Below are 72089 nucleotides of genomic sequence, written 5' to 3'. Positions count from 1 at the left end.
GACTATTTGCTCCATTAAAAGGCTGTTTAGCATTTTTTGGAAGTGGAGTGACCTTAGCTATCTTCCACATTTGAGGAAAAACACCCTCACTTAGACATAGATTAAAAATATGACACAGTGGCTTTGCTACAATTCTGGCTGCCAGCTGGAGCAGTTTACCATCTAAGTTATCATGACCACAAGGTTTGTCACACTGTATGGACAAGAGAAGCTTTTCCATTTGCTCTAGATTTATATCCATAAAATCAAATTCACATTTTTTTGTATGCATAATATGCTGTTTAATTATTGATTCAGACAGCTTACCATCCACTGGCAGCATTTGATTCCTTATCATCTCCACCTTATCAATAAAATAATCATTAAAATTATTGGCTATATCTCGAGGTTTGGTAATAAATCCACCAGCTGCTTCTATAAACGAGGGCATCCTATTTGTTTTATTATTTCCCATGACCTCATTTAAGGTTCTCCATAACTTTTTGCTGTCACCTTTAATTTCTTCAAACTTGGATTTATAGTATTGTTTTTTCTTCTGTGTATTCATTTTGGTGACTTTGTTTCTCAGAAAACGGTAGGCCTGCCAATCATCCGAGCCACCGGATGCAATAGCATCCTTTTTCAATTGATCCCTCTCTTTCATACAGCTTCTCAACTCCAAATCAAGCCAAGAGGCTTTAGTTGTTTTGACTGTTAATTTCCTCATAGGGGCGTGTTTGTCACAGATGGATGAGAACAGTTTCATAAATGATTGTAAGGCATTCTCTGTACTCGTTAGTTCAGTCACATTATCCCATTGTATCTCGTTCAAGTCTTCAACAAACACATTTCATTGAAATTATTGTACATTCTCTTGTATATAACTTTAGGCCCAGCTTTTGGCACCTTAGTTTTCCTTGCTACTGCAATAATGTTATGATCACTAAAGCCTACTGGCACAGATACTACTTTTGAACACATCTCCACAGAGTTGACTGGGTGGGCACTCTGTTCCTCTGATGTCGCCTGGGGCTTACTGAGCGCCCCTCCTGTCACACCATGTTCACCTGCTGGTGGCCTGCTGGCCATCTCTGGCATGGCACCTGCTTTGGTTGAGACTTGGAGGCTTTGTTGTTGGCCAGGTGGCTGTTGAATATCTTCCTGGTCATCAGCCCGCTTCTTTACTGGTGGGCTGGTCCCAGATTCTGAGCTTAGTGATCCAATTTCCCTCTGTCGCTTCGCGCTTATGTCCTTTGCAGATTGGAAATAAGATCGAATTGATGATGGGTCAACTTCTGTCTTACTTCCAGAAGAGTTGGGTCTTTGACTGGTTGTCCTGGTGTTCTCTTTGACAGGTTTGTCCTGACTCTCTTCATGTCCTTTCATTGCTCTCTTGGTCTCCTTCTTTTTCTTATTCTTCTGTTTGTTTTTCTTCTTGGTCACGTCTGTAGCTACAGTAGGGACCTCATCTCCTTTCCCCTCCATGGTTTCAGATGCAGTCACCTCCTCCATCTCCTTCACCTCCTCCATCTCAGACTCCCCTTCCTCACTCTCGATTGGCTCTGTCACATCTTTAGAGGGGGGAGGTTTTTCCACATACTTGTTGTAGGTCTCCTCAATGACTCTAATCGACTCTTCAGTGGCTGGACTCTGGCTCTGACTGTTTACATCCCACCGAGCGCGGTGGCGGCGCAGGCGAGTGACGTCATACACTCCACAGTCGCTGGACCAACCACCTCAAACTGAACCTAAGCAAAACAGAATTGCTCCACCTGCCGGCCAAATCCTCCCCCCTGACCGACCTTTCCATCACAGTCGAGAATGCAGCTGTGACCGCGTCCCCGACCGCCAAGAACCTTGGTGTTGTCCTCGACGACCAGTTGAACTTCTCTGCTCACATCGCAGCGACAACCAGAACCTGCCGATTCCTCCTGAGCAACGTCAGAAGGATCCGCCCCTTCCTGACAAAAGAAGCCACCCAACTCCTCGTCCAATCAACAGCCATCTCCCACCTCGACTACTGCAACGCACTGCTCGCTGGCCTCCCGGCCACTGCCACTAAGCCTCTTCAACTCATTCAGAACGCAGCGGCCCGCCCGATCTCAAACCTACCGAAGTCGGCCCATGTCACCCCACTTCTTAGGGACCTGCACTGGCTCCCCATTGCTGCACGAATCCGCTTCAAGGCCCTCAACCTAGCATACCGTGCGGCAAAGGGAACTGCTCCCGCCTACCTCCGGTCAATGGTCTCTAACTACACACCCTCAAGACCCCTACGCTCTGCATCTTACATTTACATTTACATTTAGTCATTTAGCTGACGCTTTTATCCAAAGCGACTTACAAGTTCTGTGCGACAAGACAGCAAGAAGGGTATAACTCTATCAGCTGAGTAACAATGTTCATCAAAGTGTTGCGTGTTACAGTGTAGGTTAGTTTATTAGGACAAGTGCATGACAGTAAGGTTAGTCGGGGTTAGATCTTTTTTTTTTTTTTTTTATTATCATTTCAGATAATGGTTGAAGAAGTGAGTCTTTAGTCGACGGCGAAAGATTGGACGGGATTCGGCTGTCCTAACTGGGATGGGTAGTTCATTCCACCAATCTTCTGGCCGCCTCAGACCTACTCCTATCCAAGCTCCGGGAGGGTCAGCAAAGAGAAGTCGCCTATTCTCAATCCTTGCCCCACAATGGTGGAATGAACTACCCACCCCAGTTAGGACAGCCGAAACACGTCCAATCTTTCGCCGTCGACTAAAGACGCAATTATTCAACCATTATCTGAAAAAAAAAAAAAAAAAAAAAAAAAATTATCTAACCCTAACTAACCATACTGTCATGCACTAATAAACTAACCTACACTATAGCACTCAACACTTTGATGAACATTGTTACTCAGCTGATAGAGTTGTGCCCTTCCTGATGGCTTGTCGTACAGAACTTGTAAGTCGCTTTGGATAAAAGCGTCAGCTAAATGACTAAATGTAAATGTAAATGTATGGGTTCCAGACAAAACACCCGGATGCATTTATTTTTATCAATGGGAACTTCAACCATGTCAGACTAAACAGGACCCTGACAAACTTTACCCAGTATGTCACCTGAAAAACCAGGGGAGACTAAACACTGGACATCCTGTATGCTAATATAAAGGCTTTCCGTGCGACTTCCCTGGCCCCCCTTGGCCAGTCAGACCACAATCTAGTGAGGCTTGTATCTACATACAGGCCTATCATTAAGATACAGCCACCGACCACCAGGTCTGTCCCACAGTGGTCTGACGACGTCGAGGAGGAGCTACGGGAGTGTTTCAGGTCGACATACTGGGACATGTTTGAGAGGGTCCATGGAGATGACATTGATGGACTATCCCACTGCATCACAGACTACATCAGATTCTGTGAGGAGAGCATCGCACCCACAAAAAAGGTACGCTGTGTGGGATATTTGTAGATATCCTGATGAAGAATGTCTCAGTCAACCGAGGCTTGGATAATAACAAGGTTTATTAACCAAACAGATAGAATTACATAGAGAGAATGGCTGAGGGTTTCCCCCCAGGTGATCAGCTGAATTTACCCAGGTAAGAAGCCTGGATAGATCTCAAGAGGAGATCTATATAGTTAACAGGGGGGGGGTGTGGTCCCATTTGATAGGTCAGATGGGGGGGGGGGGGTACAGGTAATGGGGACACAGGGGAGGGGAGTGTCTTATTCCACAGAGAGGGGGGGGGGCACAGGTAAGGGGATATAGGGGAGGGGACTATATTTACATGAGAACATTAGATATTATACCACAATACTCACTTTTCTTTCTTATAATGTGGGTGAGATTAATGTATAATATACCAGGATTGTTTGGAACAGGTAAAAGTGAAAATAATAGTTTAAAATAGAATTATTTACATACATGATTCATGACATGATCGACTGGACTGCGGTCTGTGTTATTTTGATATCAGAGATGTGGGAATAGATATCACCCTTTTCTTTTATTAATCGCTCAAAATACCTATATCAATGAGTGGTCCTCAACTCTGATATCAAACAACAATTAACATAATCATTAGAAGCTATCGCTGTGCAAATATCTTGGCATACCTTCAGTCGTTCATGTCGTGACTCAGGGGAGCTAATGTCATGGTTATGTCATGGTTGTACATATACAAACATAGTAATATTTACAATAGACATTACCTTAGGGGCTAATGTGTCAAAATAAAATTGAAAACCGTTAACCTAGTGGTTAATATAAAACTAACATGATTGATTATGGGAAACTGTTCACAAATATATATATATATATATATATTTGCAAATTTTATGATGATTCTTGATGAAATTACTTAGGATCCAGTTGTATTTAATCTGAGTTTGAGTGTCACTTTCATCTGTGATTGCCTCAGCTTTGTTGGTCTTTACTTAGAATCAGGCAATTTTCTCCATTTCTTCTCTATAAATGAGGAGATAAAACGTCTTATGCATCGCTTCTGTATGTAATTCTAGTGCATATACTATCAATGGTTCACCATACAGGTGCAAAACAACGTTACATGTCCTCTTCTATGAGAGAATAAAACAACTGATTCTTTCTTGTCTGACAATACAATTTTGTAACCTAAGTAATTCAAATGTGATGTAATGTGATCATGTGGTCACTTCTTCCTTCATCAATACATTTTAGCTCATTATTACTAACCATTGTTAATGTTTTCTCATTGATTTCTTTTCATCACATCCCTAGTTCATCGTTTTGCAGATACATACAATTGTGTGAAAAGTTTCCTGCTTGTGAAGGTATTAATCTGAATGATGTTGCGTCGTTGTTGACAAGGTGTTCTCTGTCGGCCGTGTGGCAGGGCCAAACAGTAACACATAAAAATTAAATAAATACATAACAATGTGGACACTGTGTTCAGAAGTCTCTTGGTTCACAGGTCTCTGATGATGTCTCTTCTTGACGATGCAGTCGGGAACATTCACTGGTCGCCGTTCATTCCCTGTCAAGGGTCACCTGTAGCAGTCAACTATAGTGGTCTTGCAGACTCTTTTCCTAGAACCTGTGTTGTTCTCCACCACCATCACATGTCTGCCACTGTGCTCATGCTTGGCCCCCATCAGGCCCAGAGACATGGTGGTCAGGGCGTTCTTGAACGTGCTGTGTGGTGGTTGGTCCCCCCCCGTTCCTCGTCATCGCGGTACTAGAGGGGCGAGGGGGCGGGCGTTTTTGAATGTGTTGTGCTGGTTTCGCTGTCCTCTCCTCGTCATTGCGGTACCACTTGATGGAGGGCGAGGGCCCGCCGGTGTAGTGGCTAGTCAGTAGGACGCTCTCTCTCACACGGATGACAATCTTGTCATGGGAATCCACCTTGATGGTCGGGGCTTTGGTTCCCATCTGCAGGTGATGGGTTTGGTCTGCCGTGGTCTGCAGTGCCGGGGTGGAGGCCGTCAAAGGTTGATCTCCTCTTCGTCAGTGTCTCCTTGGTCAGTCTCCTTCGTGGTCCCCTGCTCCACTTTCTTGGGGATGTCTGTGGGCTGGGTTGGATGGCGGTTCTCCCACGTTTGCTGTCGTCGTTCTGGTTGTGTCCGCAGCTCCTTGGCGGCGTCCCTGGTGGTAGTATGCTGTTGTGGGTCGCTCAGGTCGCTGGGTTGTGTTCCTCGTCCTGTCCTCTCACCAATTCGTGATCTGAGGATGATAAAAACTGCCTTAGAAAACTCCTCACATAAATGATTCAACGCCTTTCTGCTACAGAGGAAAATCATTTAGGGTTAATGCAATTTATTGTAAATAAAATCACTTAATTGAAAATAGGAAATGCAAGCCAATTGCATTAGCAGTGATTCCTTGTGTCAAGAAGGTCACATTCACTACAATCTTATCAGATCTTGTATCTAACTAGATCTTACAGCATTAGGCTTTAAATAAAATTAGTAAATGAATGGCCAAAGTCTTGAATCAGATAAAATAGTCTGTGGTGTTAAATTGAAGTTGATCTTACCTCAGGATGCGTTGGGTGTGCCTCAGGATACCTACCTCGCCACGACTTCTCTGGCGTTATTCACGTCTCAGTGTGGCTCGTCATAATTTAGCATGGGGAAAAAACATAAAATCTAGGTAGCCAGTTAATTTTGCATGAAAAACAATCATTCGTTTTGTCATCTAACCCTAACTAACCTTACTGTCATGTATTTGTCCTAATAAACTAACCTACACTGTAGCACTCAACACTTTGATGACCATTGTTACTCAGCTGATAGAGTTGTGCTCTTTTTGATGTCTTGTCATACAGAACCTGTGAGTCGCTTTTGGATAAAAGTGTCAGCTAAATGATCAATGTATGTGTATACCTTGTACATTTAGATAATTGTGCTTCAATTTGTGGTTGATATTTTGCAGTCATGGAAATGTATTAGTTGTTAAAAGAATAGTCATGCATGTTATTGGTTATAAACAGAGAATAGAAGGAGGAGATTGTAAGTAAAGTTGTTTTCATCATTAATCTTTCATCTCGGGCACTTCTCTAATTCATGTGCCTCTTGAAAAGAGATGATGAAAACGACTGGTTAGTTATTGTTAGTATGGGAATTAGGTAGATTTTCATGACTGCAACATCATCACCTGTGTTTATACTATACTAAGTTGAGTCTCTAGGTGTGGTCAGAGTCCTCTCTAGGCATTTGCATTGTCTTTCAGCTCCACATCGTCCTCAGCTGATTTTCGTGTTCAAATGTAGATTATTTTGGGGTCTCAATTTAAATGATTGTAGCTGGTCTCACTTTGTGCTTTGTCTGTGTTCAGATGCAAATCACTGGAGTTTCAACTTTTGTGATACAATGTGTTTACACCCCATTCTGCATCTTGACCCAGAGCCAGATCTCTTGGTTGTCTGTAAACACCAACACATGTTAATTTTCCCATTCTTTTCTTTTATTCTGGGTGAATCTTCTTTTGACTGTCTGTCTGCTCAACAAACATTATCTAGTCTTTCTCTATTTCATCATCTCACTCATCAATGTTACTGTGGAAAAAGAGGAGGCATGATTTTGGCCTCATTTAAACATTATCTGCATTTATTCATTATCTCTAAAGAAAGGTTGTTATTCTTTCTTTAGCTTTTAGATCAATTCTATCCAATTGATTAGAATCCTATTTAAAACTAGCTTTGGTCAATCGATTGTCTCTCAGCTCTGCACTGTCTCTCGGTTGACTTGCAAATTGTTGGATTTTCTGTCTTTTGTGATACAATTTGGGTGTAGTCATGCACTGTTTTGCATCTCGCCTCAGAGCCAGATCTGTAAATACAAACACATGTTAATTTTCCACTCTTTTCTAAGACCATCTGAGTGGGTTCTCCTTGATTGTCTGTGAGCTTAACAAAACATCAGCTATTTCTCATCCATCCCGTTCTAGGATGTAATGATAGTGTTATCATTTATCAATCATATCGCATATGTACACAAGCATCATATGAATGTGGAACCACACATTTTGAATCATGTTTAAAATGTCTTACAATGGAAAGGGCTAGTTATCTTTCATTGGTTCTTTAGATAAACACATTAACTCAAGTGAATATAACCTAAACATCTTACTTTTAAACATGATCTATGTTGTTTGTGCCCAAGTTTGTACTTTGCTGTAACTGAGATGATAGTTGTGTATATGTACAGTTTCTACGTCAAATGACTCCCTTTTCTTGACTCCTTTTGTATCACAAACAGTACTGAATTTGCAAATCTGGTATGTCATAAATGTACAGATGTAGCAGTACTGACTATCTGTATGTCATGTATGTCATAATATGTCCTGATAAATTGAAAATGGGGGACCCTGATGTAAACAAATCTAAAGTCTCTCTCTGGTCTGCATTCCCTTAACAATTGTGTGTTGAGCTGTGCTGTATTGTACCTATTCTGCAATCTGTTAATAAAGTTTTCAATCAATCAATCAAAGCATCTATAATTATGATTTTCATACTCACCGGGGAAAGCTGTTTGTGTTGACGTTGGTTCCTGAGGCTGTAGCACGTTACGTGTCGTTAATGCAATGTTCGGTTCGTTTCTCCGGTGGTCTGGGATAATGCAATCCTGGAAACACTCTTCTGCATCTCGCCACCGCAACTCAACACTTTCCAATAGCAGCGCGCACATACATATACAAATAAAACATATACTGCACGTGGATTTCATATACCTTCGGCCTTGGGCATATTAAACTTTACGTTTGCCTATGGATAGTTTAATATAAAATCATAACTTAACGGCGCGCATAGCGTCACGTCATTGCTCCATGCGACGTTCGTGTGTTCTCATTCGCCTCGGAAATAACGCTTTGCAATTCATACAGTATTTTTCCCACGAGCTCTCAATAGCCTGGAATTCCTATACCAGCGTTTTGTTACCGAATGAACGCGCCTGTGCATATGTGAAACGTAAACAAACTGAAACGATAAAACTATACTTCCCCAAATGGTTGTTTCCGTGGGCCGGTTTTGCTGATTCCGGAATTACTATCCTAGTTTGTTCCCGTGAACTGCACTTCAATGTTATTCTTTGTATAACGGTAACTCGTCTCTCAATGCTCGTCGCGCTATCCGCAGCCGGTTCTTGGCTCAATAAAGCAACGCGACGGGTCCTATAATACTTGTGCACATACAAACGAGACTTAAACAGACAAACAAACATTAATACATATAAGTTAACGTGTGTATATATCTGATTGTATTGGATCGCTGTTCGTTTAATCGCCCAGCACCCTGCTGCGATAAGGCATTTATACCCTTGATATACACTATACACCGTTATTAAAGCATAACGACCGAACCTGACTTCGAAATTTACCAGCGATATATTAGATGTGAATATACTGTTTAATCATACTCTCGGTCTCTTGAACTCGCGACTAATGTCCTGTTTAATGTACTTTCCGCGACTGATGTCCCGTTTAATGTACATTTACGTACTCCCGGGACATCGCGTCATGTACTACTAAGACATCGCGTGATCATCTTCCCGCTATCTGTATTGATCAATTGGTTAATTTAATCCAAAATACATCGTTTTCAGGAATGGAAGAGATTGTGGGCTTAGTTTGAGGTTGAAACAATGAATATTATGACGCTACTCTGGTAATTTCTAATTATGATTCCATCAGCTTCTCGGTCCTACTTCCCGCCTCTTTGCAAAGGAATCACAGAACGTTTTTAACAGAGTAGCGTTTTCAAGGATATCACATCATAATAAGCTCACGTATCTTCTTTTGTTGCCTATATTTTTAGTCTGAATTAGACTTGGGTTAGCAAACCAACAACCTTACTGTGTGCCTTAGCTTTTGGTCGGCTCCGACTCGACCTGGAATAGCACTTCAACCTTTGTGCCTAAACTTTTGGGACTAGCACATATAACCCATCCTTTCAGAACCGCCTGATAAGGACCCAGGTGCACGCGCGCCCTGGTAACGATTCTCAATACAGATCAGATATATTAATGCACATTATTCTTACTCAGCCATGATCTCAATATTTGACAACATTCTGTAATATTCACCTGGCACAGAGAAAAGCGGGAAGGTTTTAATTCCTTTCCATAAATTTTTTGGTCGACCATCCTATTATACTCACTTTTCTCTGTATAGTTGAAATGATACAGCACGCCGGGAGGACGCAAAAATCCGTCACAAGTTCGTAGACGCCAATTGTGGGATATTTGTAGATATCCTGATGAAGAATGTCTCAGTCAACCGAGGCTTGGATAATAACAAGGTTTATTAACCAAACAGATAGAATTACATAGAGAGAATGGCTGAGGGTTTCCCCCCAGGTGATCAGCTGAATTTACCCAGGTAAGAAGCCTGGATAGATCTCAAGAGGAGATCTATATAGTTAACAGGGGGGGGGTGTGGTCCCATTTGATAGGTCAGATGGGGGGGGGGGGTACAGGTAATGGGGACACAGGGGAGGGGAGTGTCTTATTCCACAGAGAGGGGGGGGGGGCACAGGTAAGGGGATATAGGGGAGGGGACTATATTTACACGAGAACATTAGATATTATACCACAGCTGCTTTTCAAACAACAAACCCTGGATTAACAAGGACATTAAACACCTGCTAAACAGAAAAAAGAGGGCCTTCATGGCAGGGGACACTGAGCAGGCCAGGGCTGTCCAAAGGGAGCTCAAAAAAGAGCTAAGGGCAGCCAAGGACAACTACAAGGACAGGCTGGAGGCCAGACTACAGGCCAACAACACCAGGGAGGTGTGGGCGGGTGTCAGGAAGATCACTGGGTTCACACGGCAGGGCACGGCTGTTGAGGGCCCCCAAGAGCGTGCAAACGAGTTCAACGCGTTCTTCAACCGATTCGACCAGAGTGGCCTCCCCACACCCCTCCCCCCACCCATCGACACCAGCACCAGTACCCACCTATCAAGCACCCCCCCCCCCCCCCCCCCCCCATCCACACCCATCAGCACCGGCACCCCACCCCCAACAACAGCAGCAGCAGACTGCCCACCACCCACAAACACCAACAGCACACTACCTACGGAGACATCAGCCCCAACCCTGACCATCACTAACAGCCAGGTCAGGAGGCAGCTCTCCAAGATTAGTGTGAATAAGGCCAGAGGACCGGACAACACCAATCCCAGGGTGCTTAAAGCATGTGCGGAGCAGCTGGCAGCACTGCTCCAACATCTCTTCAACCTCTCCCTCAGGCTGGAGAGGGTGCCCCAGCTCTGGAAGAGGGTGCCCCAGCTCTGGAAGACCTCCTGCATCGTCCCGGTGCCCATGAAGGGACGACCCAGCACCCTCAATGACTACAGGCCAGTCGCTCTGACGTCAGACGTCATGAAGACGTTTGAGAGACATCTTAAGCCCCTGGTGTGTGACTCCCTCGACCCCCTGCAGTTTGCATACCAGGCAAACATCGGGGTGGATGACGCCATCATCTATATGCTCCACAGAGCGTACACACACCTGGAGAAGCCGCGCAGCTCAGTGAGGATTATGTCTTCGATTTCTCCAGCGCCTTCAACACCATCCAGCCGTCACTGCTAGCGGAGAAGCTCTCTGCGATGCAGCTGGAGCACGGCTTGGTGGCCTGGATCAAGGTGTGAGGAATCCTGCACGCAGCCTAACGAGGGGGCGTGCCGTTTTTCACCTTCATGCACCTGTTGGGAGTTTGCGATCAGCTCGGGAGAGTACTTGTATCGCAGACTCCCCTCCACTCCTTGTCGGGTCGTTCTTGTTGCTACCATCACCTGCAGCGTCTCCGGCGTGAGACGACGTGCCAGCCATCACCACCTGTCGCCGTTTGCCTGGAGTGGGACACCGCCTTCGCTCTCTAATACTCTACGGGAGGATTCCAGTGTTCCCACTCCAGACGTCAAGCCGGCTACTTCCCAGCTCCCTCTTCGTGATCCCCGTTCCTGGGGTGAGGCTCGCCATCGCTCCCTATTACTCCACGGAAGGATGGCCTTGTTCTCACCCCGCTCCCCTCGGACCCCTGTGTTCTACTGCCGCGTCTCCGGCGTGAGACGACGTGCCCCCCGTCACCACCTGTCACCGTTTTCCTGGAATGGGACACCGCCTTCGCTCTCTAATACTCTACGGGAGGATTCCAGTGTTCCCGCTCCAGACGTCAAGCCGGCTACTTCCCAACTCCCTCTTCGTGGTCCTGGTTCCTGGGGTGAGGCTCGCCATCGCTCCCTATTACTCCACGGGAGGATGGCATGTTCTCATCCCGTTCCCCTCGGACCCCTGTGTTCTACTGCCGCGTCTCCAGCGTGAGACGACGGGCCCCCCGTCACCACCTGTCGCCGTTTTCCTGGAGTGGGACACCGCCTTCGCTCTCTAATACTCTACGGGAGGATTCCAGTGTTCCCGCTCCAGACGTCAAGCCGGCTACTTCCCAACTCCCTCTTCGTTGTCCTGGTTCCTGGGGTGAGGCTCGCCATCGCTCCCTATTACTCCACGGGAGGATGGCGTGTTCTCATCCCGTTCCCCTCGGACCCCCTGTGTGCTGCATTGCCCGTGGGCAGCGTCTGGTCTGGAGGAGGAGGATTCCTTGGCAGAGCCGAGCCGCAGAGCCCTACTCGGTTGTAGGGACGAAGAAGATCCCTGTTACTTTTTCCCAGCCTGTTCGCCCGTTAAAGGCACAGTGCCGCCTTTTTGTGTTCATGGACGTTTTATGTTTTTACCCCCTTAAAGGCTGAGTGCCGCTTTTTTGTATTAAATAAATAATGCCCTGTTTTTGGCTAACTCTCATACCTGTCTTGTGTTGTGCTATTGGGGTCGGTTTCAAACCATAACACAAGGACTACCTCACCGCAGAGAGACCGCAGTACGTCAGACTAAATGACTGTCAGTCTGACGTACTGGTGAGCAACACCGGCGCCCCCCAAGGAACTGTGCTGTCACCCAGTGTTAATTTTGGCAGCTATTTTCATTTTAGTTTTAGTCTTAGTCATGTGTCAAGTGCTCCTTTTTCATTTTCATAATATTTAGTCATCTGCATTTATTTTTTGTTTAGTCAGTTTTAGTCAACTAAATGTCTGAGCATTTTAGTCTTAGTCAGTGTTAGTCTCGATTTTGTCTTTTTTGTTTTTGTCTAGATTTAGTCGCAGAAAACGGATGATTTTTTTCTAGTTTTCGCTAATGAAAAAAAGGCATTTTATATTTGTATATTGTAGGGTGACCAAACGTCCTCTTTTGCCCGGACATGTCCTCTTTTCACGCCCTGTCCGGGCCGTCCGGGGGGGGTTTATAAATTCATGATAATGTCCGGCTTTCATGGACCGTTTGCATATACTTAAATTGACTGGCGCATTGCACAGAATACTACGGTAATCTGTTGCGTGTGTGACGTAATCCCTGAGAAGCTTTGTGGGCGGCTCTACAACTACGCTCACAAACAGAGGAAGAGAGCGCACCGCAGCTCACATTCACAATGCCAAAGAATGTACTTTTACAGATGAACTGCAGAAGAAATTCCAAATGTACCGACCCGTCAGAACAAATGGGAGGCGGAGTGCACCGTGTGCAAAGCTTGGACATGTGCAAGTCTGCAAAGTTGACAGACTTATTTGTTAAACCCGGGAAAACAGAGGATGCTGTAAAGTAAATGCAGCGAAGGGAGGGTGCGTTTGCATTTCATACTCTGAAACATCACAATCTATGGATTGCACAAGTGCCTTGCTAAAAAAGGCATTTCCAGACTCTGACATTGCCAAAAAGTTCAGTAGTGTGCGCACTAAATCCGAAGCCAATTGTTATAGCGCCCCACTCGACTCGATTGATGTCGCACATGAAGCACTCAAATCAAACCACGGAGCAGTGAAAATATTCCCAATCGTAATACAGTACTTTGACTGGAAGGGTGGCATGCAAACAAAATGAATCGAGGTTAAATACATCAAATGAGACAGCAGAAACCATTGCACAATATCTCATTGAAACATGGCAAAAAAAACGATTTATCTGAAAAATATATTTGTTAACTGGATTTTCTATTTTCTATTATTTCATATATTTTGTTATTTATTTTTGTCCAGTAAGACTTGAAAAGAGAGCTATTATTTTGTTACAGGTTGATTTTTAAGTTATTATTGTGCCATTGAGATTTGTCAGATAATTCTAGGCATAATCAAGCATGCTGATTGTTGAGTAACTTTGGTTTGGTGTGCCTTTGGTTATAGAGAGATATTGTTGTGTTATATACAGTAAAATAATACTTGTATATCCATAGAGAGGAGGCATACTTTAAATATATTAAAACAATAATGCATCTTTGAGTAAACGTTGAGTATCATCAGGCATGCGTTGCTCATACTACTTTGCATAACAATATGGCCGGTCGTCAGGTGTGTTCAAATACGTTCTCAGATACATTCACACAAAACTTGTGAATGAAATGTGTTACATTCCATTCGTAGAGGCAATTAGGCACTGTCTTTAGTCTGTGCTATGCGAGGGAACATCTATGCGCATGCGCGGGAGTGTGCGCACGCGGCGTCATTAAAACATAGTGCAACCAGTTGTCCCATGAGCAACGCATGCCTGAGTATCATTAAGTATCTCGAGGCTGGGGGGACATGTCCTCTTTTTTGGAAATCAAAATATGGTCACCCTAGTATATTGTAAATAATGCAATTATATTTATTAAGTATAGTCTAGCCAAAACCCTATCAGCTGATTCACAATAAGTTCAGTAGAAGGCTAGAAGCCCAATAGTAACCAAACATTCCTTGAAATGGTCAATAGATTCAGAAATAGTCAGACATGGAATGGAACATATTCTGATTTAAATTGCTTATTTTTTTTTAACCAACAAAGCAACATTAGGATAGTGTAAATACACAGTACACACTGATTGCAATTCTCACTGGGACCTACTGTACAAATTTCACACACGTCACACACACATTCCCTTTTGTCCCTCGAGTCGTACCGTAGATCGCTGATGTCACTTTAAACTTAAAACTTAAAATGGCGGCCCCCATCAGAGCATTCAGCTAACAACATTCGCTTAGCGAACCTGCCACCGCACTTCTATGTGCATAAAGTGTGGTAACAAAATATTACAGCCCCTAACACTGGGAGCGTTGTAACTCTACTGAGCATGTACCCAACATTATATGAAAAATAAAAAGTCATTACGATGTTTTAGTGCACTTCAAGCGCTAAAGGGATTCATAACAACTTATACGCGTCTGTTTCTTTTCTTTTCATACCAACATTACCTTTTTAAGTGAACATGGTCTTGTCCTTGTTGAATCCATGTGTAATGTTGATAGTAGTGGGTATACACAGATGAGAGAGAGCAAGTATGTGTCTGGGATATAGGTCCAGACTCCCAGGCTATTAGCCTAGCCATCCTCTCAGCCTCCGTCGTCTTAAATGCTATGTTCTTTTGGTAGAACTGTTCGGCTGCCGCAGGAGTTTTGAGAGAGTAGCAGATTCCGTTCATGGTTATTGGTATAAGCTGTAGTCACGAGAGACCTGGGACGCGGTTTTTAGCCTCATGTATGTTATGTTGCTTGGCTTTTAGCCATAAACGCAGCAGAGCTTAACCCGGAAACGGAAATGGGAAATGCTGAAATAATAACGTGAATTATTCTAAAAGTTATAATTATTTTGTCTAATTTTGTTTTAGTCAACATAAATTAAGAGAGAATTCGTCATGGTTTTTGTAAACTACATTTTTGTGTCCTCAGTTTTGGTCAACGATATTTAATTAATTATTTAGTGACGTTAGTGTCACATGATCAACATTAAAGTGACGTCACGTCTCGTTGTCATCGCGGGAAAAAGCTTTGTTGACGAAGATCTTTCGTCATAATTTTCGTTGACAAAATTAACACTGCTGTCACCCTTCCTCTTCACCCTCTATATCTCAGACTTCTGCCGCAACTCAAGCGGGTGCCACCTGCAGAAGTTCTCAGACGACTCCTCCATCGTAAGCTACATCATCGACGATGAGTACAGAGCCCTGGTATTTGTATTTGTATTTGTATTTATTGGTTTAAAATACAGAGACAGTGCATATTAAGGAACATTTGACTGTAAATATGCCAGTTTAGCCAAGTTGGCAAATTTTCAACTGTAGTCTCTGGGGCAGGTGACATGAGCACAACAATAATTAAAACATAGTACAATAATTAAAACACAGTAGGAATCAATATAGGTTACAATACACTAAAATACATACAAATAAATACATTAAAATGCAACCCCTCAGTTAAAAAACATAGTACAATAATTAAAACACAGTAGGAATCAGTATAGGTTACAATACACTAAAATACATACATTAAAATACAACCCCTCAGTTAAAATGGTCGCACACTTGACCATCTCTCAACCATGATTTTAAGTTAGTTTTAAATGAGATGTAACTTCATTAAATGGTGGAGAGCTTTGTGGGGTGGAGCGACAGCAACCACCTCCAACTCAACACCAGTAAGACCAAGGAGCTGGTGGTGGACTTCCGGAGGGGCAAGAAGAGGCCCCCCCCGATTCCCATCACCATCCGAGGGGAGGGGTGGAGGTGGTGGACTCATATAAGTTCCAACAGCACACTACCTACGGAGACATCAGCCCCAACCATGACCATCACTAACAGCCAGGTCAGGAGGCAGCTCTCCAAGATTAGTGTGAATAAGGCCAGAGGACCGGACAACACCAATCCCAGGGTGCTTAAAGCATGTGCGGAGCAGCTGGCAGCACTGCTCCAACATCTCTTCAACCTCTCCCTCAGGCTGGAGAGGGTGCCCCAGCTCTGGAAGAGGGTGCCCCAGCTCTGGAAGACCTCCTGCATCGTCCCGGTGCCCATGAAGGGACGACCCAGCACCCTCAATGACTACAGGCCAGTCGCTCTGACGTCAGACGTCATGAAGACGTTTGAGAGACATCTTAAGCCCCTGGTGTGTGACTCCCTCGACCCCCAGACTCCCAGGCTATTAGCCTAGCCATCCTCTCAGCCTCCGTCGTCTTAAATGCTATGTTCTTTTGGTAGAACTGTTCGGCTGCCGCAGGAGTTTTGAGAGAGTAGCAGATTCCGTTCATGGTTATTGGTATAAGCTGTAGTCACGAGAGACCTGGGACGCGGTTTTTAGCCTCATGTATGTTATGTTGCTTGGCTTTTAGCCATAAACGCAGCAGAGCTTAACCCGGAAACGGAAATGGGAAATGCTGAAATAATAACGTGAATTATTCTAAAAGTTATAATTATTTTGTCTAATTTTGTTTTAGTCAACATAAATTAAGAGAGAATTCGTCATGGTTTTTGTAAACTACATTTTTGTGTCCTCAGTTTTGGTCAACGATATTTAATTAATTATTTAGTGACGTTAGTGTCACATGATCAACATTAACGTGACGTCACGTCTCGTTGTCGTCGCGGGAAAAAGCTTTGTTGATGAAGATCTTTCGTCATAATTTTCGTTGACAAAATTAACACTGCTGTCACCCTTCCTCTTCACCCTCTATACCTCAGACTTCTGCCGCAACTCAAGCGGGTGCCACCTGCAGAAGTTCTCAGACGACTCCTCCATCGTAAGCTACATCACCGACGATGAGTACAGAGCCCTGGTGGAGAGCTTTGTGGGGTGGAGCGACAGCAACCACCTCCAACTCAACACCAGTAAGACCAAGGAGCTGGTGGTGGACTTCCGGAGGGGCAAGAAGAGGCCCCCCCCGATTCCCATCACCATCCGAGGGGAGGGGTGGAGGTGGTGGACTCATATAAGTTCCTTGGGGTACACCTGAACAATAAACTGGACTGGTTGGATAACACAGAGGCCCTTTACAGGAAGGGACAGAGCAGGCTGTTCTTCCTGAGGAGACGCAGGTCTTTCAACGTGTGCAATAAACTGCTGCAGTCATTTTACCAGTGGCCAGTGTCCTCTTCTATGCTGTGGCATGCTGGGGGGCTATATCAACTCAAGAGACACCAACAAGCTCAACAAGCTGGTGAGGAAGGCTTGTTCCGTGGTGGGAGTCGAGCTACCTAGACTAGAGGTGATGGCAGAGAGGGGGATGAGAAGGAAGCTGGCTGCCATCATGGAGAATCCCTCCCACTACGACGAGCTAGTCAAGATGAGAAGCACGTTCAGCCACAGACTCATACCCCCCGACACTCAACTAACCGCCTCGGACAGTCCTTCATACCAGCGGCCATCAGGCTCCACAACCTATTTCAGTTAGTTAGATAGTAAATTATAACACTACCTTATGCATACTGCACATTATGTGACACTGTGATTACTGTGAATATATATTTCAGTTAGTTAGATAGTAAATTATATTGACCTATTTGTTTACACTGTTTGTTTTCACTACCTGTACCCCCCCCCCCCCCCTTCCCCCATGCTGCTATGATACCTGAATTTCCCCAAGGGGAACAATAAAGGAATATCTTATCTTATCTTATTCCAGCTCTGCTTGGACTCAGCAGTGGTTCCTGATCGCTGGAAGAATTCTATCATCATTCCAATTCCAAAGATCAGCAGACCCAAAATCCTCAATGACCTGCGGCCTATAGCCCTAACATCATTAGTAATGAAAAGTATGGAGAAAATTGTGAAATCTGAAATTGTTGATGCAACCAGAACAACTCTTGACCCCATGCAATTTGCATATATACCTGAGAGAGGTGTTGATGATGCCTTTTTTATTTATTTTACATGAACACTTAGAACACGTTAAAAAGAACACGTATGCAAACTGCAAGGTGTTGTCAACCTTAGCTAAACAATTATCGGCAGAACACAAAGATCCCTAATGCAGTTTTACAATGCTCAAGTGCTCAAGAAAGCACATCAAATAATTGATGACTGATTGATGAAAGTTTGGGTTTGTACCAGAGGCCATTCGAATGGTGAATGGCCACAGTACAAGGAAAGGTCAGTTTACTAACGTGACCCCTTGAATTTAACATTTTTGACGAAAGTGCACTTTTTTTGTACTCAATTTATTTATTTATTTATTGGACTTGACAGACCAGGGATCCCGCTCTGGCAGTGACATGTCTCTTGTGCTTTGAAGTGTCATGTATGTCTCTTGTCCCTGTTTTGTCCTGTTTTGTCTTGAATGTATAGACATGCAGCTGTTTGCCGTATCATGCTCTAAATTGCCCCTTGCGGGACTGTTACGTTCCAGCATGTGGCTGTTGTTTGTACTTTTGTGCCCCGCCCCTTTATCTCTCTTTCTCTCTCTTTCTCTCTCTTTCTCTCTCTTTCTCTCTCTCTCTCCTTCTCTCTCTCTCTCTCTCTCTCTCTCTCTCTCTCTCTCTCTCTCTCTCTCTCTCTCTCTCTCTCTCTCTCTCTCTTTCTCTCTCTCTCTCTCTCTCCCACTCCCTCCACCTGCTATACTCTGATCCAGGTTCCTGTCCTTCATCAGGACACTAATTTGAAACCAGCCAGTCATCCCAGCCATCAAGCAAATCACCAGTTGACCAATCGGAAGCCCTCCTCTTATTTTAAAACCCATGTGGCACTTCCTGTTTCCCCCCTTCTTTTTGTCTATATGCTGTTGGTCAAATGTTTGATTCTGATATATTTAGCCAACTTGGTACAAGTGTATGTGTGTGTGTGGGTTGGGAATTGGAGCAGGTAAGGGCCCAACACATTTGGTGCTACACGTAGTGGTATTATTGTCTAGACACACTAGGTAAGGAGTGATGCCCCCCATTGTAGGTTTTGGACATAACGTTTGGTTAGTCAGGGTAGGTAGTGAGTAGTAGGTTTTATTTGACCTTTGTGTTTGTATATAGGTAGACAAGATATTCCTTACTGAGTTAGTTGTGTTTTGTTTTACTTAGTTTATTCCTTTGGCATCATTCAAGCTCCTTTTCCCTTCTCCCCCCCCCCCCCCTTTCCCCTTTGGTTGTGTGTATCAAATCCACCATTGTCATTGTCTATTAGTCTGTTTTGTTTGTATATATAAAAGGCACAATATATTACTTTCTTTAAACTAAACTTGTTGTGGGCATTGAATTATTTATCCTTTGGTTCATTTATCACTAATTACAACACAATCATCTTTTATGTTATTCACCCCTTCCCCTAGACATACTGGGGTTGTAACATAAAATGGGGGCTCAGTCCGGGATCTCCTGTAAAGGGTTCCTGGTTTTGATGATTGTTTGTGGTGATTATCCACATAATTAATTCTTTCCTACTGTTATTGGTATTTTGTAATTGGTGTACTGTTGCTGTCCACTGCTGACATGGCACAGTTTACCATAGATCAGTTTGTTCAGAATCCCTCTGTTGAAATTTGTTAAGTGCCGAAAGGATGATTTGTTACTGATAGGCAAGCACTATGGTCTCCAGATATCAAGGTCTCTGCTTAAAAAAGAGATTAGGTCTATGGTGTTGGCCAAATTGGTGGAGATGGAGATACTTGTGTTGCCAGAGCAGCCTGGTTCTAGTGCCTTGGAGGAAGAGGGGACTACAGAAGTTAGTTCTCCTTTGTTGCAGGAGGAGCAACAAAAGTCACCAGTTGGCTTGGGTGCGAAGGCAGAGGTGAAACCACATGCTACCTTACCGCGCTTTGACCCGCTCTCTCCTAGCTCAACCAGTTCAGTGGTTGATGCACGAATGAAAATTCGCTTGACTCGGCTTCACATGGAAGCTCAAGAGAAGGCTGAGGCACGACAAATTGATTTCAGGCTAGCAGTACGCAAGCTGGAAATCGAGGCTGAAACGGCTGTTAAAATACGACAGCTGGAGTTGGAAAATGCAAGAGATGGTTTCCAGTCTCTGATGGCACAATCTTCATCTCAATCAATCTGTCTAGGTAATTTGACATAAGTAAAAATATATCTCTGGTTCCACCTTTTCGGGAGACCGAAGTAGATGCCTACTTCAGTGCATTTGAGCGTATTGCTACATCCCTTCAGTGGCCGAAGGAGGCATGGCCTCTATTGTTACAGTGTAAACTGAGTGGAAAAGCTCAGGAGGTGATTTCTTCTCTGTCCATTGATGATTCATTGCAATATGACATTGTGAAGTCTGTTGTTCTCCGTGCATATGAGTTGGTGCCAGAGGCCTATAGGCAACGATTCAGGAATCACAAGAAGTCCTCAAGTCAGACATTTGTTGAGTTCGGCAGAGAGAAGGGAACTCTCTTTGACAAGTGGTGTAGTGCTAACAAGTCTACTGACTACAACTCTCTTAGAGAACTGATGCTGTTGGAGGAATTTAAGAATTGTGTGTCTGAACGCATTGTGGTCTACTTAAATGAGCAGAAGGCAACTTCTTTGTCACAGGCTGCAGTGTTTGCAGATGAGTTCACGCTTATTCACAAAACGGTCTTTACACCATCCCGTAGTGATACGTTTGCAGGGTCCCTTCCTGAAGGCCCTGTGTCGCAATCAATCCACATGACACTGCCACCTGCCCACTCAAAAACCGACCGTGAATGTTATTACTGCCATAAGACTGGGCATCTCATCGCTGACTGCCACATTCTTAAACGTAAACAACAGCAAGGTCAGAGTTCATGCCAGACAAAAGGGGTAGGCTTTGTTAAGATAATTAGGCCGTCTGCCTCAGGTCAGCCCACCGAACCGGATCCTAGTTTTAAGCCATTCATTTTTTATGGGTTAATTTCGCTCACTGGAAATCCGAGTGATCAGAAGTCTGTTCATATCCTAAGGGATACTGGTGCTAAGCAGTCCTTCCTGCTTGCTAACGTTCTGCCCTTTTCTGACCAAACGTCCTGTGGCTCTAGTGTTATAGTGCAGGGAATTGAAATGGGTTTCATTCCTGTGCCATTGCATAAGGTCCACGTCCAGTCAGCTTTGGCTTCTGGGTTCTTTGATATTGCTGTGCGTCATGCATTGCCAATCGAAGGTGTTGCCTTCATTATGGGTAATGACATAGCTGGAGGAAAAGTGATGCCAGTGCTAGAAGTATTGGATCAGCCAGAGCAGTGTCCTGTGTTAGACCTTGGTCAGTTATTCCCTGAGGCCTTCCCTGCCTGCGTGGACATCCACGCTCGGTTACGAAAAGGGGAAGAAATGGGTGATGTGGTTAATCTGGCTGACTCTGTGGTAACATCCTTGTTTGTTAGTGATGATATTCTAACTGTTAGCCCTGATGTCTCCAGGTGCCCACCACTGGAAGAGACCAAAGGTCACCCAAACTCTACAGACCAGACCAAGAGTGGCTGTATTCCTCAGTTACCTGTGACTCGTGAAAAGGTTGTAGGCCTTTTGATAAGTACCCCTGACCGCAAGCGCAAGACTCGTGTTTGCCATGTTAACATGTTGAAGTTGTATCACCTTAGCGGGAACCCTCAGCCAGAGGAGGTAGAGGGAAAAAAAAGCAACCACCTCAGTTGCTTCAGTTCAGGTGATTGCTTCTGGTGTTACTGATGATGTTCATGACAAACCACTAAACAATAGTGTGTTTGCTCCAGTGTCTACTGTTTGGGTTACCTTTCTTTTTCTGTTGCTGTCGACTCGTTATCTGTTGCCGCTGACTAGTTTTCTGTTGCCGCTGACTAGTTCTCTGTTGCTGTCGACTCGTTCTCTGTTTCTGTCGACTCGTTTTCTGTTGCCGTCAACTCGTTCTCTGTTGCCGTCAACTCGTTCTCTGTTGCTGTCGACTTGTTCCGTTTGCCGTCGACTCGTTCCCTGTTTCTGTCGACTCGTTCTGTTTCTGTCGACTAATTTTTTCGTTAGCAGTCGACTGGTTCCCGGTTGCTGTCGAATCGTCATAATCGACCCGAGTGGTTGTTGTACCAACCGCACTCTTTTTATTTTTTGGGTAATGGGTTTGTTTTTGTGTACGGGGGTGTTACGTTCCAGCATGTGGCTGTTGTTTGTACTTTTGTGCCCCCCCCTTTCTCTCTCTTTCTCTCTCTTTCTCTCTCTTTCTCTCTCTTTCTCTCTCTCTCCTTCTCTCTCTCTCTCTCTCTCTCTCTCTCTCTCTCTCTCTTTCTCTCTTTCTCTCTTTCTCTCTTTCTCTCTTTCTCTCTCTCTCTCTCTCTCTCCCACTCCCTCCACCTGCTATACTCTGATCCAGGTTCCTGTCCTTCATCAGGACACTAATTGGAAACCAGCCAGTCATCCCAGCCATCAAGCAAATCACCAGTTGACCAATCGGAAGCCCTCCTCTTGTTTTAAATCCCATGTGGCACTTCCTGTTTCCCCCCTTCTTTTTGTCTATATGCTGTTGGTCAAATGTTTGATTCTGATATATTTAGCCAACTTGGTACAAGTGTATGTGTGTGTGTGGGTTGGGAATTGGAGCAGGTAAGGGCCCAACACATTTGGTGCTACACGTAGTGGTATTATTGTCTAGACACACTAGGTAAGGAGTGATGCCCCCCATTGTAGGTTTTGGACATAACGTTTGGTTAGTCAGGGTAGGTAGTGAGTAGTAGGTTTTATTTGACCTTTGTGTTTGTATATAGGTAGACAAGATATTCCTTACTGAGTTAGTTGTGTTTTGTTTTACTTAGTTTATTCCTTTGGCATCATTCAAGCTCCTTTTCCCTTCTCCCCCCCCCCCCCTTTCCCCTTTGGTTGTGTGTATCAAATCCACCATTGTCATTGTCTATTAGTCTGTTTTGTTTGTATATATAAAAGGCACAATATATTACTTTCTTTAAACTAAACTTGTTGTGGGCATTGAATTATTTATCATTTGGTTCATTTATCACTAATTACAACACAATCATCTTTTATGTTATTCACCCCTTCCCCTAGACATACTGGGGTTGTAACAGGGACTAATCAAGTTTTTTAATTGAATTGAATTGAATATCCCAGTTGATTGAGATTAGGTCATTGATAAATGTATCCACATTCATTTTCTCATGTTGCCTGATTTGAATCACTTTGGGTGGTGCTTTAGGTAGTCTAATTTTCCAAATGCAGTACACAATAGAATGATCACTGAGGCAATCAGACAAAACCTGTGAGGGCTGGGTAGGAACTGCATGCTTCCCAACGAGGGGGCGTGCCGAACATTCAGCTCACGCACCTGAGAGTGGTTGGCATTCAGCTCATCGGGAGACTACAAGAACTGCCGACTGCCTTCCACTCATTGCCAGGTCGTTCCGTTGCTACCATCTACCGCCTCGTCTCTGGGGTGAGATGTCGTGCCATCTACTACCCTACTCTCTCTCTCTGTGGGCCTCGTTCCTGGTGTGAGACATTGTCATCGCTCTCTATGCTTCCACGGGAGGATTCCTATGTTCTCACTACTTTTTCGTGGGTCCTATTTGCTGAGTTGTCCGTCGGCAGTGTTCTGTGGTGTGAGGCATCGTCATCGCTCTCTATGCTTCCACGGGAGGATGCCTATGTTCTCACTCCTTTTTCATGGACCCCTGTTTGCTGTGTTGCCCGTCGGCAAGTGTTCTGGTGAGTCTGAACAGGACCAGACTCAGAACTTTCATTTCATTCATGGACTCTAGAGCAGTGTTTCTCAACTGGTGGGTCGCGACCCAAAAGTGGGTCGCTGGGCCATTTTGAGTGGGTCGTGGAAGTGTGTGTAAAAAAAAATACAAGTAAAAAAACAAAAGAAATTATTATAATTTTCTTTTTATAATTTTTTTGCACTACCTATCTTTGTGAAAGTGGCTTCTCAGCTCTGGTCCAGCTGAAGACAAAGCAGAGGAACAGATTGGACATTTAGCATGACCTCAGAGTTGCTTTGCATTTAGCATCACCCCAGACTTTGAGACTCTTGTCAAGCGCAAACAACATCCCCAGTTATCCCATTCGTTTCCTGGGATGTTAAGCTAAGAAGTCTGCTTATTATTATTATTATTATTATTATTATTATTATTATTATTATTATTATTATTATTATTATTATTATTATTATTATTATTATTATTATTATTATTATTATTATTTATTATTTTATTTCATTGTGTTTTTAGCCCTAGTTTCACTTTTGTTGTAACCCCAGTTATCCCATTAGTTCCCCCAAACGTACTGTAGGTCTGTTATGTTATGCTAAGAAGTCTGCTAAGAAGCATATAGTATTTATTATTATTATTATTATTATTATTATTATTATTATTATTATTATTATTATTATTATATTGGGTTTTTAGCCCTAGCTGCAATTTTGTTGCAATCCCAGTTATCCCATTAGTTCCCCCAAACTTATCTGTAGGTCTGTTATGTTAAGCTAAGAAATCTGCTAAGAAGCATAATATTTATTATTATTTTATTTCATTGGGTTTTTAGCCCTAGTTGTGTTTATTTCATGTTTTTAACAGTGCATGAAAGATTGCGTATTATTCAAAAAAAAAAAAAAAATTATAAATCATAGTGGTTAAAAAATTTGGGTCGCAACTTAATGTTGGGTCCCGAAGCTAGACCAGTTGAGAACCACTAGAGGATTCACCTGTGTATTTTTGTTCTCCCTTAAAGGGACAGTGCCGCTTTTTTGTTTACTCTCATACCTGTCTTGTGTTGTGCTATTGGGGTCGCATACAAACCGTAACAAAACCCCTGCTTTTAAAAATATGTTGGAGGATCCAGTCAAGCAAAGATTCACTGGTAGCTGTGACTCGGGTAGGCGTATCAATTAACTGGGTTAGGTTTAAATTATGAAATATATTTTTTACTTTGGTTAAATGATGTGGCTAGCCAGTTCTAACTGAAGTCACCAAGAACTATAAGTTCATTATTACATGAGATAGAATTTAAAGTAGCTTTAATAGAATTAAATGATTCTGCAGGTGCTGAAGGAGGTCTATAAATATTTCCGATAGTTATGTATTTATTCTTATGCAGGGTGACTTTGACAAAAATACATTTAAAGTCTAGAGGCCCAACTTCAGGGATGATTAATTCAGAGACCACGCTAGATAAGACATAAGTGGCAACTGCACAACATTTCTTAAAGGTGACATGTACTATAAATGTCATTTTTCAGTCTCTAGCATTGTATTATAGTAATAGGAGTTCGTATCAATGTGTTTTAGTGTCTAAATACCATATTGGCGGATTGCTCTGATTCAGCTCAGCCCCTTTCCTCCTCCAGTAAATCAGGCCATTTTGATTTGAACGGCTGATATACGTCATACGGCCGCTGGGTAGCGCACAGTGATGCGATTGGCTCTGTGGTTGGAGCTAATGCCCGCCCCCATTCTACCTAGACTAGACAGCGAGTGGAAGCCACTTCCTCATGCAGCGAGGCGGAGTGGGGCCGGCCGCCTCTGCGTGCGCTCTGGAGGGGGAGAGAGAGATGGAGAGAGAGGGAGCACTTTGGGGGGGGGGGGGGGGGGGTCGGGGACCTGCTGCGCGGCACACGGGAGAGGGGAGGAAGGGAGGCCCACAAGCTGCCGCGGTCCCCCCCCCTCCCTCTCTCTCTCTCTCTCTGTCTCAGTGGCGTCGCGTGGGTAAAATAACAGGGGAAGCCAAAAAAAATGTATTAAAAAAAAAATTATTACATTTTTTTTTTTTTTTTCTTTTTTTTAGTCAAGCAGTCACCATGTACACTACAGTATGGCTCGGCGGCCAGTCAAACTTTATTTTTATTTATTTAACAGATTGCAGAATGGGTACAATACAGTACGGCTCAATACACACAATTGTATAAGGGGATGCAGACCAGAGAAAGACGTTTGTCTTGTTTACATCAGGGTCATTAATACTGCTGGAGCATTGGTTAATTTTTGGTCCGATTTTTCCTTGCGCGATTTTGCGCGCCGCGTGGGAGAAAATTCGAGACACATATTCGGTTGCAAAAAGGTGTCCCACGGTCTCCTCTATGGCCGTGAATATTCTCACGCGGATCGGAATCACGGCGCGCCCGTGGGACACTTTTCCGTTTCGGCGAGTTTATTCCACGCTTTCTGTTTTCCTTTTCTAAGCATTTTAGGGGCTACATGTGAATCAGTAAAAGTTGCGGGACGCCCAGATGTTTCCACGATAGAAAGCTCGCGTGGATCCCATAATAGGCTCACTTAATACAGCGTTTTTAAAATCATGCGACATTTTCAGGGTCGCGAGCCGACCTTTTCCCCTCGTTTTCGATGATGGAAGTGATTTAGGAAAATCTTCGGCACGCCGAGAGGTCCCCGTGGATTTAATCTCGCGAGGATCGGGGCAATATTCGGCCCGTGGGAACAGTTACGGGTTAATACAATGTTCAGAGTGCAGAGGGGAAAATATGCTGAGTGTTTTCCTCTCAGCCCCGTTTTAAACTTTTAGGGTGTGGCAGTCAGCTCGAATCTGATTGGCTAGGATCGGATTTGGACTCTATAATGCTGGAAGCCTGGAGAAAGAGACCTACCATCTGCCTCCTCTCCTGCTGCAGTGAGCATAGTGAGGCTGACAGTGTGTTAGAGGGAGTGAGAAGGAGAAGAGGGAGACATTAAAAAAAAAAAAAAAACACAGATGCACAGATGAAAAAGAATGTAAACTATATTAAAAAAATTTATATATATATTTTTTTTTTTTTTTTTTCATATTTCATATTTGATATTAATTCATATTTTAATATTAGGGAGGCATGGCTTCCGTTGGCTTCCATAAGGATTCGCCACTGCTCTGTCTCTGTCTCTCTCTCTCTCTCCCTCCCTCCGGAGTGTGCAGAGGTGTCGAGTTTCGCTCTGGAAGAATCTCTCTCTCTCTCTCTCTCTCTCTCTCTCTCTGGAGTGTGTGCAGAGGTGTCGGGTTTCGCTCTGGAAGAAGCTCTCTTTCTCTCTCCCCCTCCCCCCCCTCTCTCTCTCTCTCTCTCCCACCCCCCCTCTCTCTCTCTCTCTTTGTCTACCAGTCGCAGTGTGGGCTGACTGTCACTCAAAGTGCTTATGGGCGGAGCCAAGCCATAACAGCCTAAAATCTTGAGGCAGAAAAATGCTGGTTTTGAGTACTTGATTAGAAATATAAAACAATGATTATTTTTGGAATAAACCTAACAGATGTGTTACATAGACTCACAGGAATTGTGTAAAGTTGCCCAAATAGTGCTAGGAATAGCAGTACATAGCCCCTCACATAGGGATATCTCCTCTCTATACAGGACATAATTTTCTAGTTTAATTTGTTCATTTGTTATTTTATTGTTAAGCCAGGTCTCGGATAATGTAATTATGCTTGGCCTGTGTTGAAAAACCCATGCCTTAAGTAAATCCATTTTGGGTAACAGGCTGAGTGGGTAACTGATATTCTGACTCTGATTCTAACTTTTTTTGTCGCATGCCTGGTGCGTCCAGCAATCACTGCGACAAAAAAAGTTGCAGAAGAAGATGCCATCTTGCCAAAGTTTGTTGTGAGCAGTGTTGTGCTAGTTACTGAAAAATAGTAACTCAGTTACTTTACTAGTTACTTCATTTCAAAGTAACTTCGTTACTGTACTAGTTACTTACACCCAAAAGTAATGAGTTACTGTGAAAAGTAACTATTTAGTTATTTAAAAAAATAAATAAAAAAAAAAGATTGCTCCCGAGTCCCATGCCCCAGATAGTATTCAAAATCGGTTGATCAACTTGACAGTTTCCATTCACATCACCGAACTCTGCTAAGCAATGTGGTCTAGATACAAACACAAATCTGACACAAACAAATGTTGTCCCGAGTCGATATAATAAGAAGTGCGGCGGTTGAAGGAACAGCCTTGATGTCGCCGGAGCGTTTCATTATAACCATTATAATTCAAGGGTACTTGAACTGTACTGCTGTACTGTACTGTACCCATTCTGCAATCTGTTAATAAAGTTTTCATTCATTCATTCATTCATACTACGACTATGCTTGCACCTCATGGTACCAAAGCACCTCAAAGGCGCTTAAAACAAAATTACAAACATCACAAAACAAACTGGTCAGACTACTACTTGACCTGAACCCACCTCACCCCTGCCCACTTTGACAACCTAGGATGGCTTAGAGTAGACGACAGAGTACAGCAACTTGCAATGGGCCTGGTCTACAAGATACACTATACGACCGGGGTACCCATGTACATGTCAAAATACTTCCCAAAGGTCAGTGAATACCACAACCATTACACCAGAGGGAGCTCCACAAATCATGTAAAACCCAGATTCGGCTCAAACAAGGGACTAAACACGTTTCGCAATTATGCCACAACAATGTGGAACGCCCTACGGGTAACAGTACTGTATATTTGAATACCGTTTATGTCACAAATGTATCAGTACTAAATACCTATATGTCCCTATGCCATAAATGTCATGTATGTTGTGTATGTCATAAATGTCTATATGAATTGAAAATGGGGGACCCTGATGGAAACAAGACAAACGTCTTTCTCAGGTCTGCATCCCCTTAACAATTGTATGTATTGAGCCGTACTGTATTGTACCCATTCTGCAATCTGTTAAATAAAGTTTTCATTCATTCATTCATTCATTCACCATCTTGCAAGTTGCAACGTTGTTTAAGATATCAATCAAAGCATTGCAACGTTAGAATAGTTAGGATATCAATTGTGCATGAAAGGACTATTTATATTGTTTGATTAGTATTATGAGATTCCCTGGCACATTTCGTACAGTCAAAATCCGTTGATCAACTTGAGTTTCAGTTGCACTCACCAAAGTCTGCGGTGGTCGAGATGTAGTAACGTTACGTTAGTCGACTCCAGCAGCGCCTCAAACATGTTCTTTATCTCGTTTCCATGTTGTATATTAATTATCTCTCCAAGTAGTTGCTAAATGGTTTGTTAGTTTGTTACTGCGTTCTTTCTATGTGGATTCATAGCGAGCGTTTGTTTTGTTTACAATAGAGAGGGTCTATTTCTTTCCGTAGCCGCATCTGGTTTTCGCACTTCTGATTGGCCAGTGGCCAGACTCGCCTCGTATCATTCTACGCGGGTGGGGATGAGGATAATAATAATCACTACCGCTCGCTATCAATCTACGCCGTATATAACGCAAATAACGCAGTGACGAACCATTCAGTAACGTAAGTAGCGTTACTGAATTTCAAAAGTAATGCGTTAGAGTACTAGTTGCGGCAAAAAGTAACTTCGTTTCTGTAACGCGTTACTTTGTAACGCGTTAGTCCCAACACTGGTTGTGAGTACCACTTTTTTTTCCTAACAATGTTTTAAACTGTTTATTAGCAACTCCAAGCTTCCAGACCACACTGTAAAGCTGTGTTAAACCCATATTGTACGCTGGGTATCTTTGAAATTCATATCTGATATATTTTTGACACACCCCCACGCCCGCATTCACGCTTGGTTGGCATTTTCTAAAGTGGCCATAAACAAGTGACTGCGGTCACAAAAGCCCCAGGCTTGCAAACCGCAGTCACGTAAGGGGCTAGGTGCCGACCTGCTCATAGAGAGCAGTTAGGGGGTTAAGTGTCTTTGCTCAAGGACACTTCGACACTCCACCGGGAGGAGACGGAATCAAACCGGGCACCTTCTAATTACCGGTCCGCTCACACTACCTCCTGGGCCACCGTCGCCCCTCTCCAGCGTGAGGGAGCGGAGTCCGGGGAGGCTGCTCTGATGTGGCAGACAGCCACCCGGGTCTGTGATGAGGAGGTTGATGTTGCTCTGATACGCCACCTCGTTGTTGAACCTCAGGTCAGCTTATTGACGTTTCCAGTATGCGTCGCTCCCCTTGCGCTGAATACAGTGGACACCTAGCCAGCACTGTTTGCATTCAAATTAGTCTCCAGTAGGAGACTTGCTTCTACCTTTTTTTTTACCAAATAAATGAGAAGCATGTTTAAATCAGCAATGCCTCCACTCTTGCTGTACCAAAATCTCTCCTAGCTCTAACCGTAACTGTCAAAATAATGTGCTTGATGTCAAATGGCCTCATTCTTTCAGTTTTTGCATGACTATGTCCTTGAGAATAACTGAAAAGTTGGATTATTTTGGTGGGGGTCAGGCGGCGAGAGAAGAAGGCGCAGGGATGCAGTCTCTGGTCAAGAGCGGAGCGTTGGGAGAGGACCGCCCCTACTCCGGTACTAGAGGCGTCTACCTCCACCACGAACTGGCGGGACGCGTCCGGCTGGACGAGGATGGGCGCGGAGGTGAAGCGCCGGCGCAGCTCGGCGAAGGCAGAGTCCACCTTGTCAGACCAGACAAAGGGCACGGAGGGCGAGGTGAGTTGGGTAAGGGGTGCAGCGACCCGGCTGTCGTCCCGGATGAAACGCCGGTAGAAGTTAGCAAACCCCAGGAAGCGTTGGAGCTGCTTGACGTTGGTGGGACGGGGCCAGTCGGACACCGCCTTGATCTTCTCGGGGTCCGCCCAGATCCGGCCGCTCTCTATGATGTAGCTGAGGAACCCGATGGAGGAGACGTGGAACTCACACTTCTCCGCCTTGACGAACAGCTTGTTCTCCAGTAGGCGTTGGAGGATGCGGCAGACATAAAAAAAATCAGAATGTCATCCAAATAAACAAAAACAGAGCGGTTAAGGACATCACGGAGAACGTCATTGACAAGGGCCTGGAAGACAGCAGGGGGGTTGGTCAGCCCAAAAGGCATTACCTTGTACTCGAAGTGACCAAGCAGGGTCTTAAAGGCCGCCTTCCACTCGTCCCCCTCCCGGACACGGACAAGGTGATAGGCATTTCTGAGGTCCAGCTTTGTGAAAATGGTGGCACCTTGCAGGGGTTCAAAAGCAGAGTTAATCAATGGCAGGGGGTACTTGTTCTTGACAGTGATGTTGTTGAGACCCCGGTAATCAATACAGGGGCGAAGGGAGCCATCCTTCTTGGAAACAAAAAAGAACCCCGCGCCGACAGGAGAGGAGGAGGGGGTAATAATGCCTGAGGCCAGGGACTCGTGGACGTATTTCTCCATGGACTCCCTCTCTGGGCGTGATAGGTTAAACAGGCGACTAGCGTAGCTCCCGGGAGCAGATCAATAGCACAGTCATACTGGCGATGAGGTGGCAAGGAGAGAGACTGTTGTTTACTAAAAACAGCCTCTAAATCATGATAAATTGGAGGAACAGCTGAAAGGTCAATAGGTTCGTTGGGAACGGGAGAACCAGCAACTCCCAGTGGCGGCCGAGCTGACTGTAGACAAGAGGCGTGGCAGTGAGCACTCCAGCTCGTGACTGAGCCCGTTGGCCAGTTTATTACAGGGTTGTGTAGCTTTAGCCAAGGCATGCCAAGAACGATGGGATTATGGGGGGAATTAGTGACGTGGAAACAGAACGTTCTGGCGCGGGACATGGGGCTCCCTGTGCTGGGATACAACAGGTGGGGATACAACAGGTGGGGAGCCAACAGGTGGGTCGTGTAGTGGCCAAAATACAAACAGGTTTGTCCTATAACCTATTTGAATCTTCCTTTCTTGGCCACTTGTAGGGCTGGGAAGCAGTGTCAGACTCGCAGTCGCAGAACAGAAACCACTGCACGTTTTTGTTGCTCTTTTTGCTCTTTTAATGTCCAGCAAGAACAAAATATGAAAACAATATCGTACATAGAAATAAAACCAGAGATCCTAATAATCTCAATAACAAAAAGGTTGCGTCTGCGTTGCGTGTCAATGACAGTATTGCTGCTGCCTGCTGCCCTGCCGTCACACGCCGCACCTGTGGCTTATAGCGTTAGCCCCACCCCATTCACCTGAGCAAAGCGCCCCACTCACTGAAACAGAGAAATGTATTAATACAGGTTCAGAATTAATCAAAACAAATAAGCTTGAATGCGGCTCTTACACCGGCCCCTAATCGTTCTCTAGGAATCAATTACTCAAACTAAATAAAGAGAGCCGTAAAACTATCAACAAATTAATTTAGAAAAATATAGTATATACATTACATCCCTTGTTGATGTTGAAAGAAGAACTGTTATTCTCCATTCTTAACCGTATCCTAGGGCCAGAGGTTACTAGCACATAGCCTTAAGGAGGGATATTTATGATCGCTAGGTCAGTCAAGTCAGAAAAAACTAAAAACTGTGATCCAAAGTGGCAAAGCCAGTTTATGAGTGTATATCTCCATGTATCAGTCTATGGGTGTATGTCTATGTATTAGTCTATGGGTGTATATCTATGCATCAGTCTATGGGTGTATGTCTATGTATTAGTCTATGGGTGTATATCTATGCATCAGTCTATGGGTGTATGTCTATGTATTAGTCTATGGGTGTACGTCTATGTATTAGTCTATGGGTGTATGTCTATGTATTAGTCTATGGGTGTATGTCTATGTATTAGTCTATGGGTGTATATCTATGCATCAGTCTATGGGTGTATGTCTATGTATTAGTCTATGGGTGTATGTCTATGTATTAGTCTATGGGTGTATATCTATGCATCAGTCTATGGGTGTATGTCTATGTATTAGTCTATGGGTGTATATCTATGCATCAGTCTATGGGATTCAATGAATATGAACATCTGATGTCATCATGGCTCCTCCGCTTCTTGATGAAGTTCACTTTCTGACGTTCTCACAGATCTTTTTTCTTTTCACCTCTCTTTCCTGTTGAAGGCAAACCTTTTGTCCTTGAGCCGGCCCCGCTTCATCTTCCCTGGACCCCTCTTCGTTTCAATTTGGCCCTTATAGCCACGGGGCATTTCAGAAGTAGTGTCATCGTTTGCTTTGTCCCTAGAGTCAGTTGTGTATGAATCTTCAACTGGCCATTTCGGTTTTGGACTCGCCAGTGCTTCCTTCTTTGATTCTCTTTCGGCTCTGAATTTCTTTCCTGTATCAAAGTTGTCCTTCGATTTTTCCTGGGACACAGGCTTGAAATCCATGTGATGGTCCTCAGAATTGTTGCTTTCAAACTTAATGTTATTGTCTACGTTTCTGTTGCGCCGCCTCTCTCTCTTGGAAGCAACAGAATCGTCTGTTCGCTCTTCTTTCTTTTCCAATTTTCGGTTCAAATCCTTTTGTAGCTCTTTCTCTGAAGTGGCAGCTTGTCTGTCCTCTGCTGTGTTTGATTTGTCTCTTGCCAAACTCCCGTTCTGGTTGTCCAATTTTCTTCCGAGAGGTCCGTTCACAGTCCAACCAAACACAGTTTTGACTGCGTATGGACCCTCGTCCACACTCTGTATAACTCGCCAAGGCTCCAATGCCTTGGGAACGTTGGCTCCTATCAACAGGTCAATCACGGAGTCAATCTCAGAAATGTAAACATGTTCCAAGTGAGGCCATTTTTGAAGGTCTTTCTGTCTCGGAATGTTGCCTCTGTGGACTGGCATGCTTTCCTGTGTGTAAATGTCAGGGAGCTCACAAAACATGTCACTGTCTAGTGCAGCCACTTCCAGATCAGAAACAATGTGGCTTCTAACCACTTTCTCCTGGCCCATAGTCCGAAGGAGAATGCTTGTTCTTCTTCCGGTGACGTTCAGCTTGCTCATCAGCCGCTCAGTGCAGAAAGATGCTGATCTACCGGGATCCAGGAAGGCATAGGTTAGCTATGGGCCTATCAATAATGGACGTTTTCGTCTGGTGCTTCACTGCACGGGTCAGACCTCTTGCATCAGGCTTGGTCTCCAGTACTCTGCCTAGTGGCCACGACCCCCGTGGAGCAGTTGGGTCAACTACCAGGACGACATCTCCAATGTTAAAGTTTTTTCTTTTTTTTTCTCTCACTGTGCTCCATTTCGGTCTTCCTTGGAGTAGCAGAAGGTATTCTTGTGTCCTGGCGTAGAGGTCAGATCTCTCGCAGAAGATGGTTTGTAGGCCTTCATCCAGTATAGGATCGATCTTACTGTTCTTCTGCACTCTGAATGGAGCGGTTTCCAGCACTGCCATTTCCACTGGGAAGGATTGCTTTTGAACATAGGTGATGACTGACCTCTCTGCCTGTGAGAGGTCTTCCACTGTGAGGAGCTGTCCACCAAGTGTGGTCCTGAAAGCGCCTAGCTCAGTGCTCACCTTTTGGCTGCTCGATTGGGTGTGGCTGTGACCTGGGGAAAGCTCTTTGCGCTTTTTGACGGTCAACATCAGAGCATTCTTCCTAGTGTAGTCGTTACCAATGTACTTGAGTACTGTTTGGCTATCCGTCCAGAAGACTGAGGGGTTTAAGTACATGTGTAGTTCTTTCCTCAGCATTTTGTCCACCTTCACCAACAGTGTTGCAGCTGCCAACTCCAAGTCAAGTCAAGAGTTTTAATTGTCACGGCATACAGGTATACAATGAAATGCGGGTGGTCTTGCCCGCAACGATGTGCAATACAGTGGTACAACATATAATAGAATCAAAAATGAAAAAACAACATTGTGCAGTAAACAGGTAACAGGTAACATGGAGTGACATCTCGGTATCTGTACATAGTTATTTACAGAGCATATGGGACATGCTAGTTAGCTTTGGTAGTGCAATACACTGTTCCTGTTATTCTAATTTAAAGTGTCCTTTCCTTTGGTCATAAGTGTGCGTGTGTGCGACATGAGTGTGTGCCCGCTCATGTTAAAGTGTTAAGTGGCTGCTCGTGTGTGAGCGTGCACAGCGTGCGTGTCGTGTGTGTGTTCATGTGTGCTTGTGTGTGGATAGTTCAATGTTCTGAGCACTCAATGTTCATTGTTCATGGCTCTGTGTTGCAGTACTGTGATGTGCTTTAAAGGAAAGACTCTTTTTGGGGCGGTACACCCCATGGTGTGGTATGTACCTTTTGTGTCCAGATGACTGTGTCAGCTTTTCCTGTGGGACTTCCTCTCCGTAGTTGTTCTCAAAGATGTTGTTGAGGAATGCAACATATTCCTGCTTGTAGTGCTGGTCCCGGTTCATCTTCCTTTTTAAGCCCTGCTTAGGCATGCTGACATTGGCTTTCCTGAAAGGCAACTTTAGACTGTAGTGCCCATTTTGTAGGGTAGCCTCACTGGCTACTTTCAAAAACATTTTGTCCTCAACTGACATCTCTGGCTTTTCCTCAGATGACACTTCGTTGAAGTCCTGGTTATACTGTGACACTAGGAGCCCTTCCAAACTTGTGGCTGATATCATATTCACAATCACTGGGACAATGGACAGCACATTCTTTTGTTCGCCGGCCCCTATGTGACCACTGGATTGTACAGAGATCGGAGCACTGCCCATTGCTGTCTCCAACTCTCTTTTGGCTGGCCTTTGGTCTGCTTTCTCTCTTTGGTGGATATGAAGTATGCTAGGGTGCCTAAGATTGCATATTTTGCAATAGAGGCGTTGCCTACATTATTTTCTCTGGTGCCCAGTGCACAGACAGGCAAAACACACATTATGATCATTCAAGAAGCCAATCTTCTCACTATGCGCCTTCCTTTCCAATAGAAAGCACATGTCCAATGTGTGTCCACCTCCACAGAAGGGACAGGAGGGTTCACACTCTTTTTCTTTTGGGGAAATAGTGACACCTGTGGCAAAACTGCTGTCGTACACCCTTGGGATCTGTGGTTTAACAGGAAATCTAGTATTTACAGCCACCTTTCCTTTGGCAACTGACTGGTCTTGAAGATCGCCAAAAACTGGGTCTGCCAGTATGCGAGCTTGCCTTTCAATGAAACAGACAAGGTCTAAAATCCTTATTCTACGACTGCACCCCTCTTGCAGTGCGTAGGCTGTGCTGCGCCATCTCTCCCGGAGTTTGTACGGTAGCTTAAGCACAATGCCTCTCATGTTGGACACTGTGTCTAGTTCCTCCAAGTACTCCATTTCCTCCATAGCATTGCAGCAACTCCTTAGAAACATGGCATAATCCTGCAGCGACCTTGAATCTTCAGTTTTAACTAGGGGCCAGGATAGAGCTTTTTCCAGGTAAGCACAAGAGAGCTTGTATTCGTTCCCAAAGTTTTCCTTTAGTAGATCTTTTGCTTTCTGATAGCCTCTGTCTGGAGACATGTATTCACAGCTTTTGCCTAGCCGTTGAGCTTGGCCTCTTGTAAACTGTATAAGGAACTGCAACCTGTCTCTGTTGTTGTCTGTTTTGCTCTCAATACAATGCTCAAAAGAGTGAATAAAGGACTTGTATTCCAGAATGTGTCCATCAAAGGGTGGAATATTTCCTTGCGGCAGCGTCGAGAGAAGTTGTTGTTTCACAAGAATCCTCGTCAAGCTGCTTTGATTTTCCAGTATTTTAATCAAGTGGTCATCCTTTGCTGTACTGAGCGTAGGGGGGCTTTGTCTTTGTGTCAGAGTTGGCTGTGTGTTTTGGGGCATGACAGGTTGAGTATTGTGCACTGGTTGGGGCTGGTGCTGGTCGTAAATGTCATCTTCTGGCTGAGCATCGGGCCAACTGTGAGCATTACCATCATTAACATTAAAAAAGGGCAAGTGATGTGCTCCTGCCTTGCTCCTAACAGCTGGAGCACCTATGTCATATGGATGAATTGAAACATCTGGCTTTGAATATACCAGCGCGGTAGCTGCTGCTTCAGCCCGTGCAGGGCGGCACCTTTTTAATTCAATGTCTTTAAGATAGTCAATTTTGGCTGTGCTGGCTGCTATTTCTCCTTGTAATTCTAATGTTTCTCTCTTTTTTTTTAACATTTGTTCCTGTTCTTCAATGGCATGTTTTTCTTGTAACATAGAAGCTTTAGCCAATAAGGATTGTCTCTCTGCCTCCGCGTTGATGCGTAATGTTGAGGAAGAGGAGGAGTGGTGGGAGGAAGAGTGAGACCTCGTTGAGCGTGTGTCTGCCATCCTATTTGGATTGCAGTCTTCATTTCGGGCTGCGGCACTGCAGATATACCCTACTCCTTCATTTTCACCTTCGTCAGCTGGCAGACCTTCCACTTGAATCAGCATTTTCTACGTCGGATATCCACTTTGTAACTTTTTCAAGGAATGAGATTATTTGTGTGGCTCTCGGCTGGTACCATTTCTCATCGTCCTCTTGTCTTGCGCTCTTATCCAACATTTGCGCATATGAGACATGCAAGGCTTCAAAACCATCCGAAAGTCCGTTAAACTTTATCATGTTCCCTTTGACTTCATCCAGGCATTCTTTATCAGACATTAGGCTGTTAACAATGTTCATTCTCCGTGTTAAATGCGAAGCCTTTCCTTGTCTCGATGCGCGCAGCTGCGCCTCATCCATGTCATTAACGGGCAGGTCTGCCTCATCTGAACTCGCCATTTTAATTCAGAATAAACAAATAAATAAATCCAAAAGGTCTTCAACGTGTTTAGTAACAGTGGCTGGTTATTTCATTATCATTGTCTTTCTCAATTGTTTGTTTGGTTACAGCCGCACGCCAGGCCGGCGTTTCCTTGGCTGCTCTTTTTATCCATGATATGTCACAAGCACAAAATAAAATATTCACTGTCCATAAACACCAGTATCAGAGGCGAAGTCCGTTTAGTAATAATCCATGCATTTATTCCAAACGAATAATTATTCATGTGGCGTTGGTTTTTGCAAACACATACCTCAATTATTTGTTTGTTTGCTTGTTTACAGCCGTCAGGCCAGGCCGGCGTTTCCTTCCTCTGTTTGTAGCCGCGCGTCGGGCCGGCACTTTTCGTTCCTTTGGACCCCTTTGATCCTCCAATATTCCTTTTTCGTTCCTTCGGATCCCTTTGATCCTCCAATAATCTGTGCTCTTCAATCACAGCTTGTCATTGACTTGATGTAGTGGCCAAAATCCAAACAGGTTTGTCCTATAACCTATTTGAATCTTCCTTTCTTGGCCACTTGTAGGGCTGGGAAGCAGTGTCAGACTCGCAGTCGCAGAACAGAAACCACTGCACGTTTTTGTTGCTCTTTTTGCTCTTTTAATGTCCAGCAAGAACAAAATATGAAAACAATATCGTACATAGAAATAAAACCAGAGATCCTAATAATCTCAATAACAAAAACGTTGCATCTGCGTTGCGTGTCAATGACGCCGCACCTGTGGCTTATAGCGTTAGCCCCGCCCCATTCACCTGAGCAAAGCGCCCCACTCACTGAAACAGAGAAATGTATTAATACAGGTTCAGAATTAATCAAAACAAATAAGCTTGAATGCGGCTCTTACAGGTCGTCTAGCTGGGCAGTGACGTATACATCAAAACGCTCACATTGTCTGTCTCGTTCCAGGGAGCGAACCGAGAGAGCACCGAGTTGGGAAATGGTTTCGTCTAGTAGTTGTGAGTGTTGATTTACCAGAATGGCGTGTCCATTGATGACGGCCTGGATGTTGTTGCCCCATTCTCCGGTCTCCGGTGGTGCTTGGTTCGACATCTATGGTGGGAGTGTTCTGTGAGAAGAGGATTTGGCGGAGCCCAATAGCAAACACAGGAGGAGAGAGAATGGAGCGTTTTAGGGTATTTTAATGTAGTTCTCCCCAGGCAGACAGTTTGACAGATGGAATGTGTGACAGACAGGTATGGAAATGTTCTTGGGGTTAGTACAGGTGCACTCCTTGTGCAGTACAGGAGAATGTTCTTTAGGACAGGTGCACTCCTTGTGCAGTACGGGACAGGGCTGTGTCGGGGGTGAGAGCAGGAGCACTCCTTTGTGCAGTATCAGCACGGGATGTCCGGGTAGGGGGGACACTGGAGCGGAGGTCCTGGGCACACGGAGAACAAAGGTTAGATCAGGGAATATCAATGAGTACAGCAAGGCTTAGGTTCAGTCTTCTTACTTGGAAGGTAGTTTAACACTCCCACGATGAGGGAACAGGATCTCTCAGCTCAAGTACCTTCTGGCTGATGAGGGGATGAGTGACAGCTGTGTTGATGAGGGGATGAGTGACAGCTGTGTTGAGTGGAGAGCTGGCAGCGTGCAAGAGTGTGAGAGAGGATGAGGAGGAGTGAAGAAGGTGTGTGGAGGGAGGATGAGGAGGAATGAGGAAGGCTCTTGCTGTGATTACAACAAATAAGCAGTGAAAACAATATAATTAACTCTGAATATATGAATATGAGCGAGTAAGTGTAATCAAAGGTGCAGATGAGGGTCTGTATGTACAGACACACTGCTGCAAACCAATGTGAAACCATGACTGTCTCTGAATTAGGTGTCTCTAAGGGATACTTTCTCATATCTCCTCTTGACTTGGATCCTGGAGCGTTGTTTTGTCCTGCTCTGTTCTAAAGCACACATGTGAAACGTTAACAAGCCTTGGTTCAGACAAATCCTGGTCCCTGCACTGGAGGGAGGACCAACGGCAGACCAGACCACCAGGTACTGTGATGTGGGTTGAATTCCGAATGCAACAGACGGCGTGTTTTAGAGTCTTTCGTTTGGCAGCCTAATTGTTTTTGTCTGTTTAGCTGCATAATTCCCATCTGGCTTGATGCTTGCATGTTGCTTCTATTAAGTTTAGTAATATATAATCACCAATATAGGAACACACTCTATTGTCTCTATTCATGTGTCAAAATGTTAAAGGGGGCCTATTGTCAAAATTGCCTTTTCCCAACACTTAGAAAATGTGAAAAAATTTGCATTGTGCCTTTTCTGCAGTTCAGCTGATGACATGTGCCCTCCCTCCAGTAGGAGTTAAATCATTTTGTGTCCTGTACTGTTGTAATTGTGTAGGGACTGTCCTGCTCCACTAGGGGCAGGCTTCTCTGATTCACTAGGCTCCTTGCAAGCTTTTTACCGTGGGTACATCTGGGCGTCCCGCAACTTTTACCCATTCACATGTAGCCCCGAAAACGCTTAGAAAAGGAAAGTTGAAAGCGTGGAATAAACTCGCCGAAACGGTAAAGTGTCCCACGGGCGCGCCGTGATTCCGATCCGCGTGAAAATATTCACGGCCATAGAGGAGACCGTGGGACACCTTTTTGCAACCGAATATGTGTCTCGAATTTGCTCCCACACGGCCCGCCCTACTATAATAGGCTCACTTAATACAGCGTTTTTTAAATCACGCGACATTTTCAGAGTCGCGAGCCGACCTTTTCCCCTCGTTTTCATTTAATCTCGCAAGGATCGGTGTAATATTCGGCCCGTGGGAGCCGTGGAGAGAGAGAGAGAGAGAGAGAGAGAGAGAGAGAGAGAGAGAGAGAGAGAGAGAGAGAGAGAGAGAGAACACAGAGAGACCAAGCCTCACCCTTGTATATATTTACTGTATGTCACAAACAGGGACGTGCACAGGACTTTAGAGGGGCAGGTGCTCAAAGGCTGAAAAGGGCACTACACTTGTGTGTATATATTAACCGATTTTTAAGGGCCCTTTTCGGGCGGGGGGGGCCCTTTTTATGCTTTTTGGGGGGTTTTGGTGATCAAATATTGAATATTGAACTATAATAATCAGTGCAGGAGCTCACTTATCCTTGAAAGACACTTTTATCACTGACTTAAAAGGCCCATACATCTCCATAAATATTCAGGGGGGAGGGAATAAGTGCTTACCTACAGACCCCAAGAAGTGCTGTATATTCTGTATTGTTTAATATAAATGCAATTTTTATTCCAATCCCGATTTGTATTTGAGATTCCCAAATCCCATCGGACTTGACTTCTTCGCGTCCCTCAATGAGTGTAATACCAGCATTCAACTGTATGGGCCACAGCGGTTTCTATCATCATCATCATCACCACCCACGCTATACATAAAATATATAGGTCCGCGGAGAGGCACGCGGAGGAGGCCGTGCAAACTGCAATGGAATATGGGGCATCTCTCTCTCTTTACATAATATTTTGATTCTATCCTGACATTTTTCAGTTGGAAGGGCAATCTATATGCATAACGGTAAAAAAAAATTTATTGAATTTTTTTCAAAAAGGGCACTTTTTGGATGAGGCTGAAAAAGGCAGGTCCTCAAGCACCCCATGGCCTCTATGTGTGCACGTGCCTGGTCACAAATGTAACAGTACTGCATTGAGGTCTTTCTCTAGTCTGCATCCCCTTAACAATTGTGTGTATTGAGCTGTACTGTACCCATTCTGCAATCTGTTAATAAAGTTTTCAATCAATCAATCCCGCAGTGCAATACTCCAATTCAGCCATTGGGTGGGACAATCACGTGACCCTGTGACGGTCACGTGACCCAAATCAGCCAATGAGAGCGAGGGTCCTGAGAGTGTCTTAGTGGGAGGAGCCTTGTATGGGTCCTGATAGTGTGGAATACACCTTTAACTGTCCTGCTACTGTTGAATCACTGTGATCCACTGTCCTGCTACTGTTGCATCACTGTGATCCACTGTCCTGCTAACCATTTGGGTGGAATACACCTTTAACTGTCCTGCTACTGTTGAATCACTGATGTACTGTCCTGCTAACCATTTGGGTGGAATACACCTTTAACTGCCCTGCGACTGTACACCTACTGTACTGCTACTGTACTGCTACTGTACACCTACTGTACTGATACTGTACTGCTACTGTACACATACTGTACTGCTACTGTACTGCTAATGTACACCTACTGTACACCTACTGTACTGCTACTGTACTGATACTGTACACATACTGTACTGATACTGTACACTTACTGTACTGATACTGTACTGCTAATGTACACCTACTGTACTGTGACTGTACACATACTGTACACATACTGTACTGCTACTGTACACCTACTGTACTGTGACTGTACACATACTGTACTGCGACTGTACACCTACTGTACTGCTACTGTACACCTACTTTACTGTGAATGTACACATACTGTACTGCTATTGTACACCTACTGTACTGTTACTGTACTGATAATGTACACATACTGTACTGCGACTGTACACCTACTATACTGCTACTGTACACCTACTGTACTGCCACTGTACACCTACTGTACTGCTACTGTACTGCTAATGTACACCTACTGTACTGATACTGTACACATACTGTACTGCTACTGTACTGCTAATGTTGCATCACTGTGATGCACTGTCCTCCACTGTCCTGTTAACCATTTGGGTGGAATACACATTTAACTGTCCTGCTACATCACTGTCCTGCTACATCACTGTCCTGCTACTACATCACTGTCCTGCTACATCACTGTCCTGCTACATCACTGTGATGCTACATCACTGTCCTGCTACATCACTGTCCTGCTACATCACTGTCCTGCTACATCACTGTGATGCTACATCACTGTGATGCTACATCACTGTCCTGCTACATCACTGTGATGCTACATCACTGTGATGCTACATCACTGTCCTGCTACATCACTGTGATGCTACATCACTGTCCTGCTACATCACTGTCCTGCTACATCACTGTGATGCTACATCACTGTCCTGCTACATCACTGTCCTGCTACATCACTGTCCTGCTACATCACTGTGATGCTACATCACTGTCCTGCTACATCACTGTCCTGCTACATCACTGTCCTGCTCCATCACTGTGATGCTACATCACTGTCCTGCTACATCACTGTCCTGCTACATCACTGTCCTGCTACATCACTGTGATGCTACATCACTGTCCTGCTACATCACTGTGATGCTACATCACTGTCCTGCTACATCACTGTGATCCACTGTCCTGCTACATCACTGTGATCCACTGTCCTGCTACTGTTGGATCACTGTCCTGCACAGTACAGGACACAAAATGATTTAACTGCCTCTCCCTCCCTCTTGAAACGAGCCATTCAGAATTGAACACTTGCACTGAAGAACCATATAAGTCAGTTTGAATTTTTTGTATGTGATATATTCACTGGAAAGTACTCAGCCTCTACTGTCTTTAACTACTGTATGACTGAATGTAACCAGTTGTGTCTAGTGTTATGAGTGTTGTGTTTTGATGGAGGCCCAGACCAATTCAATTGCAACTTGTCACTCTGCAGTGAATCAACTCTGAAGCTGAACACAAAAGGGAAACACATAGAAAGTGCCAAACAATTATCCACTCTTCTTCCCAAGAATAAGAACAAAAGGGCAACTACAATATACATTTAGCTACAACATGGTTCCACAATATTGTTAGCTTATGGACTAGCCTAACATACATATCGGTTGTGTATAGCAGGGTATCAAAGTGGAATGAATGTCACAGGTCAAGGAAACCGTTCCCAACACAGAAACACAGATGAAGGTGTAACAGAGGTAAGTCTTTATTTGGAAAACGTTTAATTAATCAGTGGAAAAAACATGATATGGATTGGGGGTATAGTAATCTCCTAATTGTCAGGCTGCTCGCTGGTAGCCTGAACGCAGCTCAGCCTTCAGACGGGGAACGTCATGTGATAGCTCATCCACCACTGCTAATGTAGATGTACGATAATTATCGTATTTGTACGATAAAAACGTCTCGCTCTTTACAGGCACAGAAACAGCCCATTGAGAACAGTACTGAAACAACTGAAAATGCCTAAAAGATGTATAATCACTACGTATAATTCTTTCCCCACATAACTGGTACAGGGAGTTACGGAAGAAAATAGCCTGGAGCCGGTCTGTGGCCACAAGATGCATGGACCCCATTGGGAATGGGCTCTGGTGCAGAATGGACAGAAACATTTACTTGTTTCTAGTTCCTTGCTACTTTCACGTAGTAAAACCTTTTGACATTCACACAAATTGGCATATAACATTCTGGTGAAAGGGAAAGTGTGTTAAGCATCTCCCAGGCTAGTCTGTGAACATGCAGAGATGAGGTGAGCAGGAAGCACATTTCTTCTGGTCCATTATGCAGTTCACACATCGTCCCACCGTACCAAGAAGGAGCGCTCTCAGCTAGATCTAGCTCTGAACACCTTCCTCAGAGGGAGAGATACGCGGTCGAGGGGGGCGACAGTGGCTGAGGAGGTAGAGCGGTTCTCTGATTAATCAGAAGGTTCTCAGTTTGATTCCTGCTCCTCCCGGCAGCATGTCGAAGTGGCCTTGAGCAAGACAATTAATTTACCATTTACATTTTACATGATCATTTGAAATCAACCATTAATGAGAAACGATGCAGCAGAACAAAAACAAGAAATGTTGAAAAACCTACAAAATAAAGAAAGAGTTATCTAATCAAATCGTTTCTCATGAAAACCCTGGGCTATTTTGCTCTCTCCTCTGTGACATCTAGTCAGATGTCCGTCGATCACGTCCTATATGAAGCCCCTTTCCGAGCGAAGGCTACGTCAGGTTGGCAAGTGCATTCAGAGTAGAGACCCTCACGACAGGGAATGGCCTGGTCATTATGTACAATTGATCCACTGGAAATGCACACAAACAGACTGGGGGTTGATTGATTGGCTTGATTGTACAGACTGGGTTTTGATTGTCTAGTATGTAAGATGGATGGGTGGATGGATGGATGGACAGGGTTGGTTGGTTGATCGATTTGACTCTGGTCTTATCGAGCAGAAACACTAATAAATGCAAGCTACAAGATGCCGTTTCTGGGTACAGAGTATTCTAGACATTCCCTGGTGTAGAGGAGCCGTACCTCTTCAAAAGGAAAACAATGGTCTGAATGTACATACTAATATACCAATATGTAATAGATGCAACTCGTTGCTGTGCACTCTCTTTGATCACAGCTAATGTAATGAAATGAAATTATGCAGCGCGTGTTACAAAAAGGGACTCATAGGCTTGACAGACGGTAGACGACGCAGATGTGCTCTTCGAAGCATCTGTGGTAAAGGTCTGTAGTAAAGGTTAATAAAGTTCACTTTTGGAGTGATTGTCACTTTGGACCTGTGTTGTTGTTGCCCTGGAACACAGGGGGCTGAGGTATTAGAAGAACCTCTGCCGTCCATCGCCTACCATCCGTCAAGCCCGTACTGTCAAATAAGTAACTACTTTTTCTCAAGTGCAGGTCCACTGGGCAACCTAACTCAAGGATAAGTACTTTTATCTGATCTAACACCTTTCTGATAGCTACACAAGCAAACACACACAAGCGACAAACTCTCTTTCAAAAACACACACCATCAAGCATAACTGAGATTAGCTTAACCACAGAACTCAGAAATATTAGCCCCGATATGAGGGTATTTCTTCTTCTTTTCAGGTTGCTCCATCAAAAGTATTTTTTCCCATTAACTGCCTTTCTCAAGACAGCCGTAGTCATTTTCTGAGCAAGATTCTCCCTCTGCGCTCCAAAGGGGAAGTTCTCTGAGAAGAGATTGTTTAGAGGAGAAACAATGTCTATCATTTGTATCCCTTTAAAACATCTTGTCTATTTCATTGTTATACCGTTTGCACAGGGAATGAAGTGCTCTAAGTTTAGGTTAATTACTTTTAGATTTTAATTTGTTTCCTCGTTTGTGATCGTATAGCGACAGAGTGTGCTGACTGAACACTGGCACTAAAGCTAATTAAAATGTGACTATAATTTGATCCTCTCAATGACTTTGTTTCCCACTCCGCAAGCTCCACCTTCTCTCTCTCTCCCTCCGTCTATCTCTCTTTCTCGCTCTGTCGATTTCTCTCTCTCTCTGTCCTCCATCTCCGTTCTCATCCTCTTTCCTTGCCCCGATCACATCCTCTGTCACCTGTGATAAAAGAGGTTGAACACAAGTTCAGTCTCAAGCAAAAAGGTTAGCATTTCTTTCTTTTTAATTCATTTTTTGCTCTCCAAAATAGCTCTTCAGTTGCCAGGCAACACAAAGCTGACTTCTTCATCCTGGTTCAATCAGATGAGTACCAATCAGTCTTTAACAGATGAGGCACGCACACACACATTCACACGAGCCCATGCGTGTGCACACACGCATAGACACACACGCACACAAACTTAACACACGTACTAATACTTTATGCACTGATAGCATTTGCTCCATTTGCACAGAGCGCAGGAGGCACGATGGTGCAACTTTGCCTTGAGCCTGCTAGTATATCTGGCAATGCATAAATGTATACTAAGGCACGGGTAATGTCTACAGATAATAAAAGCTTTGCGAGGGGCTTTAGCTGCATTGACTTCCATAATAGGACTTTTACTGTCCTTTCTTATCAATCCCTACCTAGAATACACCTCCAGTCGCCCGTGATGGACGGATAGAGAGGAGGAGAGAGGGCACAGGGGGACGGGAGGAAATACGAGAAGAGAGGATATGAGAGTGAGAGAGGAGGAGAGGAGGATGACAGGGAAGGAGCAGGGGAGTAGGGCAAAGGGGAGCCAAGGAGATGAGAGGAGAAGATGGAGAAGGAGAAGAGTAAGGTTGAAAAAGAGATGGTGGGATGAGGATAGAAAGTTTGATGAGAGAGATTTGACACAGTTGGGTAACTCCAATAGATTAGCTCCGTAATTGATAATCTAACCAGTTAATTAATATGCTGATTGCTATGTTAATTGGTAAGAAAATTTGATGATGCATTTTCACTTTCATAGCTCCCTCGACAACTAGGGAAATTCTCAACTATATAGTCGCCACGCATGGTGGACGCCTGGAGGAGGTTTCGTTTAGAGAGAAGTGGTACGTCTCAAGGAAAGAGGCACATTGGAACGTCTTCCAAGGCGGCGTTTGTTGTTGGATACGAATAACCTCTTGCAATGTCACTCACTCACTCACAGGTAGCCACTCTGCCCCCTGTGGCGGCTCACATGCGTTGCACTTTGTGTAAGACAATTTAGCTTACAGGGGGACGCAGGATGGCCTAGAGAGGTAAAGAGGCCGGCCAGTAACCGAAAGGTTGCTGGTTCGATCCCCGGTCCCCGACAGGAACGTGTATTCCAGCTGTGAGCTGGTGACTGAAGGGTCACTGATATCACATCTAGTGTCCACCATCCTGCCTAAGTGCCCTTGCGCAAGTGACTTAACCCCAAAAAGTAATTGAGAGTAAATTAGTTTGACTATGGCCACTGGTGATGTCATCTGGGACATCAGATCCTTGTGTTGTGGTAATTGCAGCTCATTGAAATTATACGGTAGCAGTCCCTATAAGACAAGGTATTGCTCTTTTTTTCTGCTGAATATGGAGCAAAGGAAGCCATTCCAAACTAAACTCACTTCATCAACAAAACTCATCAAAACAGTTTCCCATAATGTGGGGCAGAGTTAACGGCAAAACAGGGCCCCGTTCCCCGTACCTGGATAACTGAGTTAGCCGGATAACTTTCGGTTAAGTCTGACTTAAGCCGGACTTTCCGGCTCCCCGTACCTGGATTGTCCAAATCACCATGACAACAGATCCAAAAGTTTGAGCCTGGTCGAAAGCAGGGTTTAAGTTCAAGTTAGCCGGATGAAGCACAGCCACGCCCCCGCAAAGAAAGTGACAGCGCGTTTCCTGAAATTATTCCCACAGTCTAGGATCTGCTTTATACCATTCTGAATTACGTTTTTGTGCTCCATTCTTCCAGAGGGGGCTTTTGAAATGTAAAATAGACCCAAAATGCTGATACTAAATTCACTTTGTCCTAAATAATGCACGTTATATATACCGTGGCGCTCGCTCGGTGTGATGTACACATTATGTGGTTATTTTAATTGTAACTGGGATTAAGATGTCTGATGAGATGCGCTGTTTGACGGATTTGAGAAATTGAATGAGCCGTTGACGTCACATTAATGAATGAGGATAAAGAGAAAACTTCATTCAAAATAAAGAATATTCTAAACACGGGTCTCTCGTTCATTAATTAATCAGCGACCGGTGTTCGAATCCCCGTGTTTCCAATATGATTTTTTGGAATATAATATTAATGATTATACGCCAAAGTAGCCTAGTTGTAAGTTAAAATATTATAAATCTACATGCATTAAGGATGTCATTCTTTATATAGCTCTCAACGTGCACCAAATTGAATTATTCCTACATCGCAAAAAGAAGGAAAAGACCGGGTTTCGAACCCCGGTCGTCTGCGTGAAAGTCAAAAGAAGAACCCGTTAGACCACAGTGGAGATAAGTAAAAGATCGACCATACATCAATCAATGGGAAGAGAGCCGTATCGTTATTCTGTATAACAGTTCAACTAATTATTTTCGCTAGCAAGATCTCATTTGATTATTCAATCCAGCAGGCAAGTTTAAAGAAATATAATCTGATTGATTGAGGTAATGAGGGACTTAAAATTAGCCTATAGATAACGCATTTAACTTGTCGGCGAGGCGATTGAGCCGTACTGCAATATGTTACTAAAGTTTTAAATCAATTAATCAATCAATGCCGCTAGAGAATCAGGATCTCTGCTCTCGACACTTGCTGCCTTCTCGGCTGAGGCGGGCACGCGCACTTATCCTGGGTCTCAAGTCTGGCTTGAGTTAACGAGACTGAATCCACCTTCGAGGAACAGGAAAATCCCGGCTTCAAACATCGGGTTAACTGAATCTGGATAATGACATCTTGATCGACTTAGTTGAACCAGGTACGGGGAACGGGGCCCAGGAAGCGACAGGGTTTATGGGAAATGTGGTCTTATCATGAGAGTCAGGCTACCTGTTGTTTCAGCAATCGTCTATTTTTTACTTTAAAGGGGAGATGAAGCATTGAACAATATGAGCCTAGTTTGTTTGTTGTGTACCTTGGGTAAAACATGGTCCTATAATCAAATGTGAAATCCTGCTTATTTGTCTGAAAACTCAAATGTAATTTCCCCGTTTTTGCCATGGGCGCCGCCATTTTATATTTAGCTGGATGGTGACGTCACAGTGATGTTTTGGGCTGGGTCCTGGTTTACAGTGCTGGTTAGATAGCTACGTAAATATGGAGTGTTGTGGAAGTCAGTAAATTGTCAACGAAATGTAACGTTACCTACAGAAAAAATATATATTATATAGTTATACTATTATCTGTGAGACATCGCCACCAAGCAACAAGTCAAAATGCTCCGCTATCTGCAAACAGCTCCACTGTCTGTGTGTGTATACTGTGCTTTGGTCAAATCACATTCAGCATGCCCTCAGTGTTTCTCTCCTCCCTCAATAATATTATGTTATTTATGTACGTTATCATTATGTAAACAAATGCACATATGGATTGTTTGCTGCAACGTTTTCTGAATGAATTGAAGCATTAATAAATAAGCAGATAATTAAATTAAATGTCGATAACATTTGTGTTTTTAATTAGCAGAGCCTAAATAAATATGAATTCAAGAAGTTAAATACTGAATTAATGACACATTTATTAACAGGCTGAAAAACAGGCTGAAAAAAACAATTAGCCTATTTAATAGGCTAAACACTGCATAAAATATAGGCTATGCGGTGGTAAAAGGTAACTTTGGCTATAGCCTTCTAAAACAGCTAAACTTAGTTTTGGCTTCTTGAGTTCACATTTCTTTGGTTTGCAGTGGTGCATCTGCAGGCCAATGTTCCGAGACATATTACATTTTATTTGTTAGGCTATTTGAATACACCAGCCCTAAATGGTGGATTCAAATAGCCTAACAATTATACAAATATATAAATATGTCTCGGAACATTGGCTGTTGCGTTGTTGCAAACTGGGGAGGTGTGAATTAAAGAAGTTAAAACTAATAACAGGCTGAAAAAACAATTAGCCTATTTAAAAATGTAGGCTAAACAGTGCGTAAAAGTGTGATGTCTTTTATGCTGCGCTGTGACAGCACTCCATCGTGGACACTGGACAGACAGAAAAAGATAACCGTTAGTTGGAGAATAAATGTGAGGAGAGAGAGGTGTTTTGCTACAGCGCTGTGGTGGTAACGTTAGTGCCGTTATTAGTTGGAAACGGTGTTGTGGTGTTGCCAAGGGAGAGGAGGAATACCATACTCCCACATCGATCTGCCGACGGCGACGGGCAGAGGATAACGGAGACAGAATAGACAGTAGCGGCTCCTAGTATCGCAGCCTGGTGGGTCGCAGCCAGGGGTTCACGTTCCAATAAAATAATTAACACATGTATATAATTTTAAAGTTCAAGTTCAAGTTCTTTAATAGTTGTCATACAGAAGTACAGAATACTTTCATACAAAATGCTTCTTACTGTTACGCTCCAGAGACTGTGCTAGACAAGATAGTATCAAATAACATAATAACATAATATAGCATGAATTTAGAAGAAGAAAATGAGGTCACAGTGTTCGGTATAGACATATGTACAATGTTCTGAGTTACCATATAATATACAATACACAATACTATGCAGTGTACTAATGTACAGTACTATCTAGTGCAAAGCAGAAATGGGATGAGGTACAATTTTAGGTACAATTTACAGTAAGGTAACAACTCACAATTCATTCATTATGCATCAGCAGCAGCTAAAGTAATGTTATAGTTCACAACACAGCAGCGCGTTTTGCATCGCTAGCCTATTATCGTCTCAGCAAGCACAGTCAATAATTTCCGTAGCTGCATTTCTCGGAGACAGCTGTGTAGCGAGAGCGAGAGAGAGAGCGAGAGAGACTTACTGTTTAGTTGAAACGTCCAGGGCAGGAGGGCTTGATAAAGTGTATAATCCACTGTTGATGTATATCCAGACCACTGTCCACTGTCCAGACTGCATCCGCCATATAGCTTGTTAGCCAAGTGTTAGCTGTTAGTGTTAGCACCACACCACACAAGCACAAGTACTTGATTTCTTTGTCCATTTCTGCGTCTAACAGCCTGCAAACTACCTGGTGTTCTATCGCCCTGCTCTAAGACAAACTCTAACCTTAACCAACTTTGAAAGAGTGCCTAAGCTTAACCGTCGAAAGAACTTGCAGTCACGCTCTAAGACAAATGAAATAGCTGCATCTGATCTCACAACAACACAACTATCTTTACCAAGCTAGAAAACCTAAAATTGGAACATAGAAAAGTGGCGTCGGCCAATCAGAGAGCGTCTCCGCGAAATGCTACTACGGAAAAAAATACTGGCGTCGGCCAATCAGAGAGCGTCTCCGCGAAATGCGGCTAAGGAAATTCTTGACGCTGCTGCCTAGACCGCTTCAAATCGCGCCCGGGTTCCAACATAATAGTCATATTTCAACGCACAACGTGTTACGCACTGATTGGCTGCGACGGATACAGCAATCAAACAGTGACGCGCACTCAGAGCGCTATTGCGTCTAGCCCGGGCCAAAAAAAAAAAAAAAAAAAAAAAAAAAAAAAAAGTGAGTCACTTCCTGTTCAGGAAAACGAGTATTTTTAATTTTATATATTAACGTTATATTGTGCATTGGAAACACAAACATACTTAAAATGAGTAAATATTATTAATTTTAAACATGTTTATATTATTTATAGGGCTATAAAACAAAAAAACAAAAAATTTATTTTTCTTGTTCTTCTCTCATATAACCAGGGGCCCGAGGGGGGGCGGCGCCCGAGCGCCCCTAGTGGCGAGCCGCCACTGAGAATAGACCTTTAGACTGAGTTCGGTTGAGGCTGAATTCATATAGCAACCAACAGACTTTAGGTGATAGCCTAATCTATACTTTTCTGTTGAACTAATTCTAATTATTAATCTGGACCTTCAGAACATGCAGTATTATTAATTTGCTCAAATGTTGTGGCCTCACACAGTGCCAACTGCAGGTCTCACCATCTCAGGTGCCATTGCCAACTGCAGGTCTCACCATCTCAAAGATGACAGAGCATACATATGCAGCATCCCCCTGTTGGGGTTGCTCAATGCTGTAAAATATTACATAAATGTTTTTTTATGAATAACGATATTTGAGGAGCCTAATAATATTGTTACAGCTTGCTGCAGGTAGTAGTAGTAGTAGCTAGGTACGTGGGAGGCTACGGGCGAAACCATCTCCGTGACGTCAGCATTTAGCGTGAACAAAATGGCGGCGCACATGTTGATAAATGCTACATAAATGGACATAACAAATCGTTTTTTCTTAGAAGCGGCTTATTTTTATAACGTGATTTTTTATGTGGTTTATCTAAATACTAATTTGATGCTATGACTATGTTTATATCGCTATGCAACATCTCCCCTTTAAAGGTATCACAACCAATATGACAATACAATGATGTATTTTGTTGAAAATTCTCCTTGTATCTGCTTTAATATCTATAACACGTGTCTACAGAGGCACCACGAAGAGCATACTGACAGGATGCACCACTGCATGGTTTGGAAACGCTGAGCACTGGAGAGAGTAGTGCAAACGGCCGAAAAGATCAGCAGATGAAAACTACCGACCATAGACAGTATATTCACCGAGCGGTGTGTCAGCAAGGCACCCAGGATCCTGAAAGACCCCAGCCACCCAAACCACAAACAGTTTGAGCTCATGCCATCTGGCATCCAAGAGAACACTGAGCAGCTACTTCCACCGGGCAAACAGACTACTGACTCTGAATTATCACATGAGCATACACACAAAAGCACCTTAAGTTTGATTGATTGATTGAAAATTGCATTAACAGATTGCAGAATGGGTACAATACAGTACAGCTCAAAACACACAATTGTTAAGGGGATGCAGACCAGATAAAGACTTTCATCTTGTTTACATCAGGGTCCCCCATTTTCAATTCATCATAATATATATGACATAAATGACATACAGATAGACAGTACTGCTACATCTATACATTTATGACATACTAGATTTACAAATACAGTACTCTTTTTGATACAAGAAGAGTCTAAAAAAGAGAGTATATACATTTGATGAAGAAACTGTACATTGGAGGAGGTTGGTAGGTAGGAGGTTGGTAGGAGGGGTGGAGGGGGGGGTTGGGTAGGTAGGGTGACTTACATACCACACAAGCACACATACTACACGCACACTGCTGCTACTTACACTGTAGAATAATACATTTTTTAAATGTACCTTGTAAAAAAAAAAAACATATGCCTTGTAGGGGTGTAACGGTACACAGAAGCCACGGTTCGGTACGTACCTCACGGTTCGGTACGAGTTCGGTACAACAGATTTTTTTTTTATAATTTTTAATAAATGTATATATTATATTTATGATAATTATTATAATTATTATTATTAAATAGAATCATTTTCTATAGGCTTGCCGTGGTAGTCAGTGATACTGGTGTCATTCTGTGTTCAGGCATCCAGAGTAAATTAATTGCCTAGTGCCCCTTTAACAATTTATAGGCTTGGTAAGTTTCACTTTCACTTCTAGAGAGGATTTAACTTCACGTGAAGCCGAGACTGAAGACTAGAGAACAGATGACATGTTACACAACAATGGCAGAGGATTATTATCGACTACTGCAATGCACTGCTCGCTGGCCTCCCGGCCACTGCCACTAAGCCTCTTCAACTCATTCAGAACGCAGCGGCCCGCCTGATCTCAAACCTACCGAAGTCGGCCATGTCACCCCACTTCTTAGGGACCTGCACTGGCTCCCCATTGCTGCACGAATCCGCTTCAAGGCCCTCGACCTAGCATACCGTGCGGCAAAGGGAACCGCTCCCGCCTACCTCCGGTCAATGGTCTCTAACTACACACCCTCAAGACCCCTACGCTCTGCATCTTCTGGCCGCCTCAGACCTACTCCTATCCAAGCTCCGGGAGGGTCATCAAAGAGAAGTCGCCTATTCTCAGTCCTTGCCCCACAATGGTGGAATGAACTACCCACCCCAGTTAGGACAGCCGAATCACGTCCAATCTTTCGCCGTCGACTAAAGACGCACTTCTTCAACCATTATCTGAATAAAAAAAAAAAAACAATAAAAAAATAAAAATCTAACCCTAACTAACCGTACTGTCATGCACTTGTCCTAATAAACTAACCTACACTGTAGCACTCAACACTTTGATGAACATTGTTGCTCAGCTGATAGAGTTGTGCCCTTCCTGATGGCTTGTCGTACAGAACTTGTAAGTCGCTTTGGATAAAAGCGTCAGCTAAATGACTAAATGTAAATGTATTTGGATTTAAACACAGTGGAGCTCAGATGATCAGTCTGAAAAAGTATGTTTCTTTTTTTTATTTGATCAGCGTGAGTCCGGCGGGGGAGAATGTTGTTGTTGTTTGTTGGTGATGTGCGGCGTGTGTGTGTGTTGGCGACGCGCGGCGTGTGTGTGTGTTGGCGACACGCGGCGTGTGTGTGTTGGCGATGCACGGCGTGTGTGTGTGTTGGCGATGCGCGGCGTGTGTGTGTGTGTTGGCGACGAGCGGCGTGTGTGTGTGTTGGCGATGCGTGGCGTGTGTGTGTGTTGGCGACGAGCGGCGTGTGTGTGTGTTGGCGACACGCGGCATGTGTTGGCGATGCGCGGTGTGTGTGTGTGTGTTGGCGACGAGGCGTATTCGTCGTAGGCTGCATGTACCGCACCGTGCCGGCCATACTCGGCATACCGTAAATTCGTGGGACGAATACACGTACCGTTACACCCCTAATACCTTGTATTGTATAGTTTGTATAGATTGTTGTGTATTGTTGTTTACAAATCTACTACGGTTGAGGAGCCCGGAAAAACAAGCATCTCATGTTTTTTTTTAATGTATGTACATTTACAAAAGCTGTGACAATAAAATTATCTGAATCTGTATGTTTGTGTTGCGCTGCAGACTAGTTTTCTTTCCACAACTTCACACACGTCATTTATTTCAGCCAGTACATTCTGGTGTTGTGGAGGATGGGTCATCGTATTTTTAGATGCCCAGCAGGAGCACGTCCATAACCACAGTGGGTCGTCGGTTGGTTGGTTGGTTGGTTGGTTGGTTGGGTGATTGTGGTCGGTCAGCAACATGAATGATGCTTTTTATAAAAACTTTTTTTTTATTGAAACATGAATACTACTACTAATGCACTTTAGAATATGCACTCGATGCACTTCAGATGCCAACGTGCCACTTGCAACTAGAAACAACAGGGACAATGATGGAAATAAGTCCTGCAGACTTTTCGTTCTATCCCTGACAAGGCAAATACAAATGTTGATCTGTCAATGTTTGTTGTCAATAAATCAAATCAAATAAAAAAAAATCTGTTACAGTTTATTAAGCTTATAGGCCCCAATTCAGCAGCAAAATAGTATGAACAATAATGTAAACTGTTCTTATCTCCCGGTGAATGTGATTGTGAGTGATTCAGAATGTCAGAGGATTGTCCAAAAGTATTGCTGGAGACTGGAGAGCAGCACTTCTGAGAGAATTAGTATTACATTGTTGAGAAGAGTATTACACCATTGCTTTCATTGACCCATTCTGGCCTGTGTGAAACATATTTTAGGGTAGAAAAGTACAATTCATATACATAAATGGTATATTCGTGTGTGTGTGTGTGTGTGTGTGTGTGTGTGTGTGTGTGTGTGTGTGTGTGTGTGTGTGTGTGTGTGTGTGTGTGTGTGTGTGTGTGTGTGTGTGTGTGTGTGTGTGTGTGTGTGTGTGTGTGTGTGTGTGTGTGTTTTACAGCACCAAACTGTGGTTTATTACATGCTAACATTACGGCCGGTGTTTAAATAGGTCAATGTAAACATTCTGCATTACACTTCTTTTCCCCCACATCTCTACACTTGAGGCTGACTAAGTGATACAGGTAGAACTCGAGAAAGAGAGAGAGGGAGGGAGAGAGAGACAAGGAAACAGAGAGAAACAGATTGAGAAAGGAATCACAGCATCTGACAGATAGATATATACTGAGAAAGAAAGGGAGAAATAGCAAGATAGAGATCAATAAAAAAGAAAGAGAGACTGAGAGAGAGACGCAGAGAGAGACGGACAGAGAGAGGGAGAAAGAGATGTCCTGTCCTATTACCCATCGCTCACTAGTAAGATGCTGAGGTTTTGGCTGTGAATTATAGATAGCTGTGTATTAAATATGGATGGGTCCCTCCCCACTGTACACCACACAAGTTAATGAGGAACAGAACCACACACACACACGCACACGCACACACACACAGATATGCACATACATACACAGACACACACACATACACACAATAATGCACATACATACATACAAGCATGCACACAGTTGTTCAAAGTTGTTCACATATGAACACACTGGTACTGTACACACACACACACACACACACACACACACACACACACACACACACACACACACACACACACACACACACACACACACACACACACACACACACACACACACACACAGCCAAGCACCCCAACATGTGCACTTTTGTACACAGACAGACATACAGACAGAGATGCAGTTATGAGTGAAAGTCGGTATACTTTCCTTGAGGGACATAACAGTGCTGGATCAAAGCTCCCAAATTCTAGTGCCAACATGTGATGTGATATGGAATAAATAAATATTCTTCCAGTTGAGTCACAGTTTTTAAAATATACAGATGCAGTTTGAGATTGTACAGTATTTAACTGTGTTCCGATGGATGTAGATCTTAACAAAATATTACTTCCCATGAAGAACCATGGGTATATCTGCAGGGAGAGCAAAGCTTGCTAACACAGCAGACCAGAGAGGAAACAGGGTACCGGTGTAGTATAGGATATAGTCAGCAGGCAGATCAGGTTCGGGGTCCTAGATGAGTAATAATGATGGACTTCCTTATATGGGGGCGACAGTGGCTCAGGAGGTAAAGCAGTTGTCTGGTAATCCGGAGGTTCCCGGTTTGATTCCCGCTCCTCCCGGGCAGCGTGTCTAAGTGTCCTTGAGCACTTAGCCCCTAACTGCCCCTAGCCCGAACCTCATCTGCCAACCGACCTATATCCTATACCAGTGGTTCCCAAAGTCGGGGTCGCGACCCAAAGGTGGGGCGCGAGCAGCCACGGGAGGGCCGCAAGATGATTTCCAGAATGTTCCAGAATTAAAAAAAATAATAATAAAAAAGATATATATATTTTTTATTTTAATTTTTTAATACATTACTGGTAAAAATAAATGCTAATAAATGATAATAAATAATATTCAGCCTATGAATTTCCATGGACCGTATACATAATGCACGTGACAGGTATTATTGGATTCTATTATATATTATTACTATTGTATTATGCACAATCGTTGCGGGCAAGACCACCCGCATTTCATTGTATACTCGTATGCCGTGACAAATAAAACTCTTAACTTGACTTGAGGTACGGTGAGACACTAGCGACACACACTGTGGTTATTTGAATTTCGGTCGGAGATTGGCAAATGTATACTTGTTGCTAGCTAGCTCAAATTCAAAATGAAACATTGGTTAATAGCGGCCAAAAGCAGAGAAGCAGAGAAGCCAGCGGAGGACAGTCGAGAAGCAGTTCCACCGCCAGAAAGGCCATCAACTGACACGGAATTGGGAGGAGGTGATAGTCAAAGTAGCCATGTGGATGATGTGGGACCAGGGCCACGTGCGACACAAAGAAGCACCCACCCAAAGTTGGACCAGCGGCAGCCTACCTGAACGAGGTGCAACTTCCTCAATGTGTCGTGTGTGCCGACGTCCTTGCAAATGAAAGCTTAAAGCCTGTAAAAATGATACTGCATTTAAAAACAAAGCACCCCTCCCTCGCTGAGAAACACGTTGATTTTTTTCGCCGAAAAGAGCGAGAGTTGCTAGGCCAAAAAAAGGTGATATATACACAAACATCAGTCCCTGTGAAAGCGCAAAAGGCCTCATATGAGGTGGCATATTTAATTGCTCAGGCAAAAAAGCCACACACAATCGGGGAAACTCTCATCAAACCCGCTGCTATAGCTTTGAGTCGGAATATGCATGGGGATAAACTGGCTCGTGAAATTGAATCAGTGCCGCTCTCGAACGGCACAATTGCCCGGCGCATAACAGATATGGCCTAGGACATCAAGTGTTAGCTTATTGACAGAGTGAAGCAAGGCAAATATGCTTTGCAACTAGACGAATCGACAGATATCTCGAACTGTGCCCAGTTGCTTGTATTTGTGAGGTACAAATTTGATGGGAAGCTGGAGGAGGACATGCTTGTGTGCACTGTACTGGAGGGAACATGCACAGGTGAGGATGTTTTCCTAAAACTGGATGAGAAACTGAAAGAGGAGGGACTGTCTTGGAAGGAGTGTGTTGGTGTGTGTACCGACGGCGCTGGGGCGATGGTGGGGGAAAATAAAGGACTGAAAGCCAGAGTCTTGCAAGTGGCACCTCACGTGAAGTTCACACACTGTTTCATTCACAGAGAAGCTCTTGCGGGCAAAACGCTCGATGCAGAGCTTAAAGGTGTTCTTGACACAGCCATAAAAATAGTCAACTATATAAAATCTCGTCCACTCAACACCAGGCTGTTTGCATCTCTCTGCAACGAAATGGGCTCTGAGCATGAAGGCCTGCTGTTCCATACTGAGGTGCGTGGCTTTCACGAGGAAATGTCCTCACGCGCCTGTTTGAGCTGCGGGATGAGGTGCGCTTGTTTCTGGCGGAGAATGCGCCCCAGCTTGCTGCCCACCTCTCCGATCCTGGCTGGATAACAAGGCTAGCATATCTGTCTGGCATATTTGATAAAATGAATGGACTTAATCTCTCACTACAGGGTGAAAATACAAGCATCCTGTCGCTCAATGACAAAATACTATATCGTTCACGAGGAAACTCGAGTGTTGGATTGCACGGGTAGCAATGGGCAGGATTGATATGTTTCCAGAGCTGGATGAGTTTATGGGGGAAAATGAACTCAGTGTGAACACAGTGAAGATGTCCATAACCAGTCACCTCAAAGCCCTTCTTGAACGATTTAAAAAGTATTTCCCCGAGGAAACAGCACCAGAACAGCATGACTGGATAAGATCCCCATTCACAGTAACAACAGCATCACACCTGCCATCCGACCTGGAGGACGCGCTTGTTGAACTGTCAAGCGACCGAACCTTAAAGACAGAGTTTCAGTCCAAGCCGCTGGCTGAGTTCTGAATATCCGCTGAGGGGGAATACGCACAGCTATCCAATGCCGCAATGGATGTATTGTTGCCATTTGGATCGACATACCTATGCGAAAAAACATTCTCTACACTGACCTATATAAAAAACAAGTACAGATCACGTCTGAATGTGGAGGATGATCTCTGAGTCGCTGTCTCCAAAATCAAGCCCAGACTGGACTTGTTGTGCTCCAAGCATAGTGCCCATCCATCTCATTAGGTGAGTTGAACATTAGCGGCGCCTATACTAAATTAAACGCGCTATATGTATTAATTTTATGGTTGTTTGATTATTGTGTTATTTTGTGTATAGTTCTGTATCGTACAACTCTCTGCACTGTCCTCGCACACGTGCACGCGCACTGAATAAAGACCACAATGTACCTTAATCCCAATATTTGTCTGACCACACCCCTATCAGCTTACCCATATAAGCAGGGGTGGGGCCACCCACTCGCCTCCTTCTCGCTTTCACCACAAGGAAGTGCCTCGGTAGATCCCCACTTGAAGTGATGTGATGGTAGGAGAAGAGTTGGAAAACAAGGATACGTTGACATCATATTTTCTCTCTCACTATTTTTCGAGAAAATACGGCGATATTGTCTTCGTACTGGAGTGTCTGGAAGATGATGATCATTCTAAAAATCCTCCACCGGTTTTCCTATTGGGAGTTTGCGCCGCTACATGCTTTTCCAACTGCAGTCGTTGCTGTGTGCTGGTTGCGGTAAAGACACAGCTGGGCTGTAGGACGCGCCACTGTTGTGAGAAGCGGTGGGTTGCAGATTTGGTGAGTTATGTTGCTGGCAAGCTCCACTTGTCTGTTAGTGCTATGGGGGCTAGTTGACAATGTTTATGAAAACCGGCCCCAGACTAGGGTCCTTTGTTCAGCCTCTTAGGTGACCGAAGACCTTGGTCTGAAGCCCATTATAGTTTAACTAGTGGGCCACGACCATTAACACTGGTGATCCCTGTGTTTTCTGGACGAGTGGATGTTTTCTCTGTCACCGTGAGCCCCATCTTTCATATCCAAATGAGAGTATTCCTCACGAGGAAATATGGGCATAGATGTTCGGTAGCGGAAGATCTGTGTTCAAAGTCAGCTACAGGCCATTTGGGTATTGTGCTGGCTCCGTCGGGTGTTGGTAAAATCACTGTTGTAAAACTGTGTTAACATCTTGTTTCTCTTTTCTCTTAAAAAGTGAGGAGGGTTTCAGAACGGCGGCCTGTCTGAGTGAGTGTTATATCATTGTGTACACGTTCAGGTGATAGCTGTTTAGCTTACGTACTAGTGGTGGCCTACTGTTAGCCAGTCAGCTGTTAGCTGCGGCGCTAGCCTGCTGTGATCACTAGGTGGCCTACCTGGCTAGGCTAGGAAACGTTAGCTTGCTGCTATCGGCCGAGGCTCAGCGCGGGGTGGCTCCGGCCCCTCGCGCGCCGCCGCGGTTCCCCTCTCCCTCACGGGGAGAGGCGGGGGGGATTCGAAGCTCCCCTTTGGTTGCGTGCGCCGTTCGCTCGGCGTCTCGCGGGCAGGGGCGGTAGCGACCGACGGTTAGAGCGGCTGTTAGCTTAATGCTACTCTGTTGAACATGCTTTGATTATAACATGTTTTAAACACTCTTGACTACGACGTCATCTTTGACAGAGGATGTTCCTCGAACCTGCCCTGGGCCAGGACGGCAAGGACTGCGTCAACAAGAGGGACCGTAGCGACGGGATGGAGCGGCGACGCTGCCCAGATCGACAACACAGGACGGCTGTGTTTACTACGGTGCCTTGAGACTGCACTTCGCTTGATCTACGCTCCGGGTAGGCAAGGTTTGGCCAGACCTTGTACACTTCTTCTGGCTTTCCCTTCTAAATGTTTTGTAAATAACGATGTTTTCCAAAAACGAGTGTTGCTGCACTACATTTAGGATACGACGCGAGTTGTGTGTGAATTGTCTTGTCACTGGTATTTAGCTTCTCCATGCAAATCGGGTTGTTGTTACAGATGTGAAAATGATCTGGTTTGTTGTGTTGAGAAACATCATGTGTGTTTATATGTACCGTGTACTCACAACTAAGGGGGTTAACTAACCTATAAAGCTATGCTTAGTGACAAATGAGTAAAGAATGATTATTTTCTCAGCCTGTAATGACAATGAACAGTGTGTTCACATATTAACAGGTTTTCCTGTTTTAACTGGCCGTATTAAGGGTAAAGTAGGAGGATTGTGTTTCCCCCCGGTTCCCTGGGGACTTCTTCATCCTCCTCTCAGACATGTTGTTGCACTACATTGTAGGGATGCACCGAAAATTTCGGCACCGAAAATTTCGGCACCGAAAATTTTCGGCCGAAAATTGACAAAAATGCCCTTCCGGCTTTCGGCCGAAAGAGTTTTTTCATCGAAAATATTCACCGAAACAGAAACAACGTGTTGTTGTGATGATGTCATCAAAACGCGGCGACAAGCATGGCGCGCGACAGGTCAAGGTAGAAAAAAAGTTCACGCGTAAAGGTAATACGATACGCTTGAGGCTGGCTCACAGACAACAACAACATGTCTGCTGCTTGGAGATATTTTTAAATATCAGAGAAAGATGCACGATTTGCGATTTGTACAACGTGTTCAGCTGACGTTTCTCGAGGGTGTGCAACTGCAAAGACTTTCTCCACTTCGGGATTACTCCACCACTTAAAATCAAAACACCCGGAGAAATATGCTGAGTATGAGCAAGTCACTGCTGCACAGAAAAGAAAAATCCTCCCCAGCGCCCCGACTCCTTCTGTGGCGGACCTTTTTGAAAAAGTTAAAAAGTTTCCCAGTGATGGTCCCAAGGCAAAGGGCATTACGCGAAAGTTAATGGAATGCATCGCCATGGATGATCAACCGTTTTCTGTCGTACAGGACGTTGGATTTCGTAGGCTTATTGAGCACATTGAGCCACGGTATTCCTTGCCTAGCAGACGGCACTTAGCCGACGTGTGCTTACCTGAACTGTACAATGTCGTTTCGAATCACATACATGAGCTATTGGCTACAGATATTACAGCCATCAGCTTCACGACAGACATATGGAGCTCAGACGTAAGCATCACCAGTATGCTCAGTCTAACCGCACAATGGATCGACACGGACTTTAAACTGAGGAAGATTCTGCTGCATTCGCAAGAGTTTAGGGGGTCTCATACAGCACAAGCCATCTCCTTGGCATTCGCCAATATGTTCGAGACATGGCATATCGACCGACCTAAAGTGCACGCAATAGTCAGTGATAACGCAAGAAACATGACTAAAGCTATGGAACACGGCAATCTGAGTGGAATCCGCTGCATGGCCCACACTCTGCAATTAGCTGTGAACGAGGGAGTGTTGGCTCAACGCAGTGTAAAAGATCTTTTGGCCGTAGGCAGAAAGATTGTTGGTCACTTTAAACATTCGCAACTGGCCTATTCTCGCATAGAGACAATACAAGATGAGCTTGGAGTAACAAGGAAACGGTTCCAACAAGATGTGAGTACACGGTGGAACAGTACTTATTATATGCTGGAAAGTCTCTTTGCGCAAAAGCGAACCTTGGCTACATACAGCGCAGATCATGAGCTCCCCGCATCATTCACTCTAAACCAGTGGATCTTAATGGAGAACATTCTCTCCATTCTTGCCCCATTTGAACAGCTAACTAGAGAGATTAGCTCATCTGACGCATCGGTGGCAGACGTTATACCTTTAGTTGCGGCTCTAAAGCGTCTTCTAATGAAAGAGGTTGAAACGGACCGTGGAGTCAAAACTATGAAGAGTACACTCTTGGAGTCTGTCAACACACGTTTTGCTGATATCTACTCTGATCCCCTGTACTGTATCGCGACTGTACTTGACCCGCGATATAAAGATAATTATTTTGATGCGGGGAAAAAGCAAAGCGCACGAGACATGATCCAGGCTGTGTTGGATAAGGAGACCCCACTTGGAGAGGAGGCTGCTGCGCACAGCACAGGAGACGTGACGCAGACGACAGAAAAAAGGGCTCGTCTGTCTACAGCAGAGGAAGAGGATGAGGAAGAGGAGAGGGGGCAACCACCCTCGTTGTCTGATATGTTCAACGAGATCATGGAAGAGAATACTACCCCAAATAGGTAGGCTACTCTGTTCTGACTTGGTTACTTACTGTACTGTACTATGCTACTGAATGTGATATTGTTTATTTATTAGTACTGTATGTGCTGCTATGTATTCTTAATAATCTTGTAATTTCTTTTGACATGTCAGATGATTTTATTTGTCTGCCAAGTGATCTGGCATGCGTGAATAAATTTGACTAAATGTTCATTATGCACTGTCCCTATTTTAAATACAATCTTATTCTCTCAAACCTCTCAAATGCCAGGAGGGTGACAAGCCCAACTGCTCAACAGTTGGATGATTATCTCTCCGAAGTACCCATCCCCAGAAGCGAGAACCCTCTTGGATACTGGAGAAACAAACAAGACCGCTTTCCTGACCTGGCCAAGGTGGCACGCAAGTATTTGAGTGCTCCATGCACAAGCACCGACAGCGAGAGACTGTTCAGTGCTGCCTCTCATGTGCTTGATGAGAAGAGGAACAGACTTATGGCTGATAAAGCAGAGAAGCTACTGTTCATTAAAAATAACCTCCCACTTTTCCTTAATAAGTAGACAAGGCTGGCATATCATAGGCTTATCTAGTTCTACTTCACCATCTCAGGTTATCATTAGGGGGAAATGACAGCAGCACAGTGTTCAATATATTGTACTTTCTGTATCTAAATTTTGTTTACTAGTTTGCATTGCTCATGAGGACAGACAAACTTATTTGCAGATTCTTGGAATTTACATTTCATTTGTAATTGATTGTGGATGTTGTATCCAGTTTACTTTTCACTTTATGTATCTAAATGATACAATGTTTAGTTTGTTTACATTGCTCATGAGGACAGACCACCTTATTTGCAGATTTTTTATTTGTAATTTAATTTCTTTGTAAGTTACATTCATGTGGATTTATCCAGTTTGCACATTTGTATGCATGCACGTATAGGTGCATTTGTTTTTTGTTGTTGTTGAAGGCCTGGCTGTTACAGTCTTTATTTAAACTATTTTGTTGTAGGCCTACTGGCTTAGAAGATGTTTATGCAATAAGCACCTTGGCTTTGTTCTGAATGCACTTTGTTGTAGTTAATTCATTATCTCAGGTTATCATTAGGGGGAAATGACAGCAGCACAGTGTTCAATATATTGTACTTTCTGTATCTAAATGATACAATTTAGTTTACTAGTTTACATTGCTCATGAGGACAGACCAACTTATTTGCAAATTCTTGGAATTTACATTTCATTTGTAATTTAATTGATTGTGGATGTTGTATCCAGTTTACTTTTCACTTTATGTATCTAAATGATACAATGTTTACATTGCTCATGAGGACAGACCACCTTATTTGCAGATTCTTGAAATTCAATTGTAATTTAATTTCTTTGTAAGTTACATTCATGTGGATTTATCCAGTTTGCACATTTGTATGCATGCACGTATAGGTGCATTTGTTTTTTGTTGTTGTTGAAGGTCTGGCTGTTACAGTCTTTATTTACACTATTTTGTTGTAGGCCTACTGGCCTAGATGTTTATTAAAATTTTAAAGTACCTTGGCTTGTGTTGAATAAATGTTTTATGGACCCATAATAGTGATTATTTATTATTTAAGTTAAGTTTAACCATAATCATATATTTTTCCATAATCAGGTGAACAACATTGGTAAAAAAATTATTCTATTCTATGAATAATTTTCGGCCTTTCGGCTTTCGGTTTTCGGCCAACTGTTTCCTATTTTCGGTATCGGTTTCGGCCAAGAATTTCCCATTCGGTGCATCCCTACTACATTGTGTCACTGTGTGGTAGGGATACGATGTAACCCTTAGCTTGATTGCTGAGGTTGTGCTAAAACTGCTGGAGAAACTTTATTTTCCTAAAAGAAAAGATTGTTTGGTCGCTTTCGTGTGTGCTTAGCAAGGCCTGTGGCCAATACTAATCGAGAATTATGTATTCTCTCATTATGAAAAACGGCGTTCCTCTGTAGAGTGTTTTTGCCATTTTTTGTAGGTGATGATGGGTTGTGTGTGTCATGTGACCTACAACTGGGTTGGACTGGCCACAGAAGCACATATGTAAGTTTGGTACCGGGGCTCTTGGAGAGCCCTCTCTATTCTGTGTTTTTTCCTTAGTAAAAATCAGATAGTAGGTTAGCTCATGCGCTGTGTGAAGCTGTCAGACGCTTCATAGAGCTGACTATGACTGTGTCATATTCTCTTTTTGTCATTACATCGTATCATGGGTGTGGGGTCGTAAAGGGGTGAACTGGTAACCTTTCCTTACCCTTTTTTCTGTTGGTCAGGGGTAAACCCACCTGTCCTTCAAGGTTCCTGTCACGTTGCGGTTCGGCACGTTACAGGGTGAGGGGGGGGGGGTTTCCTGGTCCCACGGCCTGGAATATTGGGCGTGTGCACCGCAGAAATTCCCCCGCCATAGAGTACGTCACCGTGCGCGTCTCTGTTGGTAGGACTTCCGTGTGCTGTTCAGGTCCATGTGATGGATCTGTTTCAGGGGGTGGTCAGGGCTCCTCCTCACCAAGCTCCTATTCGGGCCTTCTGTGAGTTGGGAGCCTCCTCAGAGTACAGAGCCTCCTCCTCAGATTGATAAGGTGAGTGGAACCTCAAGAAGGAGTCCTCTATTGTGTATGTATTCGATTCAATTCGATTATTGAGTGTGTATGGGTTCAGTGCCTCCTCCCTGGAGAGCCCTAAAACCAATTTTTTACATGGCTCAAGGTGCAATATATTCTTTTCAATCTGTACAGCTTGCGTGGGAAGTCTCTCTGGGGATTCCCGTCTCCTTCCTATGGGAGGGTGGTGGGATGTAAAAATGTGAAATTTTTTTACCCCCGGCTGTGTAGACTGGGATACATACTGTTGGTGCTTCCTTCTTTTCTACTAAAAAGAGTTGGAGTTAGGAAGTATCACACCCCTCTTGTCGTTCCCCTGGGCGCCTTGGGGATTCAATGACAGGTCTAAATAGCCTGTTCATTGATGTGGGTGTGTCCCGACGCACGTATAGTGCTAGCTCGGGGTGTTCTGTAAACAGGCGACTGACTGGCACGCCTTGGTTGCTTGAGGTTAAAACGGCGTTTTTATAAAGCAACTGGGATGGAGATTTTCCTCTTCCGACGACCAAATCCGATGACCTGGTTTGGTTATCGACGGATTCTCGTTCATATCTGGGGGATGATGACGGAATGGATCTGAACATATGTAGAGGGGTCTCACGCCCTGGGGGTGGGCCACCGGGCGCGGTTCGCCCGAACGTCTGGGTGGCGCCTTCTTTTCATGTTTAAGATCAACACGCATATCTGCCCCTTCTCCTGGAGTAGGCATGTCGGCGTGGTTAGGGCACGGGACTGGTTCTGGTCACGCTGGTCCGGATCAGTTGAACCCGTTGTCCGACGGGGATGCAGATCTGCTGTTCTGGTACCCTGAGGGACTTGGGCTTTTTTCAGGGGGAAAAATGCCAGGTCGGTCCGGGTGTCACAGGGTTAAGCGCTATGGAGACCCTGGTTGGGTAATTTTTTTACTCAGCACTGTCGTAATGGCTTACGGCCATGCCAACCTGTACATGCTCGATCTCGTCAGATCTCGGCCGCTACACAGGTTGGTCCTGGTTAGTACTTGGTTGGGAGATACCAAGTACGGTGTGCTTGGGGCTGGTTCTCCATTCTTTTTCACTCCTCTCTCACGCATGGCGAAGAGGGGCCTGTTGGGGTGGTCTTTGACCTCCTCTGGTGACCCTGTGCTTCCCGTATCGCCGGGCCCGGTCCGAAGTCATGTTTCGTCGACCCGTAGGCCTGGGTTAGCCCTTTTTTGAAAACTGAAACACTTGTACTGCGGTATAGCCGGTGTATACCCGCAGGTGTGTTTTGGAGTTTTTTTCTTGAGGGGTTATAGGAACAACCACCGCATTGGGTAACACCAAGGTGGTTGATTCCCTGGTGTGTTGGAGCAGTGTCAACTCCCGGGTTCACTGGTTGAGGGTGCCCCTGCACGTTCATGACGTCTGCCAATCGTGTCAGCCTTCTCTGCCTCGACCCTCTGGGTGGGGGCTTTTTAAATGGAGGCTTAGTCATGCAACAACGCCAGCTTACGCCCCTTCCGCCGGAGCGGCTGTGTTCAGCTGTCCCCTCTGGCGCCTGTCTCGTCCGCAGTCTCCAGGCTAGGGTTAACAGCCTGTTGCCTGGTTTTTCCCCGGTGCGCTGCCTGCTTCCGTTGGTTAACCTTTTTTGTGTGCTTACGGCCATGCTGACTGCCTGTTCTGCAGGGTCAGTGTGCCAGGCGGTGTACTATTGGGGGGACAGGGCCCGCTCGGCTGAGGGGCCTTTGTCCGAATACGCTGGCGATGTGGGGGGCGGGGTCACTAAGTGCCCACCTGGTGGGGTCTTGATGCTGGCATCATGGACTTCTCCGGGCCCCTGTTCCAGGGGGTCCAGTCCCTTTGGTGGGTCTGGGTCTTCCTTCGCGCTCCGCTGCTATGGCCTTGCCACGGTGTTGGGTTTGCCCTTGACCCCGTGATTCTGGGGGCAGTAACGAGGTTGTTCCCTCCGTACCCTGGTGGCATGCGGGTTGTGCGTGTGTGTAGTCGTGGGGTCAAGCCACGGTCTGCTCACCCTGTGCGTTGAGTTGCTTGAGTGCCTCTTCGCACGGTCGGGTCCGTCGCCCTCCCGTGAAGCCCCCAATAGGGGGGGTGCCCTCCATTAGGGTGGGTCGGAGGGGCTCGGCCCTCCCTGTTCTGATGGTTGTGTGGGGCTTTCAGCAGGGTGTATTTGTCGGCCGATGGCTCTCGCTCGGCCTCCCTTGTGCAGAGAGTGACGCCGAGCGAGAGCTATACGATACAGAGCGTTAGGTTATGACTATAACCAAGTTCTGTTAGTATAGTGACGCTCGGCGTCCGACGCCGCTGCAGCCCTTGATTTCGCCTTGTGGTGAAAGCTTGGGAAGGAGGCGAGTGGGTGGCCCCACCCCTGCTTATATGGGTAAGCTGATAGGGGTGTGGTCAGACAAATATTGGGATTAAAGGTACATTGTGGTCTTTATTCAGTGCGCGTGCACGTGTGCGAGGACAGTGCAGAGAGTGACGCCGAGCGTCACTATACTAACAGAACTTGGTTATAGTCATAACCTAACGTTATTGTGTGTGTTAAAAGCATACAATGCTTATTACTGCGTAACGTTTGCATGTTTGACAACCACCTCCTATGGCTGTGAGCAGGGGGGAAACGGTCAGAACCATAACATCGTTGTTAGACTTTCTCATTCTCATTCAGGTGTGAGGCAGGCGTCCATAAACGCACCACAGGAGAGGAGGTTTGACAGACTGCGTGACAGCATGGCATCACACTTTGTTAGAGACAGCCCATGTCCACGCAATAAATATGCAGCATGATGAATGATAAACTAATATTGAATCTGTGACAATCAGTCTGCAGTCTACAAGTGATAATAATCTCTTTATATATAGCAACTGTGATGCTTTTAAATAGTTCATTTTCTGAAGTACATAGGCCTACACGTTTTTCATAATCATAGAATCTATATGTAGGGCCTATATTAATTTCATGGTTGTTTGGTTATTGTGTTGTTTTTGTTATTGTGTGTAGTTATTGTGCATGTTAATAGCACAAGGTGGAGCACACCCAAAAACGTTTAAGAGGTGCAGACTGACAGAACGTACTGAAAACAATAAAGAAAGTTGCACACTCATTTGTCTCCTCTTTGCTGTTTATTGTCACCAATGTTTCGGCGTTTGCCTTCTTCAGGTGAAACTTGTTAATAGTGAAACTGTTAATAGCCTCCAATGCTTATTGTGCGTGTGAAGTTTGCGCGTTTCAACCACCTCCGCTCCTATCCCAAAGCAGACGGAAGGGGAGCGACTGCAATAACAAAAAAAGTCACTCGCCACTTAAAAAACATTAAAAGCATGCATTTACACATTCTAAAATATGACTATATGGTTTTATATTAACTTAATAAATAAACAAAAACGAAAAATCTACTTATTTCAATGAACATTTCAAACTAAATAACAGATTATGCACATAAAACGCTGAAAACAACCGAAGCAACAATAGTATTTTAATGAGGCTATTATTATTATCATTATTATTTTGCAACAAGTTAGCCCTCTCATAAATAGCACATATAAATGAATAACTAACTTGAACTAACTTAATAGGATTGAAGTGATATTTGGCTTAAAAAATCGGTCGCCTGGCAAAAAATAAATAAATAAGCCTGACGATGTGCATTGGGCCGCGGCTCTCTGACGCCTTATTTTCTGGGTCCCGGCCTGAAAAGTTTGGGAACCCCTGTCCTATACTCAGGGCCGCCTCAGGGGATGTGCAAGCAGTGCGGTCGCACAGGGCCTCGCGGGAAGGGGGGCCTCGCAAAAAATTTTAAAATAAAAATAAAAGATTTTATTTTTTTATAATTTTTTTTTATTTTTATTTTTTGCGAGGCTCCCCTTCCCGCGAGGCCCTTTTTCATCACAGACCTAAAATCTAGTTTTGCTTAGATGCTTATATATTTCACATTAGACCCGTTTGTAGAACCTGCTAGATTAGAATAGGCTGTCATTAGCCTACTATGTAGCCTAAGCTGCTGATTATAAATGCACAACACTGTGCAATATTACACTTACTGTAGACTTCTGTATATTTGTACTGTATTCCTTTTACTGTATATTTAATTCTATCTTATCATTCTCACAACACAACACCCCCTCTAATGCCCCTCTAATGGAACATTCCAGGGTGGATGTGCGTTGCGTCACATTCCGTGGCCAATCTGCGCATGTGCATGGGGAATCGATGCTTAAAAACGGTCTTTTTCGCTGCCAATTTAGTTCTGATCGATTAGGAATGTCTCGCGCCGTGTTCAGGAGATTCAGGCGCATACAAGTCTATTCGATCATGTCTCTAGCACCCCCACAGCCGTATCTGCAATCACTTAATGTCAAGGCTCTCGTCCACATTCATTCATTTGCCCCCCCCGCAATCTCCTCCCCGATTTCAATGTAACGCGGAAGTGTAGTGGTCTATATTGACTGTAGAGCGGGAGCTCTCTCTCGCTCTCTCGCTCTCTCGCTCTCTCTCTCTCTCTCTCTCTCTCTCTCTCTCTCTTGCTATATGTTGACTGTATCATGCCCAGCCTCGGGCAGCGCAACTGCAGTAGTGTATTGGTCAAATTATATTATGAATGCGATTTGGCAGACCTGGACCTGCAGAGTCCCGGACAGTTTTTTCTGCCAGGCAGTCAGACATGTGAACAAATAACACTAACAGTCTCCGGCCTTTGACTTTGTAATCTATTGCTATTTTATCGCTGTCTCTGCTACTGATTCACACACACTACACACATGCTGTGTTTGTTCAAATAGCTATTTTATCACTGATTCTACTGCCACTTTGCACACACCTCAAGCGATTGCTTTCCAATACTTACCAGCATTGCCTGTTTTTTTCTTCAGGCAAGAGAAGAAGGGAATTGAGGGAGAGAGGGAGAAATACATTCAATAGAGTTTGGAGAAGAAATTAAATGTGTATGGCTGTTTGGTTATTTTATACTTTTACTTTTGATACACAAGTACATTTTAACACCAGAAAAATATTTTCGATACTTTCAATACTTTTGAAAGACATAAACAATGTATTAATCATACTGGTGTTAACAGGCTGAGAGATGTCTCCACTACTGAGGTGTAGTGCCACGTAGGTTCTTAGGTTAGTGATTGAAATCCAGGGACACTGTTAGTTTCAGTAGTGTATGGAAATGTCAACTGTCAACAAGACTGAATGACACCTATATAACCAAGGTAGTTTTGTGGGAAAAGTATAGGAAACACAGTATATGAGGTACAGTATATGAGGCACAGTATAGGAGGCACAGTATAAGAGGCACAGTATAGGAGGCACAGTACAGTATATGTGGCACTGTATAGGAGGCACAGTATAGAAGGCACAGTATATGTGGTGCAGTATAGGAGGCACAGTATAGAAGGCACAGTATAGGAGGCACGGTATAGTAGGGCGGGCCATACTTTTTTCTTTTTGGTAAATCAATCGAGTGGGGTGTCTAAAATATGTGTTTTTTTGTGGGGAATTCAAATATGGGATTATTTTTCTAATCGGATAACTCCTACCTACATTGTTTTGGATTTCAAAATGGCCGATTTGACCATTTTTCACCCCTTGGCCATACATGGATGCCAACATGAATCTGAAGGAAATCCTAACATGCAAGGTATCTAAATGATGTGTTTCTTAATGGGGAATTCAAATATGAGTTCATTTTTGGGATAGGATAACTCTAACCTACATCATTTTGGATTTCAAAATGGCCGATTTTACCATTTTTCACCCCTTGGCCATACATGGATGCCAACATGAATCTGAAGGAAATCCTAACATGCAAGGTGTCTAAATGATGTGTTTCTTAATGGGGAATTCAAATATGAGGTCATTTTTGGGATAGGATAAATATAACCTGCATAATTTTGGATTTCAAAATGGCTGATTTTACCATTTGAACCCATTGGTATTGTATTACAAAATTGCAAAGATAAAAAATATATGGGAAATCATTTATAATGACAAAGCCATCAAATGTATTAACAAGTGAACTGTATATAACTGGATACAACTCCAAAGATCAATAATAATAATACTAACAATAATAAATTGTATTTGTAATGCACACAAACACCTAAGTGCTAAATCTCGATCTCCTGACTTCTTGAACTTTGCCAGGTTCCAATATCTTGATTGGACTCATTCTTGGATGGCAAGATCTCCTACTGTACTGCTTTAGCCACCAACCTACAAACACAAACTTAAAGTCAACGTCAGCCATAAATAGGTGAGCTCTTTCCAGAACTACTCAGCAGAAACCTCTGTAACCATTTAAACAAACGTCTCAATGTATTGAGAAAATCCATGGGGCTCCATCAAACCTCTATCTTCTTAAATTTGATCAGGTTGCACAAGTCCTGCTTGGATTCATTCTTGGACATCAGCCTCCTGCTGGTCTCCTGAGCCCTGATCCCTCCATCCCTTTTTTCTTGTGAAAAGTACTTAGCAGAGGCCTCAGTCACCATTTTA

Source organism: Notolepis coatsorum (genome assembly GCF_963971535.1).
Source record: "Notolepis coatsorum genome assembly, chromosome: 1".
NCBI lineage: Eukaryota > Metazoa > Chordata > Actinopteri > Aulopiformes > Paralepididae > Notolepis > Notolepis coatsorum.
Note: the sequence above shows the minus strand (reverse complement) of the source record.